The sequence below is a fragment of the Amblyraja radiata genome, chromosome 32, assembly GCF_010909765.2.
Source record: "Amblyraja radiata isolate CabotCenter1 chromosome 32, sAmbRad1.1.pri, whole genome shotgun sequence".
Lineage (NCBI taxonomy): Eukaryota > Metazoa > Chordata > Chondrichthyes > Rajiformes > Rajidae > Amblyraja > Amblyraja radiata.
The window spans coordinates 21,666,634-21,738,722 of record NC_045987.1 but is presented as its reverse complement, the minus strand read 5'-3'; the positions used below and the strand labels follow the sequence as shown (position 1 = coordinate 21,738,722).

The following is a 72,089-nucleotide window of genomic DNA, read 5'->3' as shown; positions in this document are numbered from 1 at the left end:
CAAAAACTCCTTTGTTTATACCTTCCCCTTCTCCTCCTTTAATCACTCCAATCCCTGGCAGTTTATTCATCCTTTGCCAATGTGGTTGATGTCTTTCAGAAAGTCTTTGCATGTAAAAGTAGCAATAAATGGCTGTATCAAATTGTCTGACTCCTTTGATACATGACCTTTGTCTTTAATTAGTAGAGGAGCAGTTTATTACCTCACACACTCCTGGAAAATGGAAACCATCACAAAATCCTTTCCAATAAAACATGCCCTTGTGAGAGTATTTTACATTTCTGTATAAGACTGAGAAGCATACTGAGAAAAAATTTAATCATATATTCAGATGAACACTTATTATGGTTGAGAGGATTCAGACACTGAAAGACATCCATTGTTAATGTACACATCAAATTACATAAACAGTAAGTGAATCAGTATTAGTCTAGCATCTAGAATACATTAAAAATAAGTCCCAATGTGCTTTGTAGAGGACAAAGTGAAAAAAGGGCATTGAAGCATAGAGACGGCCATCGGAAGATTTGACAAAAGGCACCAATTTTTAAGGAGGGAGATGCAAAGGCAAAGATGCGATGGTATTGCAGAGCTTCCAAAATCAGTCAGTTTATTCTTCATTTTCTCTTCAATAACAATTTCCTTTTACATACTGTTTCCAGACAGCTTTTAGTGCAATAGAAAAAAATAATTTTGGAGCAAAAATAATACCAGGACTGAAGAAATGTATGGTTGTTAATTTTTTTTTTTGTGGTTGTATATATGAAGTCGTGTATACACACCAGAAAGTACATAGTGATGTGAGCTCTTAAATAATCTGACTCTTAAACAGCACACTGACAATGAAACAGTCCTATAAACTCGAAGTATGTCTATAATGATGTCTTGGCAGTTGTAAATTGATGGAAAGAAAATAATAGGGCTATTAATTTTAAGACTAATAAACGGATCCCAGTCTCAGTAACAATTCTAGCTCCACTCCCAAAATGGGACTGGAAACACAGCGTCTAATTGGGATGATAATTAAGATTGACATTGATACCCCTATGCCTTCTAGGTCATTTGCACAATTGATGTGTTTTGACAGTCTGGACTAATTTATGCTGATATAAATCCAAAACTGTCAAAAGCTTACAGCTATGTTGGTACTAAATTTTAATAGAATTACTACTTTGGAAGTTTCAAATAATGTTCACATAACTGTTCTAAATTGTTTTACTCACAGGAATTTGTTCTGAGTGACTGAATTAAACTAGGCCTGTACTGGTCCTGCAGTGATGGTAGCTTGTTAGAGTTGTTTCCTGAGTTCATGTAGACAGCGATTATTTTTTACGGCCTCAAGTTAGACTGCAAAATACCTCTGACAGATCATAAAAAGCAGCAGTTTAACAGCTTTGAATTGGTTCAATGGACGAAGACAGTTGATCTCAAGTTCACTAACAAGGGCTGGTGCACTGCATTTGATGGCAGTTTTTTGCCCCTGTCAAGTTGTCATCCACTTGGGATTTTTTTTTCCTTTTAGCTTTCAATGGACTTATAGAAACTTTAATTTAACCATCACTATAATTAATTGTAACAAAAGCCAAGCGCATCACCCTGTGATTCCTAAAGCCTGCACTTTTAGTAGACTCCTGGCTGTAAAGAAGAATACTCCAGTGTTACCCTGCAGATATATATTTCTCACAAGTAGAGCTGCATCTCCAATGTCAAAGTGAAGACAAAATCTATGCAATCTTATGTCAGAAATAATGAAGTCAGCTGTGGAGTAAAAGAACACACATCACAGAAACAAGCACAAAACCCACTGCAGATGATTAGACGTCCATTCATCCGATCTTACTCCAATCCAATGTTATTCTCCACACATTCTCATCAACTCCCCTAAGATTCTATCACTCACATATTGACTAAGGGGAATTTATAGTGGCCAATTAACCTACCAACCTGCACATGTTTGGGATATGGGAGGAAATCAGAGCACCCAGAGGAAATCTATGCAGTAACAGGGAGAATGTGTATAGTCCACACATATAGCACAAGAGGCCAAGATTGGAGCTGTCGGGCCGCACCTTTATAGCTGCGGCACTGTGCTGCCCAGTGAATGGCACCATAGACCAATTATGTCAAGTCGAGTTAGGTTGAGTCTATTGTCAGATGCACAAGTACAATGAGCTACAGGTACAATGAATATCTTGCTTCCAGCAGCATCGCAGGCAAATAGAATCAGAGAACACACAAAAACATAAATTATACATAAATCTACAAGACAGTAAAAAGTAAAAGTGTGCAAAGAAAACAAGACGCAAGTACAAAAGTACACAATTAGAAAACAAGTTTGTGTAGTATATCCAAATGTGCTTAAGTTACAAAGCTGGGAAGCAGTGTGAGTTGTGAGGAAGGAATGGTAATGTTTTAAAGGGATCTAACAGGCTAAATGGACGAGGTCATAATAATAATAATAATACATTTTATTTAATGGGCGCCTTTCAGACATCTCAAGGACACCTTACATAGTAATCGGAATAACATATAATCGGAATATAACAAGTAATAAAGACATCACAGAGACACAAATTAAAAACAGAATTCAATCCAAAAACAGAAAATCAAAAACACAGTGTGAAGAGAGAGCAGCGGCAGCCAAAGCGCGCCAGCGTCCACTCTCCCTTCACGGCAGCCATCTTGGACACAGACCTACAGGACTACAATTAGACAAAAAAAAATCAAAAAAAAAATCATCCCCCCACAGTGGATAGCACTGTGGAGGAAGGCACAATGTCCAGTCCCCATCCCATGTTCACCCCAAAGTCAGGCCTATTGAGGCCACCGCAATTGCCTCTACGGAGGCCCGATGTCCCTGGCCGTTCTCACCGGGTGGTCTTGTCCCGGCATCGGGAGAGTCCTTTCGGCGGCTGGGCCACCTGGAACGGCCGCTTCCTGGTTGGAGCCCGTGGCTGCCGAAGCCGACAAGGCCGCGCCGGTTTGGAGCTCCCAGGCTCCCGATGAAAAAGTCGGCGCCGCCTCTCCGCACTGCCGCCTCTCCGCTCCGCAGACCCGCAGCCCGGAGATGTTGCTCTCGGCGGTCCAGCTCGTCAGAGCTCCAGCGCGGCGACCCAGGCAAGGCGTCGCCCGCTCCGGTCCAGCGCTCCAACGCTGTGCCGCCGCCGAGGCAGAGGTGCTGGGCGGTCCCCGCCAGGAAACGGCGCTCCAAGCCCGCTGGTAAGCCACGAGGACGGGTCGACGGGCAGCCCGGAGAAAAGGCTGCCACACCGACCAGGTAGGGACCTAGAAATAAAGTTTACACCTACCCCCCACATTAAAAAGACCATAACCCCTACAAACAAAAAACAGGACTCATTAAAAACTATTAAAAAAACGAATTTAAAACGGACGGCTGCTGGCTAGCAGCCGTTCACCAAGATGGCTCCTCCTCCTCCATGACAGCAATGGTAAAAGTTGGGGGGGAATGATATCATCCATTTGGTAAGGAAGAATAGAAAAAAAATGTTTAAATGGTAAGAGTCTGAGAAATGTTAACGGTCAGAATTACTTGGGTTTCCTTATATATGAATAATTGAAAATCAATCGTGACGCTAAACGGTATGTGGACCATTATTGCAAGAGGATCTGAGAACAAAAAAGATGAAGACAATAATAAAATTATATATGGTCAGGCTGAATGGAATATTGTGTACAGGCCAGGCCTCCCTATCGTAGGAAATATATCATTGTGATGTAGGGAAGGCAGAGCAGATTTATCAGATTGTTCTGCAATGATCTCATGAGGAGGAATTAATCACACTGGGTTACAGCAATTCATACACATTCTTACAGGCTTGACAGGGATAACAGTTTCAAAATAACAAATTGGTTTTACAGTACTAAGATTAAGAAATATATTAATCCAGGAAGTAGTGAAGTAGTTTGGAACTCTTTACCCCAGAGGGGATTGGAGGCTCATACACTAATATCTCCTAGACAAGGAGCTTTGGCTATTTTGGGACTGATGAGATATAGAGGAAGTGGCTTGAAGATAAAAGATCAGTTATGGCCTATCTGAATGATAGAGCAGATGCCAGAGGTCAGATGGCTAATCTTACTTCTCTTTCATCAGCATCTACATGTTTCATTTCTAGATGCAGATGGAAAACAACCACCCCCTTCCCTAAACTGATTCCAGAAGACCTAGATGGACCTGACTTATTTCCTCTAGGTTATAGAAAGCTGAAAAATGACTTGTGAACGATGCTTCTGTGGTTTGATGGGCTAGACAGTGAAGATGATTCCCGATGGTGTGTTCAGAGCCAGTGGTCATAAGTACAATCATTGTCCAATAAATTCAATAATAAATTCTTGCAGAGAACGTGAAACATTTTAGCACAGAATACTGGAGAGAAATAGCTGATAGAATATAGTTAAATACAGGAGACAGAGGTATAAAAGGAGGTTTTTATAGGATTGGATAAAATAATGCAGGTTGAGGCCTCTGCCAAGCACAAATTCTGGTACAAATGAGATGGGCTGAATTCCCTAGTTTATCCAATTTTCTGGGTCCTTTAAAATATTTTATCAACTTTAACATCTAATCAATGGACTGGAATAAAACTTATTCTCATCTCTATTGTTCTGTGCGCTTCCTCGTGGCCACTATAACAGATCATTGGAGTTAACAGTGTAGAACTAATTTATAAGCAATATCATGGTGTACAATCAGTAATGTTCCAACAGCTGAATGGTAAAAATGCCGCATAAAAGAATGCCTTAAGTGGAAAATAAAGTGCACAGGATACTTCATACTTAAAGAAGTTAGAAAATACTAGGCACAGTTCTGTGAAAATAAAAATAAAACTGACCAAGGGCCTTCAACCTGAAATTTTAACATGGTTTCGTTTGCCACAGCTGAGAACTTCCAGCATTTTTTGACTTTATTTTTTTCTAAATACAGTCCAAATGACAGTCGATTTGAAACTAGCCTCGACAGAGCTCAAAATGAGTCAGAATCCCATGATAGAGTTTTACCAGGGTGCTGTCTGGATTAGAGGGTATTAGCTAAAAGAAGAGGTTGGACGAATGTGCAATGTTTTCTCTCAAGTGTCATAGGCTGAGGGCGGACGTGATAGAAGCTTATAAAATTATTAGAGGCATAAATAGGGTAGACTTTCAGAACTTTTAGAAATGCGAGTATCAACTACTGATGGGTAGAAGTTTAGGTTGAGAGGAAGGAAGTTTAGAAGAGTTGTTTAGGGCAGTTTTTTTACACAGGGTGGCTGCAACAGACTGCCAGTGATAGTGGTGGAAGCAGACACAACAGCAGTGTTTAAGAGGCTTTTAGGTCGGCCCATGAACATGCAGGGAATGGAGGAATATGCATCACTTGCAGGCAAAGGGATTGGTTTAAGTTGGCATTATGTTTGGCACAGATATTATGGGCCGACAAATCTGTTCATGTGCTGTACTGTTCTATATTCTATCAATTTGAATTAGATTTTTGAAGAGGTGACAAGAGGATTGACGAATGTGGCATTATGAACACTCAATACAATTGTCCAAGGTTACAACAGGATATATATAGATCACGGGCAGCACAGTGATGTAGCAGTAGACCTACTGCCTTACAGCACCAGAAACCCAGGTTCGAACGTGACCACGGTTTTGGCTGTGCGGACTTTGTACGTTCTGCCCGTGACCTGCATGGGTTTTCTCCGGGATCTCCAGTTTCCTCCCACACTCCAAAGACGTACAGGTTTGTAGGTTAATTGGCTTTGGTAAAATGTTTAATTGTCCCTAGCGTGTGTAGGATAGTGTTCGTGTTCATGTATCGCTGGACGGCACGGACTCAGTGGCTGAAGGGCCTGTTTCTGCGCTGTATCTCTAAACTAAACTAAACTAAACTGGGAAAGACAGATGGAATTTGTGAAGACAAGTGTGAAGTGATGCATATTCGGGAGCTGAACCAGAATTGAACGTACACAGTGCACAGCATGGGAGTGTTAATGAATATATCAACTTTGGGATACAAGTACATTCTCACGTAAATGTGGCAACACAGGTAATCGGGTAACATCCTTGCCTTCATTGGCCAAGGCATTGTGCAAGAGTTGGATGCATATACAGCTGAACAAAAAATTGATAAGTTTGCTACAAAAAGCTGGAGTAACTCAGTGGAACAGGCAGCATCTCTGGAGAGAAGGAATGGGTGACGTTTCGGGTCGAGACCCTTCTTCAGACATAAGTTTGCACTTGGTGTACTGTGTGCAGTTTCCCTTTTGACAATCACATTTGTAAATATTACTTTTCAGTCCTGTGCTGAGAGGCTGCAGACAGAACTTTTAAATGAACTGAGGTACAATTTGTAGAGGTCAAAAGATGATCATCTAAATAGAGGAGAGAGTGTTCCATCTTACAGTTCTGTGTGTATTTCAGTCATACCCAATTTTTTACAGTATTTAAGGTTGTGTATTTGCGTTACATCTTAATTTCACATTTCAAGCTCTAAAATTATAGGGAATTGTGTTCAATTGGAGATGACAAAAAATAAACCTATGTCGGATAGACACAAAATGCTGGAGCAACTCAGCAGTTCAGTCCAAGTCTGTACAAAACTATTTATGCATATCCTTCGGATCTTGCGACTTCAACTTGATAAAATCTTCTAAGTGGAACAATCTATTCAGAGAAGCAATCTCAATGCTCATTTGTTCTGTGTTAGGTTTTACGATAAAATAGATATGTTATGAATAATTTACATTTTGCAAACATCTTTCTTTATATTTACAAATTGGCTGTGTCATTTTGCTGCTTCAGATTGTTAAGCCAAGGTCCAGTTTTTGATAACGTCAAGAACTAATTTTGAATTACTGGAACACAATTCTGTGTGCACACCCAAAGCCTAGTATTATACGGATCTGAGATTGATCTAAATGTATTCAGTGGTTTGGAAGCTACTGGCCAGTCTCCGAATGAATTCTTCTGCCCGAGGAAGTTGTGAGGCAGTGGAATGGAATTTGTAATTTAGTCATCGAAATGTATAGCACAGAACATGCCTTCTCACTCACTGGCCCATAAAAGGCTTATTGATATGAATCCCATTTCTTCCCTCTTGTTTAAATAGCTATGTAACTTACATATGATTAAATGCTCCTCCAGGTAATTTTTTAATGTGCTGCGGGTGTCTGCCTCCATCAGTGGATTCCAGATGCATACCATTCTGCGTTCAAAGATCTTGATCCCTATTTGATTATTTTACCCAATAGCTTAAGCCTATGCAACTTTGTTGCTGACTCCCATGCTGCTAATAATTTTAAACACTTCAATTAAATCTCCCCTCAACCTTATCTGCTGTGAAGAACACAACTTCAGCAGAACCAGCCTTTCTACAAAACTGGATTACTCCATTTCTGGCAACGTCCTTCTAAATCTTCTCTGAGCCCAGACATGTGATCACATTCTTCCTGCAATGAAACAGAAACCAGGTCAACCAGGTAGGTGGCTAAAGAACAATGTAGAGGTGAATAAGGCCAGAGTTGCAGATGACATGATGACTTCTGCTTCTGTGAAGGGGAACAAAACAATACGGAATGGGCTAGACATCTTATTTTATCTGTGTTGTTATTTTTATGTAATACTAGACCAATGAACTGGCCTCGACTACCCTCTGTGGCAGAGAGTTCCAGAGATTCACCACTCTCTGTGTGAAAAAAGTTCTTCTCATCTCGGTTTTAAAGGATTTCCCCCTTATCCTTAAGCTGTGACCCCTTGTCCTGGACTTCCCCAACATCGGGAGCAATCTTCCTGCATCTAGCCTGTCCAACCCCTTAAGAATTTTATAAGTTTCTATAAGATCCCCTCTCAATCTCCTAAATTCTAGAGAGTATAAACCAAGTCTATCCAGTCTTTCTTCATAAGACAGTCCTGACATCCCAGGAATCAGTCTGGTGAACCTTCTCTGCACTCCCTCGATGGCAATAATGTCCTTCCTCAGATTTGGAGACCAAAACTGTACGCAATACTCCAGGTGTGGTCTCACCAAGACCCTGTACAACTGCAGTAGAACCTCCCTGCTCCTATACTCAAATCCTTTTGCTATGAAAGCTAACATACCATTCGCTTTCTTCACTGCCTGCTGCACCTGCATGCCTACTTTCAATGACTGGTGTACCATGACACCCAGGTCTCGCTGCATCTCCCCTTTTCCTAGTCGGCCACCATTTAGATAATAGTCTGCTTTCCTGTTTTTGCCACCAAAATGGATAACCTCACATTTATCCACATTATACTGCATCTGCCAAACATTTGCCCACTCACCCAGCCTATCCAAGTCACCTTGCAGTCTCCTAGCATCCTCCTCACAGCTAACACTGCCCCCCAGCTTAGTGTCATCCGCAAACTTGGAGATATTGCCTTCAATTCCCTCATCCAGATCATTAATATATATTGTAAATAGCTGGGGTCCCAGCACTGAGCCTTGCGGTACCCCACTAGTCATTGCCTGCCATTGTGAAAAGGACCCGTTTACTCCTACTCTTTGTTCAAAAGGGAACTGCAGATGCTGGAATATCGAAGGTACACAAAATTGCTGGGGAAACTCAGCGGGTGCAGCAGCATCTATGGAGCGAAGGAAATAGGCGACGTTTCGGGCCGAAACCCTTCTTCAGACTGATGGGGGGTGGGGAAAGAAAGAAGGAAAAAGGGAGGAGGAGGAGGAGCCCGAGGGCGGGCGGATGGGAGGGTGGGAGGAGACAGCTAGAGGGTGAAGGAAGGGGAGGAGACAGCACAGGCTAGCCAATTTTACATTACAAACCCACTGACTCACATGGCTATCTGGACTACACGTCTTCCCACCCTGCCCCCTGTAAAGACTCCATCCCCTACTCCCAATTCCTCCGCCTACGCCGCATCCGTTCCCAGGATGAGACATTTCATACCAGGGCATCAGAAATGTCCTCGTTCTTCAGGGAACGGGGATTCCCCTCCGCCACCATAGATGAGGCTCACACCAGGGTCTCATCCATACCCCGTAACACTGCTCTCTCTCCCCATCCCCGCACACGCAACAAGGGCAGAGTCCCTCTGGTCCTCACCTTTCACCCCACCAGCCGGCAAATACAACACATAATCCTCCGCCATTTCCGCCACCTCCAACGTGACCCCACCACTCGCCACATCTTCCCATCTCCCCCCATGTCTGCCTTCCGCAAAGACCGCTCCCTCCGCAACTCCCTCGTCAATTCTTCCCTTCCCTCCCCCACCCCCCCCCCCCCGGGCCCTTTCCCTTGCAACCGCAAGAAATGCAACACCTGTCCCTTCACCTCCCCCCTCGACTCCATTCAAGGTCCCAAGCAGTCGTTCCAGGTGCGACAAAGGTTCACCTGTATCTCCTCCAACCTCATCTACTGCATCCGCTGCTCTAGATGTCAGCTGATTTACATCGGTGAGACCAAGCGTAGGTTGGGCGACCGTTTTGCCGAACACCTCCGCTCAGTCCGCAATAACCTACCTGACCTCCCGGTGGCTCAGCACTTCAACTCCCCCTCCCAGTCCCAATCCGACCTCTCTGTCCTGGGTCTCCTCCATTGCCAGAGTGAGCAACAGCGGAAATTGGAGGAACAGCACCTCATATTCCGTCTGGGGTCCTTGCGTCCTTATGGCATCAACATTGAATTCCCCCAATTTGGCTAGCCTGTGCTGTCTCCTCCCCTTCCTTCACCCTCTAGCTGTCTCCTCCCACCCTCCCATCCGCCCGCCCTCGGACTCCTCCTCCTCCTCCCTTTTTCCTTCTTTCTTTCCCCACCCCCCATCAGTCTGAAGAAGGGTTTCGGCCCGAAACGTCGCCTATTTCCTTCGCTCCATAGATGCTGCTGCACCCGCTGAGTTTCCCCAGCAATTTTGTGTACCTACTCCTACTCTTTGCTTCCTGTTTGCCAGCCAGTTCTCTATCCACATCAATACTGAACCCCCAATGCCGTGTGCTTTAAGTTTGTATACTAATCTCTTATGTGGGACCTTGTCGAAAGCCTTCTGGAAGTCCAGATACACCACATCCACTGGTTCTCCCCTATCCACGCTACTAGTGACATCCTCGAAAAATTCTATAAGATTCGTCAGACATGATTTACCTTTTGTAAATCCATGCTGACTTTGTCCAATGATTTCACCACTTTCCAAATGTGCTGCTATCCCATCTTTAATAACTGACTCTAGCAGTTTCCCCACTACTGATGTTAGACTAACTGGTCTGTAATTCCCCGTTTTCTCTCTCCCTCCCTTCTTAAAAAGTGGGGTTACGTTTGCTACCCGCCAATCCTCAGGAACTACTCCAGAATCTAAAGAGTTTTGAAAGATTATCACTAATGCATCCACTATTTCTGGAGCTACTTCCTTAAGTACTCTGGGATGCAGCCTATCTGGCCCTGGGGATTTATCGGCCTTTAATCCATTCAATTTACCCAATACCACTTCCCGGCTAACCTGGATTTCACTCAATTCCTCCAACTCCTTTGACCCGCGGTCCCCTGCTATTTCCGGCAGATTATTTATGTCTTCCTTAGTGAAGACGGAACCAAAGTAGTTATTCAATTGGTCCACCATATCCTTGTTCCCCATGATCAACTCACCTGTTTCTGACTGCAAGGGACCTACATTTGTTTTAACTAATCTATTTCTTTTCACATATCTATAAAAACTTTTGCAGTCAGTTTTTATGTTCCCTGCCAGTTTTCTTTCATAATCTATTTTTCCTTTCCTAATTAAGCCCTTTGTCCTCCTCTTCTGGTCTCTGAATTTCTCCCAGTCCTCCGGTATGCTGCTTTTTCTGGCTAATTTGTACGCATCATCCTTCGCTTTGATACTATCCCTGATTTCCCTTGTTATCCACAGATGTACTACCTTCCCTGATTTATTCTTTTGCCAAACTGGGATGAACAATTTTTGTAGTTCATCCATGCAGTCTTTAAATGTCTTCCATTGCATATCCACCGTCAACCCTTTTAGAATTAATTGCCAGTCAATCTTGGCCAATTCGCGTCTCATACCCTCAAAGTTACCTTTCTTTAAGTTCAGAACCATTGTTTCTGAATTAACAATGTCACTCTCCATCCTAATGAAGAACTCAACCATATTATGGTCACTCTTGCCCTAGGGGGCACGTACAACAAGACTGCTAACTAACCCTTCCTCATTACTCAATACCCAGTCTAAAATAGCCTGCTCTCTCGTTGGTTCCTCTACATGTTGATTTAGATAACTATCCCGCATACATTCCAAGAAATCCTCTTCCTCAGCACCCCAGCCAATTTGATTCACCCAATCTATATGTAGATTGAAGTCACCCATTATAACGGTTTTGCCTTTGTCGCACGCATTTCTAATTTCCTGTTTGATACCATCTCCAACTTCACTACTACTGTTAGGTGGCCTGTACACAACACCCACCAGCGTTTTCTGCCCCTTAGTGTTTCGCAGCTCTACCCATACTGATTCCACATCCTCCAAACTAATGTCCTTCCTTTCCATTGCGTTAATCTCCTCTCTAACCAGCAACGCTACCCCACCTCCTTTTCCTTTCTCTCTATCCCTCCTGAATATTGAATATCCCTGGATGTTCAGCTCCCAGCCTTGGTCACCCTGGAGCCATGTCTCCGTGATCCCAACTATATCATAGTCATTAATAGCTATCTGCACATTCAACTCATCCACCTTATTACGAATGCTCCTTGCATTGAGACACAAAGCCTTCAGGCTTGTTTTTACAACATTCTTACCCCTTATACAATTATGTTGAAAAGTGACCCTTTTTGATTTTTGCCCTGGTTTTGTCTGCCTGCCACTTTTACTTTTCACCTTGCTACCTATTGCTTCTACCCTCATTTTACACCCCTCTGTCTCTACGCGCACACATATAAGAAACCCTTTCCCTTTAACTCCATCCTCCACTATCCCATTCGACACCCCACCCCCCTTATTCAGTTTAAAACCACCCGTGTAGCAGTGGCAAACCTGCCTGCCAGAATGCTGGTCCCACACCTGTTAAGATGCAATCCGTCCCTTTTGTACAGTTCCCCCTTACCCCAAAACAGATCCCAGTGATCTAAGAATCTAAATCCCTGCCCCGTGCACCAGTTCCTCAGCCACACGTTCAGGTCCCGTATCTCCCTGTTCCTGCTCTCGCCAGCACGAGGAACTGGAAGCACACCGGAGATAACAACCCTGGAGGTCCTGCTTTTCAGCATTTTTCCGAGCTCTCTAAAGTCACGCTGCAGAATATTCATCCCCTTCTTTCCGACATCGTTTGTGCCGACATGCACTACCACTTCCGGATGTTCACCTTCGCCCTTGAGGATTTTCTGCACTCTGTCCGTGACATCCTGGATCCTGGCACCAGGAAAGCAGCACACCATCCTCGCATCCCGTCTGTTGCCGCAGAAACCCCTGTCCGTACCTCTCACAATGGAGTCTCCCACTACAATGGCGTTGCCTGCCTTAGGCCTTTTTGGTTTTGGCTCAACAGCCCTATTCGCATCACAAGCCAGTCCGCCGCCCAGTGTAAACACCACTTCTGTCCCGACAGCTTCTAAGTGGGTGAACCTGTTCACAAGAGGTACAACACCCGGGGACGTTGGCATTCCATGCTTCCCTCCCGTTCTCACTGTCTCCCACCTTCTCTCTTCCAGTACCTTAGGTGTAACAATCGTACTGTAGGACTTGTCGAGGAACGACTCCGTTTCTCGGACGAACCGGAGGTCATCCACTTGCTTCTCAAGTTCCCCAACACGGCCCTTCAGGAGCTCTACCTGGATGCACTTCTCGCATTTGTAGCAGCCAGAGGCACCAGCGGTGTCCTTGACCTCCCACATACTGCAAGCATCGCACTGAATCAGCTTGCCTGAAATCTCCTTCTTTCGTCTCTACCTCTCAAGCGTATTGCGTGGTCTCCTCTCCTCAGCCTCCTCGCCAAAGACTCTCGAGCCAAAGACTCACACTTTTCTCACAGGGCACTTCCCTCGCAAGGCCGCTCACTCACTGCCGCTCGCTAAGAGCCGTCTTGCTTAAATTGACTGATAAATTGCCTGATTTACCAATTTACAAACCAAATTCCTCAGTTTTCAACTGTTTTTCCGGCACTGACTCACTTCTCTCCTCCCACTTGGGCTAGAGCCAATCAGTCGTATCTCTTGCTCAGCTCCTGCTGCTGTTGCTCCCAAAACTACAGCAGTTCTGAGTAAAGTCTGCCTGTCCTTGGCCTCTACTTTAACTGTTTTCACTTCTCTCCTCCCACTTGGGCTAGAGCCAATCAGTCGTATCTCTTGCTTAACTCCTGCTGCTGTTGCTCCCAAAACTACAGCAGTTCTGAGTCAAAGGACAGTGATGCATTTTAATTAAAATTGCTCAATATTTGAATGACAAAGCTGATAATTCCGAGAAGTGGTGGCGCTGTTGAACAGCTGCGGCTCGCCTGCAGTCCGTCTGTTTTTACTTTTTTTGTTTTGTTTTTTTGTCTTGTTTTAGTTAAGTTTTGGTTTATTAGGTTGTGTTATTGGGGGGGGGGGGTGAAACATGTTTTTTTGTCTCTTCCTTCGGGGGAATGCGACTTTTTCTTGTTGTATCCCCCTTCTCTGCCTCCGTCTGCGCTGAGGCCTAATGGCGGAGCTGGCGGTCTCCAACTGCGACCGACCTTGAGGCTCCGGAGGCAGAGCCAGCCAGGACTTACAACGCGAGGCTGGCCGACTTCGGGGATGAGGCGGCGACGGCCCGACTCACTGATGCGGCGTTCCAGCTTTCGGCAGCGGCCCGACTCGGAGCTGAGGCAGCGGGACTCGGAGCTGAGGCGGCGGGACTCGGAGCTGAGGCGGCGGGACTCGGAGCGGAGGCAGCGGTGGCCCGACTCGCTGAGGTGGCGGGACTCGGAGCTGAGGCGGCGGGACTCGGAGCGGAGGCAGCGGTGGTCCGACTCGCTGAGGTGGCGGGACTCGGAGCTGAGGCGACGGGACTCGGAGCTGAGGCGGCGGGACTCGGAGCTGAGGCTGCGGGACTCGGAGCTGAGGCAGCGGTGGCCCGACTCGCTGAGGCAGTGTTCCAGCTTTCGGCAGCTGCCCGACTCGGAGCTGAGGCTGTGGCGGGCCGACTCGGAGTGGAGACGGCGTTCCGGCTTTCAGCAGCGGCGACATCACTACGGAGGTCTGCTGGACTGGAGGGCGGCATCTTCGGCCTGGATCGCCTCAGCGCAGAGGGAGAACAAGGAGGGAAGAGACAGAGACTAAGACTTTTGCAGTGAGGAGGTGCTTGGTGAACTCACTGTGGTGGATGTTAATTTGTGTTTATTGTATGTTTTGTTATTTATTGTTATTGTGTATGACTGCAGGCAACGAAATTTCGTTCAGACCGAAAGGTCTGAATGACAATAAAGGAATCAAATCAAATCAAGTTCCAGCTCCAGTTAGATTTGAAATGTCCTGGGAATTTTCAAGCAGTTTTTTTATTTAAAAGATTTTGGTGGATGCACTAGGTAAGAAAAGGACCATATAAATTGTTATTTATCTTAATTGCTCTAATCAGAGTAAAGATTGAGTGGCAATTTTCAGTTAAAACCAATAGTTCGATGTGTTGGGGCTGCTGAGGCTCTGAGCTCATCCTGTTTACATTTTGAATATATTCAGATATAGTGATGATCATCTTCAATGTTGGCTGAGACGGGCTTACGCAGTGCACTTTCCCCAGAGTTAGCAAAGGTTTATACAACCAATTTAGATGAAAAGTGCACAGCTGGCTACATGGGAGGCGGGTTGATGGACGAAGATCAGGAGTTCAAATCAAAGTTGGATACGGGTCAGCACACCCAATTCATAAGCTGCTGATTTTCCGGTGATTGTTGAAGTCTTTAAATCTATTAGAGGCTTAATTTATTTTCTTAAAAGCATATCAATAAGTGATATAACAAATGAAAAATGTTAATTTATGACAGGATTGTTTTGTAATATTTGCCAGTAAACTTCCTGCTTTATGATGCAAATACTCTTGGTCCCTATTGACGTCAAATCCTCATCATCCAAGCCACAGTATTTTTGCTTCAGCAATTACAACCAGACCACACTGACAGGAATATTAAGCAATAGTAAAAAAACTCTGCATTTAATTAGATGTTGTCATATTCCTCTTTGTTAATGTGGATAGATTCAAATGTTGCAAAAAAAAAAGTGTTTGTTTTGAAACTGGTAAAGTATGTTTCTGCTTTCAAGCCAGGAGGACATTTTGTAACTTTAAGCAGCTTTGATTTTTGGAGTGAATCCTTGTGGCAGTTTTGTTCCACCCTAGAGAATTGTAAAAGGGCAATATATCTTTCCGGGGATGACCCTTTGAAAGTGATTGTTCTTATGCAAATAACAATACAGTGACAACCGATTGGAAACAATTCATTTAAAGAGACCAATTGAGATAAAAGAGAAACACAGGCACCAGCAAACCGGGATGATTGAATGAAAGAGCTTTTGTGTGTGTTCTTTTGATGGTTTCAATCTGTTTCTTTGGAAATTGTCATCACAGCTAGTGGAAAACTGGATTTCTTGAGCAGATTTCTATTACACTTTTATCGTCTAATTATGAGCAATTTCTTGTACTATGATGTTGGAGAATTTTCCGAATCACATTTGAGCAGATGAAAAGGATTGTTCTTGAATAATGTGGACAGTTCTGGTCAGTCATGCACAAAGGCAATGTTTAGGCTGGGAAGGTTTCTCTTTAGCATTTGAGGACTGGATTGTGGGAAAATAAGGTGTAATACTCCCAAAAGGAATTGACTAAAAATGTATCTCATGTAAAATTAAAACACCAAATCTAGTAAAAAGAAACCTTCAAGTGTCACTCCAAAAACATAAAAAGCAAAGCAACGTCTGAAGTTTGGATTTTTTTGTGTAAAATAATTTAATAGATAGAATTTTGGGTTAGATAATGGAGGGAACCCATGATAAACTTAGAAATAGGAGCAGGTGTAGACTATTCAGCTCTTCCAGATTGTTCTGCCATTCAATACAACCATGCATGATCCTCCATCCCAATACCGAACACCCACATTCACATTCATGTAAATAGCCACAAAATGTTGGAGTAACTCAGCAGGACTGGCAACATCTCTGGATAGGAGGATTGGGTGGACCCTTCTTTCAGTTTGCAGACGGGTCTCGACCCGAAGTGTCACTCATTCCTCCTATCCAGAGATGCTACCTATCCCGCTGAGTTACTCCAGCATTTTGTGTCAAATTTTTTAGTAATCCAGCATCTGCAGTTCCTTTATACGCACTTCACATTAATGTATTTTGTTGTATATAATGTATTAGATATTTAATACATTTAATATTGTATTTAAAATTTAAAAAACCCAATATTTAATTGTATTTATACAAATGCAAATATAAAGAGAGTCAAGAGTGTTTTATTGTCATATGTCCCAGATAGAACAATGAAATTCTTACTTGCTACAGCACAACAGAATATGTAAACATAGTACACTGTAAATAATACGATAAACGAGAGAGAGGAAAAAAAAGTTCAGTGTGTATATGTACACATACTCAAACAAAGTAATTGTATTGGGGATACAATTTTAAATCATGGAGTATTTTGTGTCTAGAAATCTATTTTCTTCTTAATATATTCAGCAGCTTGGTCTCTGTCACCTTTTGTCATGGGGAATTCCACAAGTTCACCCTCCTCCCACTGCATGGAGATGTTTCTCTACATCTCCATCCAAAATGACTTTTCTCTTTTTCTGAGACTGATCTCTTGTTCAAGAACTCCAGCCAGGACAAAACATCCTCTATACATCCATTCCATCAGGTCCTGTCAGAATGTTGTAGGTTTCAGTAAGATCCCCTCTCATTCTTAAAAAGATAATATTATACCTTCATCCAGTTGTCACGCTTTTCTTCTCTGATCCTGACTCAATATTTACCATTGCTAAGTGCTGTGTCAATATTAGCTATTTAGTTGGTGCTGCTGAACATCAGCTTGCAGGTGCAGGTTCTGAGCAGAAGGTGGCTCTGTGGAATAAGTTTCTGAAAGGCAATTTATATCGCCCTGGTGTATGGATGACTCTTGTGTCATTCTTGGCAAACAAGATAATTATTGTATTGATTTATTTAACCAATTAGTTAGTATGAATATTATTGGCCAACAATGTTTTAAAGATGAAGAGAAAAATTCCCTGAACCCAGCTGATTTGGCTTTTCTATACATGTCCAAGACCATCTTGACATCATCCTTCCTGTGGCTTCAAAACAATTAATGAAATGATAGAGGCAAGCTATTTCTTCCCTTCTTTTACTTTGCCAGGGACATAGAGTCGTAGGTACCGGTAACACAAGACCATATTTACAATCTGCCATCAATCTATTCGAATAGATTACTACAAAAATTAGCAATAAATATGCGAAGTAAAGAAAAACTTCCTTCAACTGTATTCAAAGAATCTCTCACAGAATGTTTATCACATTACTTCATAAAATCCTATAATACGATATTTCAAAATAAATTACAGCCATCAAACATTTGAAATTTTTAATGTAATTTCTAGCCCTTCCCTTTTGCTCCTTCTGCAACACATTGTATTTTATCGTGCAGAGAATGTAGCCTCCGACATAAATCCTCTTCAGATACAGAACATATCCCATAATCTGAAAGTGGATGGGTTTGGGAGTGGAATTCTCTAATATCCTTAAGGTGACTTGGCGCTGACGATGGCTGCAACGGTGTCCTGCTCCTTGCTGTTTTAACTGTGTTTGTTCGTTTGAGTCTATGAAAATCCAACAAAGATTACTTTCATGAGAGAGGTACTCATTAACATCAGATATTCGGCACCTTCAAATAGTGTTCCGGATTTCTCTCACTCGCTGGATTAGTTGGACATACTCGTCGGCGGGGCTGTGGCTGTGTTCAAGGTCTTGAGACTGAGGAGGACCCGGGGGAAGCGCTCTGGAGCACTAGCCCGACTGGCGGTGAGGATCACGCACATCGCTCCCGAGTATATTCCTTGTAAATCTATGTTCTCTCAACAACAAAGTGGATGAACTGAAACTGCTGTGCCAAACAAACAAGGACTTCTCTCGAGCCACTGCCCGTTGCTTCTCCGAGATCTGGCCGTGTGAGTCGACCTCGGACAATGCGCTGCAACTGGCTCGCTTTCAACTACACAGAGCGGACCGTGAAGCGGAGGCAGCGGGGAAATCAAGAGGCGGTGGAATATGCTTCTATACTAACCAGGACTGGTGCAGCGACATCACGGTACTGTCTAACTCAGTTCTCCTAATCGGGAATCTTTTTAAATAAATTGCAAACCCTTTTATTCTCAAAGGAAATTTACCTCTTTTATTCTCGCTGGAGTTTACCCCCACCCAGCTGTGTACTTGAGGCACAAACGCAACCCGCTGACCAGGTCTTCTTCGAGTCCGTTGCAATCTCAGATGTCGTTCTGCCAGTATCTGGCGCAGGTCACAGCTGGTCGGGTCGGTTCAGCCAGGTCCTGGGGGCTGCACTGGGGGGCGTCGTCACACTCCAGTAGGTGGGACATTGTCTGTACTGCTCCACAGCTGCATGTGTCTTCTGCCTGGTAGTTCCATGCTTTCATAAGTGCTTTGCACCTCCCCTGCTCCACTCGTAATCTGTTGAGGGTCTTCCAGGTTGGCCATGGGAGGTCGTGCCCGCTGGCGAGGAATTCAGTCAGAGTGATTCCTCTCTCCATCCAGTCGTGGGCTCGTGTGTTGAGCTGGTTCCATTCATCTTTCCAGATGTTGGTCCTTGCTGTTTCTTTGGTTGTCTGGAGAGGTGGGACTGCCTGCAAGAAACTGGCTCTGGATTTCAGTCGGGGTGGAGGTGCTGTGTGTCCGTGCAGGGGGTGCCTGGTATCGATCTCCTGTGCTTTCCGCTCGTCTTGGGCGACGATGGATCGTCTGATATGGGGGGGGGGGGGGGGGCAATACCAGCTAGGGCGTAGAGGCACGGGACTGGCGTTGTCTTTATGCATCCCGTGATAATGCGGCAGGTGTCGTTGAGGGCTGTGTCAACCAGTTTGGTGTGGTGGGAGCGGCTCCAGCTTGAGCACGCGTATTCAGCTGTGGAGAAGCACAGGGCTAGGGCAGTTGCACGGATGGTTGGTGGATCAGCGCCCCACTTTGAGTTTACCAGTTTGCGCAGGATGTTGTTGCGAGTGTTGACCTTGGCTTTGGTGTTCTGAAGGTGGGTTTTGAAAGAGAGTGTCCTGTCGAGTGTGACTCCGAGGTACATGGGGTGGAAGTGGTTGGAGAGTTTGTGGCCATCCCATGAGACGCTCAGTTGTTTTCCTGCATCTCGATTTTTAAGATGGAAGCTGCATAGTTGGGTTTTTGATGGGTTGGGTTTCAGGTGGTTGTTATTGTAGTAGGCTGTCATCTCTTGGAGGGCGCTTTCCAGGACAGACTCGATCTTCTGGAAGTTCTCCTGTTGGGTGGTGATGCAGAGGTCATCAGCATAGATGAAGCGGCGGCATTGTGGGGGAAGTGGTTGGTCGTTGGTGTAGATGTTGAAGAGGAGGGGGGCCAGTACGCTGCCTTGTGGTAGGCCATTCTTTTGGGCTTTCCATTTACTCTTCTTGTCGTTTAGTTGAACGAAGAAGCGCCTGTTGTTGAGAAGGCTTTTGATGACTTGGCACAGGTCGAGGTCACCAGTCATGTCAAAAAGTTTCCTGATCATGGTGCGGTGCTGGACAGTGTCGTAGGCAGCGGTGAGGTCTATGAAAGCTGCTCCGGTGATGAGTTTGCACTCAAAACCATCCTCAATGTGTTGGGTGAGGTTCAGTAGCTGCCCGGCACAGGAGCGGCCAGGGCGGAAGCCAGCTTGATCTTTAGTAAGCTTGGAGTCTATAAGTGGCATAAGGCGTTGGAGTAGTAGCCTCTCGTAGAGCTTGTAGGTGATGCAGAGGAGGGAAATGGGTCTGTAGCTCTTTGGGGATGATGGGTCCTTTCCAGGTTTGGGAATTGCGACAGTCTTGGCCTTTCTCCATACAGGTGGGGTTGTTTTCTGTGCCATGCATGAGTTCAGCATTGCTAGGAGCCAGGTCTTTGCTTTAGGTCCAAGGTGCTGTATCATTTCCATCAGTACATCGTCGATTCCTGCTGCTTTCCCAGGTTTCAGCATGCTCATTGCAGCTTTGAGTTCTTCTAGGTCGAAGGGCTTGGTGAGAGCGCTGGCTGGTTGTAGGCGGTCTGTTACCGCTGTCCGGCAGTATTCTCCTGTGGGTCTGCTCCGGTTTTGGCTACGACCGTTTGCCACCAGCTGTGCTGCAACTGAGTTTGCTGTGACTGTTGTGAGCGTGGGCGGTGTGGTATGGTCTTCACCGAGGCGGCGGATTGTGGCCCATGCCTTCCTGCTGTTATTGGTCATGTTGGTGTTTTCTATCAACTCCTTCCAGACTTGCCTTCGGTCCTCCCCGACTGTGTTCAACAGGATCTCTCCGAGTTCCATGGTGGCGGAGGAGAATGGGTCCTCGTGGTATGCCCTGTGGTAGGCTTTCAGTAGATCGCTGGATGTTTCCGACGGCCCGAGGATGTACTCGGTCTGGCATCCTCTTGGTATATGTCGCCTGGCTGACCTTTTCAGCAGTTCTGTGAACATGGTATAGTTGTTGGGGTGTGATGGAATGCTGGGGATGGAGTCTTCGATCTCCTGTTGGAATGACAGCCAGTCGGCCTTCCGCAGATTGAACCTTCTGCGGAAGGGGACGGTTGTTGCTTGGAGAGCGGATCGGATGGTTATGGTGATTGGCCGGTGTTGCATATGGGGGATAGGGTCCAGGACCTCTTTCACAGCTCTGGATGATAGTTCGCTGCTCACACAAACAAGGTCTGGGTTATATCCTCGTTTCCATCTGGCACTGTGGAAAGATTTTGGCAGTTTGGCGTCATGGATCAGGGTCAGGTGTTTCGACTCGAGCCAGGTTTCGACTTCATCTCCATCTTGATTGTTCACTTCATAGCCCCACAATGAGCTATGGGCATTGAAGTCCCCAATGCTAATGTGGTATTTCCTCTTGCATCTGTCTGGCAGTTCAGAGTGGAGGAACGGACTTTGGGGGGGTGTATACACTGATGTGACAGAGATGTGTGGGAGGGCAACTGTGATGGTTTCCATTTGCCCTTCGGTGGTGTGGGTAATGAGCAGGTAATGAGCAGGTAATGAGAGTAGAGATTGACTTCCCAGACTCCATAGTCATTGTTTTTGGGATATTTTAACAAGGCTAACCTCAGCCGAGAACTTCCAAAATGCAGACATCAAGTTACCTGCCCCATCAGAGGGGAGAGAACTCTCGAGCATTGTTATACTACAAGTAAGAACGCATATCGCTCTGTTCTCCCTGTGGCTCTAGGACTCTCTGATCAATGTTTAGTTCACCTTATTCTGACCTTTAGATAGAAACTAAAATCTGCTACGCCTGTGGTCAGAACAATGAAAAAGTGGACAAGCGAGGTCATTGAAAACCTTATCCTGCTTTGACTGCACTGATTGGAAGCAACCACAAACCTCGATGAATATACAGACACTATGACATCATATGTCAGCTTTTGTGAGGACCGTTGCATTCCCACTAGGACCAGGTTCAACATGACAAGCCTCGGCTTACAGCAGAACTCAGACAGCTCCGCCAATCTAAAGATGAGGCCTACAGGAGCGGGGATGCAGACCTCTACAGGCAGGCCAAGTACAAGCTGGGCAGAGGAATCAGCTGCCAAGGAAAGGTACTCTGAGACGTTGAGTAAGTTCTCAGCTAATGACTCATCTTCAGTGTGGAAGGCCTTGCAAAAAATCACCAGCTACAAGCTCCTTGGACAACCGTCAACTGACCAACGACCAGAACGAGTTCTACTCGATAGACAGAAACATAACCCCGGTACCCCCTCCCCCCATTCCCCACCCACTCCTCCCCAATCACCACTTCACACCCACTTACATCCTGACTCCAGTCTGTAAAGACTGGGCCCTCGTCCACGACCCACCGCCTCCTTGCTGTCCAACATCAGTCTGGCCACTTCTCCATCACTAACAATAGAAATTGAGGAGGTGGAAAAGCTATTCAGGGGACAGAAAAGCCGGAAATCTCCAGGACCGGACATTGTTTCCCCCTCTACTCTCAAGCTCTGTGCCAAACAACTGGCACCAGTCTACACAGACGTTTTCAATCGGTCCCTGCAAACCTGTACTGTCCCTGCCTGTTTCAAAGTCTCCACTATTGTTCCTGAACCCAAAAAGCCAAGGATTACTGGTCTTAATGACTACAGGCCTGTTGCACTGACCTCTGTAATCATGAAAACCCGTGAAAGACTTGTGCTGGCCCACCTGAAAAATATCACAACCCACCTGCTGGACCCTCTGCAGTTTGCATACCGGGTCATTAGATCGATGGATGACACAGTCGACCTAGGCCTGCACTTCATCCTCCAGCACCTAGACCACCAGGAGACATATGCAAGGATTTTTTTTGTGGATATTAGCTCTGCATTCAACACCATTATGCCAGAGCTACTGCACTCCAAACTCCCCCAGTTGACTGCCTGAACCCCTTGGTCAGTGGATCACCAGCTTCCTGACAGACAGGAAGCAGCATGTAAGGCAGGGAAAGCACAGCTCGGACCCACTGACCCTCAGCATAGGAGCACCGCAAGGCTGCGTACTCTCCCCTCTCCTGTACTCTCTCTACACCAACGACTGCACCTCCACTGACTCCTCTGTCAAGCTTCTCAAGTTTGTGGACGACTCAACCCTGATTGGACTGATCCAGGATGGGGAAGAATCTGCCTACCAACAGGAAGTTACACAGCTGGCGTCCTGGTGCCATCGCAACAACCTGGAGCTCAATGCTCTTCAGACAGTGGAATTGATTGTAGACTTTAGGAGAGCTCCCCCTCCCCTTCCGCCACTCACCATCCACAACACACATTCACATTTGTGGAGTCATTTAAGAACCATCATCTCCAGGGATCTAAAATGGGAGGCCACCATCGACTCCACAGTCAGAAAGGCCCAACAGAGGATGTACTGCTGAGAAAACACAATCTGCCACAGACAATGTTGGTCCAGTTTTATACTGCCATCACAGAGTCTGTCCTCACCTTCTCCATCATGGTCTGGTTTGGCTCAGTCACCAAGCATGACATCCGGAGGCTGCAGCGAATCATTTGATCAGCTGAGAAGGTTGTTGGCTGCAACCTTCCCTCCCCCATTGACGAACTGTACACTGCAAGGGCCAGGAAGTGAGCAGGTAAGATCATTTCTGACCCCTCTCACCCTGGCCACAAACTCTTTGAAGTACTTCCCTCTGGGAGGCGACTCCGGATTGTCAAAGCCGCCACAGCCAGACATAAAAAACTGCATATTTTCCACGAGCAGTAGCTCTACTCACCAGCCAAAAGTCTAGCCTCCTTTTGCTCTGCTATTTTATTATATTCTTCACGTTTAAATTATATTTTATTTTTAATTGTCTACTGTAAATTGTGTTATCCTTGTGTGTATATTCCTTTTTCCTTGTGTGTATACATACTTGGCTAATAAAATTTATTCAATTCAATTAAGTGACTTTAATAGCTGTTGTTAGTTGTTAATCTCCCTCTGGTGATTGGATAATGACACAAAATAAAATGGCTTCACTCAGAGAAATCAAGTTTTAACTGTTGAACTTTGTGTCTTGTTTTCGCTCAATGGTTCCATACACCAAAAATACTATTATGATACACTGAGGTACTAGTTTTCTCCTTTAAGGTGGTTGGTCAAGAAAAACGAATCATCTCTTTCAGTGTGTCTGCGATAATGGATGAATTATTGTAGAAAATGTAAACGCAAACTATTTATATATCATAGTTTCCACTCTTGGCAAATGATATGTAGTTTGAAATGGACTATAGATGACTGGTCTGACTCAGGCTCTAATGTTCAACTCTGCTTCAACTTTCCTGTTTACACATTGCATTGCGGATGTTGGAAATACTCTGCGGGTCAGGCTCCCCACTCTCTGCTGGACACAGCGCTGAGCCCAGCAGTGGTTCCTGAACATACTGAGCTGAAAGGTCCGATGCACTTCACACCTGGCCACTCAACTTAATGCCAATCCATTTGTTTACATGGGTTCACCAGCTGTCTCTAAAAAGTCAACTTAAAGTGTGCTTTTAATACTTATTTTCCTTAACTCACTTTATTTTTATGTTTTTAATTAATGTACAACAGATTAATATATTTTAATTACATTTATTGCTGTATTATTTTCAACTGGATTAAAAAAAATACCTAAACATTTTAAATGCCTCTAAATGTTAGAGAATTAAAAAAATGAAAGATGTCTTCAACAGCAGTTAGCTATGAAGACCATGAAGACAGCTCAGACGTGGTCATGTCTCCTGGCCCATGCTGCCTCACTGTGAGGGCGTAGAGGGATGGACTCCAGTACAATGGATCCTGCAAGGAAAGTTATGCCTGTCCCAAGGAGTGTCAGTCAGTTGCACCTTCGATGAACTTCTCCTGAATGATTGGGCTTCTGTTTCTTGTGCTAAATATAAGTGGTGCCACATGTTTCATAAACATCACATATTCAAATAATTTTATGAGAAAGCAGCTTTCAAGAGACTCAAGGCCATTACTGTGACTGCATTATGCATCAGCAATAGGAGGCATTGTGGAAGGTTTCTAAGGTTTCTTTGACATTAGTTCACAAACATATGACCTTTAATACCTTGATAAGCAAGCTCAGTGGAAACACAGACATCTCCTAGTCTCCCTCTAAATCAGACTAGGCAGTCTTCATTCATGGCCTCGGAGTCAAAATCCTGCAACTTTTTACTTAATAGTGCTCTGTCAAATGACAGAGGTTCAGGGAAAATGCTCACACATTCATCTACCGAACAGTCAGCACTCAACAGCCAATGTTGAATTTCCTATTGATTCCCATGATCAGAAACCATAATGCCTTTAGGGTTCCATTGAATTCATGCTAGTTTGCAGATCTTTGCCTTGCATACATTGACATGAGTGCAACTATTCCGATCCTTCCAGATGGTTCTTCAGGATGTGGCTTAGACATCCTGATGCATGTGTGTGCTCCATTGCTAAGGTCCCCAAGTTACACCCGTCGTACCTCCTAACGTGTGAAACTGCACTTGCATTTGGTGACCTTGCACCCTGCTTGAAATGGAATTTCAAGGAATAGCCGTGAGTCAACTGCCAGCCCACCAGCCGTGAGTGAGTGAGCTGCCAGCACAACAGGCTTGAGTGACTGAGCCGCCAGCCCAATAATCCATTCAGCCCACAATGTCCATACTAGTCCTCTGGAAACCAGTCCCTTCAGCGTACAACACACATACTAGCGCTCCAGAAATACCCCCCCCCCCCCCCCCCCCCCCCCCCCACCCACTGGTAACCAATATTGGAATTGGTGGAGAGGTGGAATATTGTGTTGGGGGACAAGCCCTCCCATGTGGTGCTGGGACCAAACGGGTCCCACTTACTCTAGTAAATCCTATATCCTAAGATTTTCTCCAATAATTTCCCTACCACTGACATAAGGCTTGCCTGCCTGTAGTTTCCTGGCCTATCCCTGTTGCCCTGCTGAAATAAATGAACAGTTTTAGCCATCCTCCAATTTTCTAGGCCTCACCTGTGGCTAATAAAGATTAAAAAATTGTTGTCAGGGCCCCAGTTATCACCTCGCTTGCTTCTCATAACAAGCTTGGGCAGTTTCACTACTTTCAACATCCTTCTCATTGGCGAATGCAGATGAATAGTGTTCATTTAAGACTCCACCAACATCAGGCTCTACATACTGATTAAGTGAACCCACTCTGGATCCCACCCTGGCAACCCTCTCACTCCTGATATACTTATAGATTTATAGCTCATGTAATGAATGATAGTTATAGTTTTAGGAGATCCCAGCCCCAAAACATTGGTGCATGAATTCCTCATGTCAGAGTTACAGGCATTTCAGTGGTGGATGGAATAAACATTTATGACAATGGGATTTCTCAGCTGCTTCATCATAAGATCAGAAATGGGGATGCTCATAGATGATTGCACAATATATAATTTACAGTTCCTCATAAAAACCTATGCTGGTACAAATGATCAAAACAACATCTTGGAATGGGTGAGCAACATTTGTATGAAACAAATCTCAATTACCATCTCCAGCAAAAGAGAGCCTATCCTTGATATTCAATGACATCGTCATCAATGACCAGAGACCCAACTGGACCAACCACATAAGTACTCTTCTTATCGAGACCACACACAAGATTAGAAGTTGTTCAGCCAGAGCTGAACACACTTCTCGGCATCTGCATACAATGGTGTCTGTCTTGCGCTTCTTGTGCTTGGTGGTGGAAAGATTGGTGAAAACAGGGCCGCGACGTGAACGCTCTTTCCTTGACCCCGCATGAGTACTGCGGTGGCAAGAACCGATCAGAGGCTCGGTATCCTGCATTGAGTTACTCACCTCCTTCTGCCCACATGCCTTTCTATGACCCACAACGCACAAGTAAAAACCATCACCTGTAGGCCTCTCTCCCACTCATGATTCAGTCTGTCTTGGAAATATATCGCTTGTCATTCGTCATTGCTTGGAAATAAATTCTGCACTCACTCCACAACAGATTTTCGGGGCATCATCTCCAGATTGGTTAAAAACATGGCTCACCACCATCTTCTCAAGAATATTTAGGAATAATCAATCAATATTGGCCTTACTTATAATGTACTCATCTAAAAAATCAATCAAATAAGATCAAATAGAACAAGTTTCCCTACAACTTTAGGCTGTGCACGCCATACGCAAGAAGAAGAAGATCTAAAAAATAAATAAATGTAGAATTGCCTCATTGCTGCTATCTTTGTTGGTTGCACTGTATGAGTTATTTGCTAAATTCAATAAAAGTCCAAGTTCAACAGAATTAATGCCAGCTAAGTGGAAGTACGCTGCAGTTCTAAGTCTAAAATTTCCAAATCTCATTTGCAAGGATCATCAAGCAGAAATGGGACACTTGCCAATGGAAGGAAGGGAAAAACCAGAGACAGCGTCAAGCTGCATTGTTTATGTATCCTACAATTCAACTTCAGAGTGAAATTGGCAAACAAACAAGTCTACTTTATAATTCAGGCTCAGTGTCTGCAAACAGGGACTTGGAAATTAATCTTATATCGAATAGCTATTGATAACTAATAAATTCTGAAGACTCCAGCGATACATCTGAAATGCCAGGTTCTTTCTAGTGACTTTTTTAATTTACGCTTATAGTCAAAAGCTTCAGCCAATCTCAGTCCAAGAAGACCACCAAAGTAAAGCATGATAGTTGAATAAAGTATGGCTGTTTATTTTATGAGACTTGTGTGATTTGTTCTTGTTAAACAGTAGGCAATCAGCTTGCCATCTGTCAATGAGCTGCTGTTCCTGATATGTGCTGCTGTTGACTAATCTGATGTATTGTGATGCATGTGATCCATGGCCTACATATTAAAAATAATATGATAATTTATTGTCTGCATTAATTTGACACAGCGTCCAGGAAGTGTATTTGTGAATTCATATGAACAATGCATGCAAGGCTTAAAATAATAAATCACAAGCCAGCTGACATTTACTCCTGATAGCAGTATGGTCATCAACAAGTGGGATAAGATCACATCAGTTACATGTGGTGTTTTGCACCACACAAAGTAAATAAGTCCAAACCAAGTAAAAGTGTGATTGATATTTGAATTATTTTTTATCAAAGTACCTTTATAATCATGTTCTCAGTTCTTGGGGAAATAAAACTCATCACACTCATGGCCACGTTCCCTTCCATTGTGTAAATAAGGAAATCTACAGGCTGAGCTCTGCTTTTGATTACATTATTAGTGAAATGCTGTATTATCAGTTTCTAAAGGCGAAAGGGTTTCCATACAAAACACAAACATTATGCACTGACAGTGTAAGGAGTATATATATATATAGGCATTACACCAGTTCTCAACTGGTCTACAATATTTCCTTCAGCCAACGACTGAAACATCAGGCTTACGGATTTTTGAAAACTGAATTAAAAGGATTGTGAGTATAATGACTTGAGCAATAGCTAAGGCAAGATGCCCCAGCTTAAGTCATTCGTTTCATAGCATCTTTTGATATTTTAGACTGCAATATTACTTTGACCTGCAAAATGACTTGCTTGTGCCTGATTCTTTTCAGCCCGCCAAATGCAATGCTCAGGCCAGAATGTTAAAATTACTCTGAAGTAACTATAATAAAAGATACATTTTGTATTTCTTGAATTACTTAAAATCTGTTCTTTGTTCCTATGGAAATCCTTAAATCAAAGTCTATTTGCATAATTTACACGTTGTTTACATAGATATATGATGTGTACTTTTTCTAATCAAAATGCAGTAGAGTACAGTACGTGAGGCATTTAGGAGTAGCCCTAGTTTCACACTATCCAGCAAATTGCAAAACATGGTTATATATACAGTGCAATTTTTGACACAGTAATACTAACACAAACTCAGAGGAGATGAAGTTTCAATTTCAGCTGGGTGCAGTATGGCCAGTAGCAGATCGGTTGTTCAATATACAGCTTACCCCTGGACCCCATTGCAAAGAAAAATCTTGTTGTCCCTGTAATTAATGACTATAACCCCTCTCACGGCCAATTTTGCATTGCCATGGAAGCATCTAAAATGCACAGTGGGGCTTTTAATTTTTAAATTATGCATATTATTCGTGTTTTCAAGAAATGCGGTCAATCAAACATGCTTTGACTATAATCACTATACTTTTAATGAAAGTGTAGTGTGTTTGTTATTGACTCAATTTTGCAACACTTTGTTGGTGGTATTTCAAAAAAGCAGTCTGCCAATTTGATGTAGTTGAAGAAATAACATTAGTCTGCTGGTTTAACCTGCAGCACATCTCGATGACATACAACCGGAGAAGCTTTGCACGTTTGCCATTGGCTCAAAATACTAGTTGGTAGGAGGGGTATATTTACGTGTCCTACATTGTGCCCGTGTAGAATGATCAGTCACAAATCATCATGTAATTTCTAAATTTATGATCATTTATGACAAGTGTTGGCATCCATTTAAACCTCTCTATCAGCCCAAGTGCAAATACTCATTCTTTATAAATGATCAAAATATGTCAAATAAAAAGTGCTCTGTGATGGGCCATGTTTCTGTATAAAGTCAGTAAGCAAAAATTATTTTGTAGATGACCTGATGACCGTTATCCCATGCATACAGAACTTTCTCTTTAGGATTGTAGTCAATCTGAGTGGTATAAGTGTACTCGTTGATGAAGGGTAACTTTGGATTTATCTCAGTGTCTGTGTGAGTATCATAAGCGTAAGATACTTGGCCTTCTTTTTCATTATAAGTATCTACTGCATACAAAACACCACAGATGATAAAGCAGTTACCATAGGAATTACGTTTGAGGCCTGTTTTCCATGTTGTCTCCTTCTTCATTGAAAGATCGATCGGATCTAGTTTACTGATGACAATTATTTCATTTTGGGAGTACTCATAATACGAGGCAGGGTAAATGACCCAGAGGCCAGTCTCATCAACAGCAAAGTCAATGTCTGAATGTCCTCGCCATTTCCATGGTGTAGTGTCTTCATAAACCACGTCATGAAGAAGTGTCCAGGCTTCCACAAATCGCTGTTTAATATTATACTTAATTATATTCCGGGTAAAAGCCCGATTGTAATACAATGACCCATTGTAAACAACATGGCCTGTTCCAATCCAGTTGTAAGGAAGTTTGTACAAGTTGCTCCATCGTCCTATAGGAAAAGATGACATGGTTATTAAAACAAAATATTGGTGAGTTCACTCAAAACCAAATTAAATCTACACTTAGAAATCAGATCCTTGCAATAATCTGCTTGATGGAGCCAAACAGTGAGAAAACTCTGTGGGTATGTGGGAATGATGCCAACCCAATTTGCACTAACAAACTTCAGCCTGTATGTACATAGACTGGATCTAACACATGGTAAAAAGTAAAATGGAAATTGCATGGTTGAATCGTACTGTAAGTACACTTTAGTTTTCCAGCAAACCAGTTGACAAGCTAAAGTAATCTATTCAGAAGCACTATCTTAAAATGACAGTTGACACAAAACATAAGTTATTAGTATCAAGAATATGTCTGTTACCCCTTCTGTGATTTTAAAATGTGTTACAGCTCACCTTGTTTAAAGTTTTCAAGGTTTCTGAATTCTATTAGGTTGTTTCCATAGTAATAGTTGGTCACGTAGATCTTGTTGTCTTTTGCCACGGGATCTTTCATCCAGGCACCCTCATTACGGCCATAACTATGATGTTTGATAGGTGGTTCGATCATTGACAATGTCCCATAACACTCACCTTCCCTGACTTTGGATAAAAAGAATAGTAATATGAGTCTCAGACTGTGGGAAATATTTCAGGGTGGAACAGCACCCTGCATATTTCAATTACAAATTGTTAATTCTGATTGTACTGGGACAGGAAATGTTAAGTATTAAATTGAACAATGTTTACAGTGTTATTGAACAGTGGCGGGAGTGGAAATAGCGGCAACACATTGAACTTTGTCTGCTCATTGTGCTAATTGTACTAAGAAGTAATGTAAACTCAATGAATCATGCTTCAAAAATGTGGTTCCATTTGAAATGCACATACATTATTTCATTGGGAAAGACATCTCTATTCATTTATACTAATTGCATTGTATTTTAACAGATGGATTAATGGAAATTTATTGCGCTGTGTATTATCTACATTGTGAGAAAACAAAGAATTCTGAGATTCAGAAGAATGTGGGTATCTTCAGGCACAAAAGGTGAGTATTCAAGCACAGCAACGAAGTGGGAATGCTAACTCAATGTTAGTTAAGGAGCATAAACTCAGTTGGTTTTGCTTCAGTAATAAGGCATTGGTGAGATCACATCTGGGAGTACTGTGTACAGTTTCGCACAGGCCACATTGTTTGCATGTCTAACACTAAAGCTTCTGAAGCAGATGCTCAATTTTGAGCTCTGTCAAGGGAAGAGGTTTCCAGCTAAATTCAAATGTGTGCTGCAGGCCTCCTTGAAGAAATACAGCATCCCCATTGGACTCAGGGAACATTTAGCCCATGGCCAGTTAGAGCGGAGAAGGAATATTTCAGATGGTACTGAGTATCTTGAGGCCATGCATTGGGAACACACAGGAGCCCAGCATAAGCCATGATAGGAGCAGACTGCCGCTCAGAATACAATAGCCTGATACCCTTGGGACTTTGGTAGTACCAAACCAGCACATTTTCCAGATGCTACTCCTATTGATAATCTGATTCGCCACATCAGAGCACATAAAACCCATCCTCCATTCTGAGGGAATGCCATAGAACATTAGCCTCCTTATTTAAGGATGGAGGTAAATATGTTTGAAGCAGTTCAGAAATAAACATTCCAAACCTAAAATGGACAGGTTAACTAGGAAGAATTGGATGGGCTAGGCTAGTGTCAGATGGAGTTTGTAAGGGCAAGAAGGGACCTTGGTTGAAATATATTAAATTCTAAATAGGTATTGACAGGGTGGATATAAAGAGGATATTTTCTCTTGTGGAAGAATCCAGAACTAGCGGGCACTGTTTAAAAATAAGGGGATTCCCATTTAAGACAGTGAATCTTGTTTATCTCACAAAGTCATGAGCCTTGAGAACACTCAGTATGAACCAGTAGAAGCACAGTCTTTGATTATTTTTAAGGCAGAGACAAATACATTCTATTTACTTCAGCCTTAAGCAAGGGTGTAAAGTTAGTGGGGCTAGGAGGGAATATGGAGTTGAGGTTACAATCAGATCACCTATGATTATATTGAATGGTGGAACAGTGTTGAGGGGCCAATTCTTGCTGCTGATATCTATGCCTACTCGTTCTCATAGAAATACAGAAATTAGGTACAGGAGTAGGCCATTCGGCCCTTCGAGCCAGCAACGCCATTCAATATGATCATGGCTGCTCATCCTAAATCAGTACCATGTTCCTGCTTTCTCCCCATATCCCTTGATTCCATTAGCCCCAAGAGCTATATCTAACTCTCTCTTGAAAATATCCAGTGAATTGGCCTCCACTGCCTTCTGAGGCAGAGAGTTCCACAGATTCACAACTCTCAGGGTGAAAAAACTTTTCCTCATCTCAGTCCTAAATGGCCTACCCCTTATTCTTAAACTGTGACCCCTGGTTCTGGACTCCCCCAACATCATGAATTTTTTTCCTGCATCGAGCCTGTCCAATCCCTTAAGAATTTTATATGTTTCTATAAGCTCTCCTCTCATCCTTCTAAATTCAAGTGAATACAAGCCCAGTCGACCCACTCTTTCATCATATGACAGTCCCACCATCCCGGGAATTAACTTGGTGAACCAAAGCTGCACTCCCTCAATAGCAAGAATGTCCTTCCCCAAATTAGGAGACCAAGACTGCACACAAAACTCCAGGTGTGGTCTCACCAGGGCCATGTTCAACTGCAGTAGGACCTACTTGCTCCGATACTCAAATTATTTAAACACTTTTCAGTGTATAAGAATGCAAAGAAGAAAACAAATTAATGAAACTAAACTTTAGATATTGTAATTGAAAATAGGGCACACCAACTGTTTTAAAAGTAAACCTTTCAGTATTCTATGTTTAGATTAATTGCAAGATGTACACCCAGTTCTGGAGGGCAGATATTACATCTGGAACCTTGTCTGGTCTCTCATAGCCCTTGTTATTCCATATTTAACAATACGATTGACTGTTAAATACCCTCTAAAATAGCTTGGTATGTCATTCATTTTGCAGGCAAATAGGGATGGACAGTAAATGCTAGCCTTGCCCCATATGATATATTCAGGTCATGGAAAATATCAAACAAATAAAAACAAATAAAAGATGTCAAAAATATGTCACGATTTAATCCAGTTTGAAGTCAGAATCACAGAGCATGGAAACAGGCCATTCGGTCCAACTCATCTATGCCAACCGAATTGCTCATCCAAGCTAGCCAGCAGCCGTCCGTTTTAAATCCGTTTTTTTAATAGTTTTTAGTGAATCCTGTTTTTTGTTTGTAGGGGATATGGTCTTTTTAATGTGGGGGGTAGGTGTAAACTTTATTTCTAGGTCCCTACCTGGTCGGTGTGGCAGCCTTTTCTCCGGGCTGCCCGTCGACCCGTCCTCGTGGCCTACCTGCGGGCTTGGAGCGCCGTTTCCTGGCGGGGACCGCCCAGCACCTCTACCTCGGCGGTGGCACAGCATTGGAGCGCTGGAGCGGAGCGGGCGATGCCTTGCCTGGGTCGCCGCGCTGGAGCGACGCGCTGGAGCTCTGGCGAGCTGGACCGCCGAGAGCAACATCTCCGGGCTGCGGGTCTGCAGAGCAGAGAGGCGGCGTGCGGAGAGGCGGCAGTGCGGAGAGGCGGCGCCGACTTTATCATCGGGAGCCTGGGAGCTCCAGGCCGGCGCGGCCTTGTCGGCTTCGGCAGCCGCGGGCTCCAACCAGGAAGCGGCCGTTCCAGGTGGCCCAGCCGCCGAAAGGACTCTCCCGACGCCGGGGCAAGAACACCCGGTGAGAACGGCCAGGGACATCGGGCCTCCGTAGAGGCAATTGCGGTGGCCTCAATAGGCCTGACTTTGGGGTGAACATGGGGTGGGGACTGGACATTGTGCCTTCCTCCACAGTGCTATCCACTGTGGGGGGATGATTTTTTTGTCTAATTGTAGTCCTGTAGGTCTGTGTCCAAGATGGCTGCCGTGAAGAGAGAGTGGACGCTGGCGCGCTTTGGCTGCCGCTGCTCTCTCTTCACACTGTGTTTTTGATTTTCTGTTTTTGGATTGAATTCTGTTTTTAATTTGTGTCTCTGTGATGTCTTTATTACTTGTTATATTCCGATTATATGTTATTCCGATTACTATGTAAGGTGTCCTTGAGGTGTCTGAAAGGCGCCCATTAAATAAGATTTATTATTATTATTATTATTTGTCTGCGTTTGACCCAAATTCCTTTAAACTTTTCCTATCCATGTACCTCTCCAAATGACTTCAATGTTATTGCACTTGCTTTTTCGGGCAACCTGTTCCATATACGTGTTAGACTCTGTAAAAATGTTAAATTGTTTGATTGTTATTCAGTACTCTGTGAATGTACCTTTATTTGGCCTGGTGGAGCGTGGGATTGGCTCCCTGATGGCCTCTGCGGTAGTTGTGCCAGGGGCAGCTGTGGTGGGTGGGCTGTTGGAGATGGGGGGCGATGCTGTGGTTAAATTCTCTGTGCTCCTGTCACCTCCCTCAGATTCATGAGAACTCTGAGCCTTCTCTCCCACTCTTGACTCCTGATCCTCGGAACGAGGCGTCCCTCTTGATGAACTATCTGAAGGAGATTTTTAATAACATTAATCAATCTGGGTCCATTTCAAGCACAAAGTGTCATCAGTGAAGGCTGCAAGTTTATATGATATTTATTTCAAGTCTTACTTTCACAGCCCAGGAGACGGTTTTTCTTTCTAGCAAATGATTTCCTTCATTGGTAGAAAAAGTAAGAAGGACACACTGTCTCAACATAGGACTAAAAAATCAGCAGGCTCAGCATTGAAGTAATTGCTTGTAGGTGTAGAGTTCACTGGCCAAAAGGGTAGTACGGCCAGAAGCCCGAATCACATTTACACTGTACATGCTGCCTGACCCGCTGGGGGGGTCCTGATACCTTGTCTGTTTTTTGACTGACTGATATGATGGGCTGAATGACCTCCTTCTATGATTATACTCAATTTACTGGATGAGGTTTTATATTCCAGTTGCCTTTACATCAAATTATTAAGTTAAAAGGGTAGAAAATTGTGGATTGAGAAAGACAGGAAAACTCCCCAATTATACCATTATCTGATGGCAACTTCCGTCACATTAAAATTTCACAACATCTGATTCAATTTTATCTTCTCCGAGGATTAACATTTTTCCATAAACATCATGAATTTATTTTGATTAAATATACTTCAATTTCTGGAATGTATAACATTTTTGAACCACCCCCTTCGCAAAATCAGCTCCATGGGGTTTATCAAGGGTGTGTCAAGTCTCCAGCAGCTTCCATATTAAAAGAGCAATGGATGTATCAGCTTGATTATTTCATAATGGCTGAAAGCCTTTCTTACCCAATATAAATCTACTAGACTAATTGCAGACCCGTTGGGTCTGTTCCCCCAACGTGCGGTTGTGGGGGGGGGAGGCGGCATGCAGCGTCACACACACTAACTATCCCCCCCCCCCCCCCCCCCCCGCACACACGCTAATTACCCCCCTTGATATTATATTAATATTATTAATTTGCTCCTTTTACCCCATAACCACCCTATCTACTGACGCATAGCCCCCAACTTGCAGTCACATCTAGAGAGGGGGGGCGGGGGTAGAGAGTGAGGGCAGAGAGAGAAGGGGCAGAGACAGATAGAGAGGCAGAGACAGAGGGAGAGGGGCAAGAAGGAGAGGGGGGTGGAGGGGAGGAGAAGAGGGAGGGTGGGTGAGGGGGAAAGGTGAGGGAGGAGGGGAGAGAGGGAGGGGAGGAGATAGGGGGAGAGAAAGAGGGGAGAGAGAGAGAGGGGGGGAGAGGGGGGAGGGGGGGAGAGAGAGGGGGTGCTGAGTGAGGGGGAGAGAGGCGGTGCTGAGAGGGGGTGAGGTGAGGGGAGAGGGGAGAGGTGGGGAGCAGGGAGGGGGAGGGTGGAGGGAAGGGGGGAGGGGGTGTGGAGGGGAGGGGGGTTTAGGGGAGGGAGGGTGGGGGAGAGGATTGAGGGGAGGAGGGGGAGAAAAAGAGGGGAGAAAGAGAGGGGGGGAGGGGGGGAGGGGGGGAGAGGGAGAGGGGGGAGAGGTGGGGAGAGAGAGGAGGGGAGAGAGAGAGAGAGTGCCTTTTTACTTCAACCCAAACCGCCCAAACAACCATTTGCAGGCAGTGCCTTTTTACTTCAAACAACCATATTTTCATATTCAAACCACATTAAGATCACTCACAGTTGAGTAGACATGTGTTCAGTGTTAATCAGAGCTCAGAGAGACGTGTCCTCCATCTTGCAGAGACTGAGTGAGGCACACCACTTCCTGGTTTTATAGTCCCTCCCCCTCCCTCCAGCAGGGGCAGCAGGGAGAATGGTGATTTAAAAAAAATCAATAATATCTCTCTGATTTTTCATCGATGGGAAAAATCCTCTGGTCCAGGAAGGCAGACGTGGGCTCTGAGCGAGGTGGACAAAAATGACGGCCGTAGGTGGAGGCGTTCTCTCGGAAATCGCAGCACAGTGGGCCAAAAGCGGTCAAGATCAGACTTTTAGTAATATAGATAGATTGTACATGCTGTTTGAACAGTTTCTATCCAATCCCCAAATGGGCATTTGTAGATGGTAATGAACTAAGTATAGGTGGATGGTCTCAGGGCAATTTGATTGCTGAACAATCCAAATAATCTTGTGTGCTACAAGATTCTACTGAAATCAACAGATCTAAAGAAAACATCAGATCAAATCAGAGTCAACATAGTTGGATTTTTCACAGACCCCATCTCCAAGAATTTTCACTCACGATATTCAGAAATACTTTCTCCAGTGTAAATCAACAAATCGTGCCTTGTTTAGTTAAACTGTAACTGAAAGCTGGAACAAGGAAAGCGTTGATGGAACAAGGATAGAGTTGATAAAACAAGGCGTGGAAAATGATAGTCAGGTGAGCACAGCATGGAGATAATGGGGTAGAGATTGTACCCTTGAAATCTGGCTCAATGAGACAACATTCCAGAAGATGCAAAGAAATGTCAGTACCATCAAATGATCAAACACAATTTTTTTCCTCCCCGAGTACACTTTAGTTGTGCGATTGAAAGGAAGGAATAGTTGGGGTCCACCTTTAAAAGTAATTAAAACCAGTCTTGCAGTTGTAAAATAATTCACCAACGAAAGGGTTGTAGTTGTTAGAGATCAATCATTCTGCTCTAGGACATTATTGCCGGAATTCCTCAGAAAAGTTTAAATACCTTCCGAACTTAAAAGTGACCTTCCTTCCATCATAGTGCCAGAAAAGTGAATGATCACTGATGATCGCATAATGTTCACTTCCATTTGTAACTGTTTAGCAGCTCACATCTCGGTGCAACATGATCCAGAGATCACATCTGAGTGCAACATACTGGGAGCCACCAATGGTCAGAAATTCAACTGGACCAGTCACATAAATACATGGGCAGCACAGTGCTGCACTGGTAGAGTTGCTGCCTTACGGCGTCAGAGACCCGGGTTTGATCCTGACCATGGGGGCTGAGTGTACAGAGCTTTACGTTCTGCCTGTGACTGCGTGGGTTTTCTCTGGGTGCTCTGGATTCCTCCCACACTCCAAAGACGTGCGGGTTTGTAGGTTAATTGGCTTCTGAAAATTGTCCCCAGTGGATAGAACTAGTGTATGGGTGATCGTTGGTCGGCACGGACTCAGTGAGTCGAAGGGCCTGTTTCCACGCTGTATCTCTAAACTAAACTAAGCTAAACATGGCTACAAGAGCAATTGAGACCGAGTGCCCTGTGGCAAGTGACTCACCTCCTTATAACTCTACAAGCCTTTCCACAAGTCAGGAGTGTGATGGAACTTGCTCCATATGTTTGGTTGAATGTAGCTCCAAAAACTCTCAAGAAGCTTGACACCATCCAGGATTTAGCAGCCTGCTTGATAGGCACCCAACCCACCACATTCGTTCCCCCACCAGAACAGAGTGGTTGCAGTGTACCACACTTATAAAAATGTACTGCAGTTGTACAATATACCCAGGCTACTCCGACAGCACTTCCTCAACCTGTGACCTCTACTATTAAGAAGGACCTGGGCAGCAAGTGCCAGCAAACATCACCTGCTAGTTCCCCTCCAAGTCACATAACATAAGTACTAATCTTCCAGATTGTAAGCAAAATATTTTGCAGCTAAAGCCTGCTGGCTGAAGAGGACTGACACTAGCAAAGTCTGTTTACATCCTGACCGTGAAGCACTTCTGTTCTTGATTGCAGAATACTGTCAAGCAGGAAAATGAGGGAGAGAACAGAAGCGGAGGTCTGTGTTAAACTAAATTTAGTAATTTCTGATCAGGTTCCTGCATCTTCCATTCAGATCTCTTCTCGACCCAGCTGTTGTTTCTGTCCTTGTGTCACATTTAATTTCTCTTTCCTCCCACACTGCCATAAACCTTCTCTTTTGTTATCTCCTCCTGGATTCCACCCTCCCCCCTACATTTTCAGAGTTTATTTATCCTCTGCTTTTCCAGTTATGGGAAGAGTCAATGACCTGAAACATTAACATGTTCTCCCTGCCCACAATGCTGTGTGAGCGATTCGCCACTTCTGGCACTTTCGTTACTTGTTTTTAGAAATGTGCAAGTCAACACGCTTTGTACTAACATAAATTTAACAAGTTTGGAAAGCTGAAAGTAATCAAAAAATGTTCTAAATGTAACACAACGTGGGTGGTATTTGATGATCAAAAACCTCATTGACGAACTCAAAGGCTTGTTTAACTAGAATCAAGTGGGTTTTTTAAAGTGTCCTTTCACTGTAAAGCATATTTTACATGCCGACCAAACGTTTCCTACAAATTTCCAGAAATGTTTGATCTTTCATGCTGACCCAGTGTTACAGCAAAATGTTACAGCAAACTAAATTGTTTACAAACACATTTATGTTTACGTCAAAATCAAAAGTACCAGACTTTTCTCTGTAATTCAGAAGCCTAAATATGCTTGCATTTGTATAATGCTGCATATAAATATTTTGTTGCTGAAAAACCATTGATTATAAACGGTGGTGATTGAACATTAAAGAGCCAAATTAGTCACTCCAAATCTTGCAACCCATTTAATGAATAATACAATGCCATATAGTGCATGAAGATGAACAGAAAACTGTGTGTTGCTTCAAGTAATGAAAATTCCACCATATAATCAGAATAAATTATTTAAAAAATAATAAAGTATCTCCTTAATTGGCAAGCACTGAAATGTCTATATGGATTTCAGCATGACCTTTGATAAGGTTCGGCATGGTAAACTGCTTTAGAAGATTACATTGCATGGGATCCACGGAGCGCTAGCCACCTGGATAAAGAGTTGGTTTAATGGAAGGAAGCAGAGGATGATGGTGGAAAGTTGTTTTATTGGACTGGAGGCCTGTGAGTAGTGGTGTGCTTCAGGGACCTAAGCTAGGCCCATTGCTTTGTGTGGTTTACATCAATGATTTAGATGAGAACGTAGAAGGAATGAATATTAAGTTTGCAGATGACACTAAAGTAGGTGGTGTCATTAATGGCAAAGGTGGTTATCAAAACTTGCAGCAGGATCTTGATCAGTTGGACAAGTGGGCTCAGGAATGGTTGATAGAGTTTAAAGCAGATAAGTGCGACTTGTTGCATTTTGGGAAATCAAACCAGGGTAGGCCCATCACAGTGAACGCAATGGTCCTGGGGAGTATTGTAGAGTGGAGGAATCGTGGAGTGCAGGCACATAATTTCTTGAAAGATGCACCACATGCCGATAGGGTGGTCAAGAAGGCTTTGGGTATGTTGGCCTTCATCAGTCAGAGTATTGAATATAGAAGTTGGGATGTTATGTTACAGTTATTCAAGATATTGGTAAGGCTAATTTTGGAGTATGGTGTTCAGATTTGGTCACCCTACCACAAGAAGAATGCAGAGAAAGAGTATCGAGAAGATTAACGAGGAGGGTTCCAGAACTTGAGTGCTTCAGCTCTAGGGAGAGGTTGGGTAGATTAGGACTTTATTCTTTGGAGCACAGGAGGCTGAGGGATGATCTTAAAGAGGTGTACAAGATCATGAGGGGAATGGATAAAGTAAACACACAGAATCTTTTACCTAGAATTGGGGAATCAAGAACCTGAGGACATAGGTTTAAGGTGAAGGGCGAAAGATTTAAAAGGAAACTGAACGGGTATCTTTTTCACGCAGAGGGCGGTCGGCATATGCAATAAGCTGCCAGATGAGGTACTATAACAATATTTAAAGAACATTTGGACAGGTTTTACGAGGGATACAAGGTTAATGCGGGAAAGTGGGACTAATGGGGCTAATGGGGCATTTGGGTCGACAAGGGCAAATTGGGTCATAAGGCCTGTTTCTGTGGTGCATAACTCTATTATGCATTTCCCTTTTAAGAACACTGTGTACAGTTTGAGCGTGTCCAGTATCTCAGGCATGGGGGCCCTTCTGCTTCTGCTTCCCAGCCAACGGTAGAACCACTGATTCCCACTACGTGCGTGCACTGGCATCTTCTGAATACAGAACTCGCTGAGGGTCTGTGTGCTTTGTAACTCAAATAGCCAAGGGGCCAGATACACCTTGGCCCCACTCCACACACATACACCCTCACACATATATCTCCTGTCCTACAATCAATCTCCTCATGCACAGACCGCATTCTCCTAATACCTCCCAAATGCACCCAGCCCAAATGCACAATGCACCCGTAGACACACTTGTACTCCCTACACACAGCCTAACCACACAAAGCCTACATATACAAACATCCCCACACACTCATAACCCGTCCACACCAATCAACACACTTACTCTTGGCAACATACATATGTACATTGCCCCTGTACACACAACCAACAGCACACACTCTCCATTCAATCAAAAACCAACACACCCGAAAAACTTCAATTTCTCACCCCACAAACCTGTCACTCTCCGACACACACACACACAGACTTGGCGTAATACGGTCATGGCAGGAACTCTAGCCAATCATTTTAATCTTTAAAAGTTTGCCTCAGGGACAGGAATCAGAATGCAAGGGATCCTCTATTGTGTTTGACCGGATCATCCCTCCAGAGGGGAATGCTTCAGGAAAAGCACTTGGGAAAGAATAAAGCTAAACTACAGGAAAAACCTGTTGGCAGGCAGGAACAGTCCGATCAGGAAATGACACTGGTCCTTGAAGTTTGTGAGCACTGACTGTGGAAACAGGATGCACACTAAAATATTCTTTATGGCTTGAATTGTTTAAAGCTCTTTCATTTAATCTTAGACCTCCTGTGTTTTTTTTGGGAAATGTTCTACCCGGAGTTTGTCGGAACTGTAGGAATACCATTCAACTGAGAGAGTGGAGATAATTCCAATTACAGGCTAACTATCAGAAACACCCCCCTTGATGCTGGAATATAAAACAAAGAAACAGAATGCTGGAAGAACTCAGCAGGTCAAGCAGAATCTGCAGAGGCAAAGGGTGCAAGACACATTTCGGGTCAAGGTCTTGTGTCAGGACTGAGAGAGAACAAGAAAAATCAATAGTAGATAGCAGTAGTTAGGGGATGGAAGAGGTGCTGGTAAGTTACAGATAGAACCAGGTGGGGAGGAGATGGGGGGCAGATGAGACCAGGTGGTGGAAGGGAGTGAGACAAAGGCTGATAGGAGATAGGTGGACCCAGGTGTGAAGAAGTTGATACGCAAATAGCGCCCGGTGGAGGAAATGGTGAGATGGACTAACAAAGGCATAAGAAAACTATGGAGGTGAGCACTGGGAATATAGGCTATCTGAAATTGGAAAATGTTAATACCATTGTATTAGTGTGCCAAATGTACATTGGAAGAACAACATCCCATCTTCCATTTGGGTAAGTTACAACCACAATTAAGTTCTTCCAGTCGAATTCTTCCAGCATTCTGTTTTTGTTCAATGCTCCCCTTGTTCTGTAATGAATTTAGTCTAATAAAGGGGATTAGATAAATCAGAATGCATATGGTTTAAATACAAATGAGCTTGGTTGTCACTATAAGTACAGAGTGGAGATACAGAAGCCGAGAATTAGTACTACATGCCATTATGGTCTCTGTGCCTACAGGACGATATCCCAACATTGCTCTCAAAGCTACATAGTTGAATTAGATTGAATGCTGAGATGACTGGGCTGTTCCAAGAGGGATTTAGTAGCAAGGAAGGCTTCTCCAACAGATCTTTGTGTACATTTGGAGCCTTAGTACTGTTGTACATCACCCACGAGATGGTTACAGTGCAAATGAATAGATCATCCAGCTCTTTGTTCACTTTGTATTTGCCAAGAAGGCCTGGAATGGGATGCACTTGTTCTTGTCAATGCTTGCCCCAGACTCTACGATCTACTGGCTGATCCCAGAAAAGCATACAAAACATCAATTGCCACCAGCAAGTGATATAATGAGACTGATTAATATTCACTGGAACTTGCAAGAATACGTGATCCCATTGTGACTCACAAGAATCTAGGAGGATTGAAGGGTTAGGGCTAGAGGCAGACGGCGGGAGATTCTGGAACCAAGTGAACATCTCAGGATAAGGTTTGCTTGGTTCCAGAGGATCGGAAAGGAAGACAGAGGATTAAAAGGAAGACAAATGTCTCTTGGAAGAGGATCGTGAATCCTTGAATTGCTGTTCCCAGCAACAGTGGATGCTCTGTCACTGAAAATATCCAAACATGAGAACAATAGACTTGTGAACACAAATGATTTAGAGAATTTGGAGGAAGGCGATGTACAGGATGGGCTGTGATACTGATCAGCGGAGCCAATCACAGAGGCCATGCAATCTGCTCTCATCACCATCGTCTATGAGGAGCTATAAGAATCAAGCTTCCTTTGGCTATTTGCTTACCTTAGCTTTTCAGTACAGTTTCAGTCACACAGAAATATCGCAGTTCACATTACAGCTGCAGAAAGATTAGTCCTTGTAATGTTAAACCTTAACGATTTTTTCTGAGAATTACATAATGTAAATAAAGCATTAATTCCAAAGTCCAAAAATGACTGAAAAATAAAGGTATAGAGCAATACACTAGACAAAGCTCTGTAATAAAGATGTAAAATTCATCAATAGCAGTTTTAATGCAGTTTTTCCAAACTGTTCATTCAGTCATTGTGAGTGGATTAATTAGTGATTAATGAGTGACTGATGAGGGTAGGGCAGTGGATGTTGTCTACATGGATTTTAATAAGGCATTTGACAAGGTCTCTTATGGCAGGCTGATCCAGTAGATGAAGATGCACGGGATCCACAGTGATGTGGTAGTTTAGTTTCAGAACTGGTTTACAGAGGTAATGATGGAAGGGAGTTAATCTGGCTGGACCAACGGTGTTCCTTAGGGATCTGTGCTGGGACAGATATATATACAGTGGCTTGCAAAAGTATTCATACCCCTTGAACTTTTCCACATTTTGTCACGTTACAACCACAAACGTGAATGTATTTTATTGGGATTTTATGTGATAGACCAACACAAAGTGGTGCATAATTGTGAAGTGGAAGGAAAATGATACATGGTTTTCAAATTTTTTTACAAATAAAAAACTGAAAAGTGTGGCGTGCAAAAGTATTCAGCCCCCCTGAGTCAATACTTTGTAGAACCACCTTTCGCTGCAATTACAGCTGCAAGTCTTTTGGGGTATGTCTCTACCAGCTCTGCACATCTAGAGACTGAAATTTTTGCCCATTCTTCTTTGCAAAATACCTCAAGCTCAGTCAGATTGGATGGAGAGCGTATGTGAACAGCAATTTTCAAGTCTTGCCAGAGATTCTCAATTGGATTTAGGTCTGGACTTTGACTGGGCCATTCTAACACATGAATATGCTTTGATCTAAACCATTCCATTGTAGCTCTGGCTGTATGTTTAGGGTCGTTGTCCTGCTGGAAGGTGAACCTCCGCCCCAGTCTCAAGTCTTTTGCAGACTCTAACAGGTTTTCTTCCAAGATTGCCCTGTATTTGGCTCCATCCATCTTCCCATCAACTCTGACCAGCTTCCCTGTCCCTGCTGAAGAAAAGCATCCCCACAGCATGATGCTGCCACCACCATGTTTCACAGTGGGGATGGTGTGTTCAGGGTGATGTGCAGTGTTAGTTTTCCGCCACACATAGCGTTTTGCATTTAGGCCAAAAACTTCAATTTTGGTCTCATCTGACCAGAGCACCTTCCTCCACATGTTTGCTGTGTCCCCCACATGGCTTGTGGGAAACTGCAAACAGGACATCTTATGGCTTTTTTTCAACAATGGCTTTCTTCTTGCCACTCTTCCATAAAGGCCCGATTTGTGGAGTGCACGACTAATAGTTGTCCTGTGGACAGATTCTCCCACCTGAGCAGTGGATCTCTGCAGCTCCTCCAGAGTTACCATGGGCCTCTTGGCTGCTTCTCTGATCAATGCTCTCCTTGCCTGGCCTGTCAGTTTAGGTGGACGGCCATGTCTTGGTAGGTTTGCAGTTGTGCCATACTCTTTCCATTTTCGGATGATGGATTGAACAGTGCTCCGTGAGATGTTCAAAGCTTGGGATATTTTTTTATAACCTAACCCTGCTTTAAACTTCTCCACAACTTTATCCCTGACCTGTCTGCTGTGTTCCTTGGGCTTCATGATGCTGTTTGTTCACTAATGTTCTCTAACAAACCTCTGAGGCCTTCACAGAACAACTGTATTTATACTGAGATTAGATTACACACAAGTGGACTCTATTTACTAATTAGGTGACTTCTGAAGGCAATTTTATTTAGAGGTATCAGAGTAAAGGGGGCTGAATACTTTTGCACGCCACACTTTTCAGTTTTTTATTTGTAAAAAAATTGAAAACCGTGTATCATTTTCCTTCCAATTCACAATTATGCGCCACTTTGTGTTGGTCTATCACATAAAATCCCAATAAAATACATTTACGTTTGTGGTTGTAACGTGACAAAATGTGGAAAAGTTCAAGGGGTATGAATACTTTTGCAAGTCACTGTATATTGCGAAGGCTGATGTGGATGGGTTGGTTAGTAGGCTTGCAGACACCCAAATTGGTGGATTTGGAGAGAATAAGGAAGGCTGTCAAAGGTTTGAGCAGGATTAGATCACTTACATATATTGACGGAGAAATGGCAGCTAGAGTTTAATCCGAGTTTAATATGAGGTGTTACAGTTTGGGGAGTCGAATGTAAGGGAATAATATACAACTAATGGCATGACCCATAACAACATTGATACACAGAGGGATCTTGGGATCCAAGTCCATAACTCCCTGAAAGTGTCAAAACAAGTAAATTGAGTAGTAAAGAAGACATATGGTAATGCTTACATTTAATTGTCGAGACATTGAGTATACAAGTCAGGAAGACATGGCGCAGCTTTATAAAACTTTGGTTAGGCTGCATTTGGAGTAATGGGGCAGTTCTGGACACCCCATTACAGGAATTATGTTGAGGCCCTGGAAAGGTTGCAGGAGAAGTTTACCAAAATGCTGTCTAGGTTATAGGATAGTAAACTACAAAGAAAGGTTGAACAACATTTGAATTGTTTTCTCTGGAGTGTTAGAGGTTGAAGGGAGACCTGATATATATATACAATATTATGAGAGGCAGACATAGCATAGAATCTTTTTTTCCCAGGATGGAAATGTCAAAGACTAAAGAGCAAAGTTTAAAAGAGATGTGCAGGGAAGTGTTTAAAAAAAAAAAAAAAAAAACAGCATGATGGGTGTGTGTAACTTGCTGCAGGGGTGATGGTGAATGCAGATACAATTGTGGCATTCAAGAGACTTTTGGATATGCACAGGCTATGCAAGGAATGGAGGGATATGGATCACATGCAGGCAGAGATTAGTTAGATCATGTTCGGCGCAGACACTATGGGTCAGCGGGCCTGTTCCTGTGATGTACGGTATGTGACTGCAACGCAAAAGATGGTTTAACAGCTTCACTTGTACATTTTATGATGGAGAGACTAAATTCTACTCTGTTTTTCCGACCATCAAATCAAACCTGATCAGGGAGAATGATTTTATGAATGTGTGGAAATCCTTTCCAACCAAATGATATGAAAACTATTCTGAGATTTATGCTCGGTGTGAAGAAGGAGATTTTGAAGCTGGGCCTCCAGCTGCTGCAAAAGGATGCAGGCATGGAGGAGAAACAGGTAGTGACTTATGACTAACCTTGAAACAATTGTGGCAATATTTGAATTATCAAACAAAACAACAAGAAAAAAATTCAGCATTTCGGAAGTGATCTCACCAGGAATCCTATATGTATCAGTTTCACCGCCTACCGATATACGCTCTGCCTTCTAGATGTTCATCAGCAGGCTGTGAAGATGTTCCAACCAAGGAAATGTTGACTGCTTCATTTAGGTTAAAGGCTGATTTTAATTCACCCATTAAAGTTGTTGCAGGTAGACACAATTTACTCTCATTCAACAGTGTCCCGACTCAGTGGGATTGGGTTTGACTTGGAATGTAATTAAATCTAAATGCGCGGAGGGAAGGGAGGGCAAATCTTGTTTCTATCATGGATTCAGCCCTCAAATGGCTCATTGTCAAGCTTTTAATCCATTCTGTTGCAATTCATCTGGAACAAGTCAAGGGCAAACACCTCAGTATCCTTTTAACCTACTCCTACTCCCCCAAACCTAATTACAAGTTCAGACACGTAACGTCTGATCTGAGGGAAATTCCCTTGAATCTGATTCCAATGTATGGTTTCTGATCAGTGCAACTGAAACCTATGAGTAGCCTGGCAACGATTACCTACGTTATCCTTGGCAATGCTAACAAGAAATAAAAGGCAAAAAGATCCAACAGATACTGCTTTTCATCAATGCAATAGAAGGTGCAACAATGAAAATATAATCATGCAGCTGTTGTTATCAGCTTCTGCAGAGCCACTCCCAACACTCAACATTTCTGTTCCCTATATAATCTATTGTCGGACGAGATTTAGGTGAGAAAACAAGTTTTTTTTTGTAATACCAGTGATGAGGATCACTTTCAGTACATTGTGCCAACGTATTGAACATTTATGTTTCAAATGCTTTATAGATTGTGTTGATGGAGGTCTAATTTGTCTCAGTTCACCATCAGGTTTGGTGAGCATGGGCGATGATCTGCAACAACAGCAAGTGAACCATTTCAGTAGTTTACTGCTGTTCATGGTGATGGGGAGGTCTTTGATGATGCAATCAGACCTGGCTATTGTGCTGGTGTGTTTCCCCATATGTTCCCTTGCCTTTTGTTTAATGACAGACAAAATATTGCATCTTGATAATATAATCTGCAATTATTTCTAAAACTGACCATAAATATTCTTGAAGCTGAAGTGTATATTACGCCAAAAATTATTGTGTGAAGGGTTACATTATTCAACATTGTGGATAAAGGAAATCTTGTTTGACATTGGAGACCAATTTAGGCTCTTGCAAAAATAAGCAACAGTTGTGGTCTTCTGCAACATGACAACTATCTTTGATCATGTGGGAATATGGACGCATGTTTACAGGATAATAGAGAAAACAGATGTACACCCCATGCTAGACCACCAGGAATCAAGGGCAAGACCGACCACCCTGCAATCACACAGATCATAATTGGACCACAAGGAAATGCTGACCTCCACTTGAAGAATGAAAATCATTAAAATAAATACTTGGATTGTTGTTATGAAAATAAATGTGATGGAAATGTTCAAACAAATAGGAGACGAATGACCATTGTTCTCAGTACATAGACAGAGAGTTTCTTAGATTCACCAGAGCCAGCCAATTCTGCAGTGTCCCTGCAGAAATAAAGTATCACGCCCCTAGCACTGGACCAGAACTGCAGCCTTACGGAAGTGATTGAAAGATGAGGAACGAGCAACTTGACTGCTTGACTTCTAAGGCAGAGGAAATGTATCGGCAGAGTGATCTTCTAACAGATGAGAATTTCAGGGCATCCCATCTATCTGTTCACATACAGTGCCTGCCATAATGTTTGGGGCAAAGACCCATCATTTATTTATTTGCCTCTGTACTCCACAATTTGAGATTTGTAATAGAAGAAAAAATCACATGTGGTTAAAGTGCACATTGTCAGATTTTATTAAAAGGCCATTTTTATGCATTTTTGTTTCACCATATAGAAATTACAGCTGTGTTTATACATAGTTCCCCTTGAACCAGAGGCAGGAAAACGAGCAGGCTGACAAAACGCGGCAGCCTGACTCGTAAACTAACAGAAAGGCCATGAGGGCAGATGTCGAAAAGGAATGGAGCGCGCTGACCTGCTACCCGAAGGTGCGCGAGCATGGTCGAGGGCGACTCTTGCCGTAGGTCAGGGGCACACCTGCTGTGTGTCGGGATGGTGGGGCCCGCGGGCACAGTCGATACTCTGGCTGTGGGCCATCCCGAGGTATGCCGAGGGGCGCAAGGAGACCAACGCAAAAGCCGCAGGACGGACGAAGTATAGACAGGTCACGTCGACCAGCAGGGGATCGTGTCCTGAGAAAGTTGTCGGCAACAATGCAAATACAACAAGAAACTAATAGTCATATTAAGCTAGGTGTACAGTGGGAAAAAAAAACTACAGTGAGCAAACAGCAAAGATACAGCAAAGTCCAAAATGGTTCGATTAGCTGTGCTTGAACCAGGGGTGGCGCTGTAGACATCGGTCAGGCTTCAGAGATGCCACTCGACCAGAGGTGGCGCTGTTGACGGCGGTCAGCAGGTCGAGCGTCATTTCCAGCCGGCCGTGGCAGCCATTTTTGGTGTCGCTGCGGTGGCCATGTGAGAGTAGGCCGCGGCGGCCATTTTAGCGGCCGGCATCAATGAGCCTCGCCCCACCACTGCTTGTAGGGACTCCACCCACAGTCGCCGGTGTTGTCGGAGACCGGCCGCGCCCGCAGCAGAGCTGCCGGGAAATCCGTTGCGGGACCGACGACACGACTGGCTGAGGCTCCACCCCGCTGCTGAGCCGGACGGGCAGCCAGCGCCCAGGGATCTTCGGGGCAGCGCCGGTGAGGACGTCTTCGAGCAGCCACCCCAGGTAAGCCCGCCCTATCGGGTGGCTAGGCCTTGAACAGCTACCGGCAGGGTAATGGGCGGGCCTGCTCTCTCCCCCCTCCCGGAGCCGTCGGGCGGGCGGCCGGCAGTGATGCTAGGAGCTGCTCCACTCACGGCCCCTGCAGCAGCTGGTGGGGGAGCGACGGCAGCCGCAGCCTCAGCTCTGGTGGGCAGCAGCTGGTGGGAGAACGGCAGCGGCCGTGGTCTCACAGCCCCGGTGGTCCACTCCGGGCGGGTTATGCAGGCCAGATTGGCAGCCGTCAACCAAAGCCCGGACCGCACCCATTGACCCGGGCGGACTGCGGCATACCTTACGGCACGGCCGGGTTGGCGACAGCGTCGTTGAGCTGGGCTGGGCTGTAGGCTGCAGACATTAGGTCTCCCGAGGCTGCGTGCATCGGGAGAAATCCAATATTCCAATTTGGAACATCGGGGTCACCAATGTACAGGCACCAAACGTGGTGAACAATTGGATTACTTTATTCAGGCATAAAAGGTTCATTATACATGCACGTTGGTTCTCTAACATAAAGTTGTTGTTGCTGCTGCGAGGCTGCTGCCTCGTGGGCTCGAGTTGAGCACCTGCTGAGGTGGAATGACACTCACCCCTAGAGAGAAGAGAGCTGGTCAGCTCAAAGTAAGAGAGAGAGAGAGAGGGTTGTCCCAGTGTTTGTCATATATCCCAGGACACATCCCTGTACCCCATGACAACTCCTCCCTGCTATTGTCCAGTCAGGTGATGTTCGTGTAGCTAATGGCCCAACAACCGGGTGCCGCCACAATGGGCTGCTTTAGAAATGGTTAACGTACTTTTAGATTGCACCAAGGACAATGCTTGGAATGTTAGTTTCAATGAATGGATTTACACATGCCATAAACTGGTGGTTAATGAATCCTGACAAGTTTGCTTAGGAGTAGCAATCAGTTGTACTAAACTTGCGTGTCAAGAGCATCATCATACACAGGTAAATAAGCAGTGATGCAGACTGGGAAAGTATTTGCCTGAATCCACAGTGCATGTTGAACTCATTTGGTCTCATCCAGCCCAGTGGTGTGGAAAATAATAGTGACACTGGTGTTTTTGTGACATGGAAGCTTTCAGTCAGGCCCAGGCTGAGACACTGTTGCTGTGGAAGAATTGGCCAGTTACCCCCAGAGGAACTGTCTCCTGCAGATCTGACCCAAGTCCAGCCAAAGCTGCTCCTTTATCAAAGGAAATTCGAATGATGAAAGAGAATTAGTTATTTATAAGTAAATAACTTTATTCCGTTGGAAAGGCAAAAACTACTTGTTAACAAATGCTGGTGCTTTGAGAAAAGGCAGCAACTTCTTCTGTTGGTATACAGGGGTTTCTGTAAGCTATTTTCCATCCGAGTATTGGCTCAATTAATACCAGATTGTTAGGTTTGCAAAATCCTCTGATTCCTTGGATAAAAGAAAATTCAGCTGAAAAATCTTCTGCTTCAGAAAGTTAATGAAATGTAATAGATTTGGATTTGTTCATCTGCTCTGTTTTCTTAAAGTGATTTCCTCCTCAAAGTTTTGACATTCTCTTTATTTTGTGTTATGTAGGATGGAGCACATATTCCTACTTGGGAAGGGATGGAAGCTCCACGATAAATCACATAATGTGCAACACAGGCCCTTACTAATCATTAAATTGAATTTGCTACGTTTAATAAATGGGAGGCAATAACTCTTCATAAGGTAACTGCATTAATAGTTTGTCAGCTGTCTTAAAAGGTCATCAGACACATTGAAAGTGGTAGCTTAGACAAAGTGATGATACTTCTTTGGCAGACTTTCACATTTCATAAGTTTAATATTCAAGCACAAAGATCCTGCATTGTAGCTGCTCAAAACACAGATGCTTCTGTAGATTTTTTAAGCGGTGTTGAAATTCTCATTTTACAGGGACACAAGAGATTGCAGATGCTGGAATCTTGAGTTTAATAAAAACTGCCAATGAATTCAGCAAGTCAGGCAGATTTCATGGAGGGAAATGGATAAACGATGCAGGGACTCAAAGCACTATCTATCCATTTAACTCCACAGATGCTGCCTGATCTGCTGAGTTCCTCCAGCAGTTCATTTTGATTCTCATTGTACAGAAAAGAACAGAAGATATGTAAGAGATTGGATGCATGATACGTAATAGAGAAGCTGAACTACTTCTAGGTCATATGAGAGCTGTAATTCTATCTATCATGTTGAATATAGAAAATATTTACACTCTTACAATATTGTAGATTCTTACTCTCCATTCACTGTGTTTGCCCGCCCCACTAATTGTTTCTCACCCCACTAATCTCTCTTCCCATCTGTTTTGCCAGTGATACAGTAAACACAATTCAGCCATTATCAAGGCATCTACTGGTAGATGTAGTGAGTGCAAAACAAAAAATAACCAGAATGCAGCTTATCCCCTGCTTTCTCCTCAACACACTAGGGCCTGATTCCCACTCTTCATTTAAATTCGCCAGGGCCCTGCTTCCCACTCGCCCTTTAAGCTCACTGGGCCTGCTGGAAAATTGGTTATACCGTGATGTAACATCTAAAAACATTATAAATGTATTGTAATATTCATTGGAAATAGAATAGTTGCTTGACAAATCTGTCACTCTAGCACCCCAATGTCCCAAGTATGCCATTTCACTGAATTTTACTAAATTGATCACACCTATTGAACAATATACCCTTGAAATTGTAGATTGTAATATTATCATACAGGCACATTAGCAGCTTGTGTGACATTAGTTTCCAGTCCAAACAGAGTAACTGATGATAGCTTTAAACTCACTCACCAGTCAGGAAGCACAATTTTGATGGCGAGTCAGTTTGAGGGTGTTCAGGGTGGAGAACAGTTTCAAAACTAGCAATCTACACAATTTTTGCAAGTGTCCTAATGATGGGTTGGACACGTTTTATCATCATTCAGGTACAACTCATTCTGTTATATTTGCAGCTGAGATTTGTTGGACCTTTAATGAGTCTTACAATGAGCACCAACAAAGCAGATACTCCCGAGTCAGTATCTCTGTTAACTATACCTTTGTGCAGTTCATTTGGAAGGGTGCACAATTTCAAAGAATTGTCAAATGTTTAGGTCAGTCAGAGATCATTCAGCCCAACACGTCTGTGCTAGTTAAAAATGTCTGGATTAACATGAAGATATAAATACACCAGGATTTTGCTTTGTTTGTACTTACTTTTTCCACCATTTCCTGTGTCTTCGAGTCCTCCTGCTTTGTAGTAGGTGACACTTTTTACAATACCTGGCTGTTGGATGCCAGGCTTGGCCTTGATGGTGGGCTGTGGTACTTTGGGGAAGGCCACTAGTTTTACTTTCGTTGCTGGCTTCTTTGTTTTCATCCCTTTGTCTCTTGGTACTTTGGAAGGAATCTTTCGTGTGAGTGGCTTTTTCTTGTTCTCTACTTTATTTGCATGTTTCTTTACATCCTTTGGTGGAGCTGTGTCCTGAAAATAAATGTAGATTCAGTAATAACCTAAGAAGCTCAGTCCTCTGAGCCATTCAAGTAAGCTAGATTTATTTCCCATTTATTCATAATTATTGGTTTACTTACAATTTTGATCCAGTCATATCATACCAAGCACTATGAAGCCATCCACAAGTAGTGCAAAGAGAAAAATAACCAGAATTCAGAATTACAGTATTACTGCCACAAAGAAAGTGCAAATAAAAAAATGTAGAAGGGCTGCAATGAGGTAGGTTGGGAGATCGGGACTACAACCTTAGATTATGAACAGCCATAGATTAGTTTAATTTCTTGGTGTACTTTGCTGTGGCTGTAGCCCATTCAGGGCATTGTGTTGCTGACATCCACCGATGTTTGAGTGGTTCCCGTCCTGCTTCCTCTACCTGCACACTTTCTCCACATTCATAATCTGCTTCTGATCTTCTCCCAGGTTCTCCTACATCAAGGGTTCCCAACCTGGGGTAAATTTACCCCCAGGGATAAATTTCACCCACCCAGGGAGTGAATTTGTTGATTCGGGATTTGTACATGTTTTTTCTCATTGACTGACTGTGTTTGGTTCTGGTATACCGGTATCTGTTTGTTCATAAATAAGTGAAATAACATTGTTATGTGTTGTTAAAGTTGCCAGGGGTAAACGGGATGAAAAAGGTTGGGAACCCCTGTCCTACATGGTTCTTCCCTACTGCTTTTATTTGGCAATTCTCCCTATGCCATTACATTCCTGTTATTTCCTTGCACTTCTTGCCACTGCTAACTTTTTATTAACTAACCCAAATGTTCATAGCCAATCCCCATATTACAAATATGTAGCAGCAACTTCAATTGCCCGGTGGTTTCTCTTGCTCCCTTTTCATGATTGGCTTTCCCCACATTGGAAACAGCCTGGAACCAATATTGAAATATCAACGCTTACTTTTGACCCCCACTCCCCTCCACAGTAAATGTTAAATGGAATCAGAGCTGTCCAATGGGACCAGATTCTGTGTGCTGAATTCAGGTCATGATCATATTCTGATTAGATATGTGGGTGGATTTATGTTCTGATCGTACATCTAGGGTCAGGTTGGGCTACGTTTGGCACACCATGAATTCATTACAGGGCAGCACATCTTTTATCTACCTTTCTGTAAATGCCTCATGGAATTGATGCTGATTCCATTAAAATGACCTCATGAGATTATTACATTTACATTGGCAGTCAGGTGCACAGCAAGTATGAGGAAGACCACGTCCTTGGGCACAGGGCAGGTTGGCTTTGCCATGCCATTCCAAGATGTTCATACTTTATTTTTGTAGATTACATTATCAGAATCGTTTGACTAAATTACTGTCTTGTACCTCTTTAAACAACTCACATAATTATGAAGTTTAAAGAAGCTCGCAGGACCACCTTCAATGGTAGGGTTCTTCTCTTCTTTGTGGAGCAGACTAGATGGGCGGAATGGCCTAATTGTGCTCCTATAACTTATAATCTATGATCTTCTCTTTGTATTGTTTGATAACTCAAGTATTTCACTCCCACTCTTCTGTGAAGGAAGAGTGTACATAATTCAACTGATGGATTGCTGTTCATGCGAGTAAAGATTTCACTGAGCATGATTATCTAAATGCTTCCCAAGTTAACAACAAATTCGGAGCAAAGATATTTAAAAATATTTTTGGAAACATATTTCCTGAATGATTTCATGGTCAATACGAAGTGGATACCTGTTGTTTATCTCTCACGCCTGCATCCTTCTGCAGCAACTGGAGACCCAGCTTTGAAATTTCCTTCTTGACACCGAGCATAATCTCAGAGTAGTTTTCATAACATTTCATCTGGTCAGAAAGGTTTTTCACACTTTCTTTCATGAAGTCATTCTCCCTGGTCAGGTTTGATTTGATGGTCTGAAATATAGAATAGAATTTAGTCTCTCCATTATATAACGTACGGCCGAAGACATTAACCCAGCTTCAGGGTTTCAGTCACATCAACATGCGGCCCAGGTGAGCAGATTTCATTGTTAGTCAGAGGCCTTGCTGAAGAGGAATGATCACCGAAAATTGAATTGAATTGAATTGAATTGAATACCTTTATTGTCATTCAGACCTTACGGTCTGAACGAAATTTCGTGCCTGCAGTCATACATACAATCATACAATAATAAACAACAATAAACACAAATTAACACCACCACAGTGTATCCTCCAAGCACCTCCTCACTGTGGTGGAGGTAAAAATCTTAGGGTTACTGTCTCTTCCCTCCTCTTCTCCCTCTGCGCTGAGGCGATTCCCCACCGGGCGATGGCACAACAGTCCCGCAGCTCATCGAACCCCGCAAACGGGCCGGTTCAAACACCGCGGCCCGGGGGTGGTCGAAGCTGCCGCCCTCCAGTCCAGCACACGCAGCCGCTGGCCCACGGCTCAACCCAGGACTCAGGTCACCGCCGCCAGAACGCCGTCCCAGCCACCGGAGCACCGTTCCAGCCCCGAGCCGGATCGCCCTCACGTGAGTACCGTTCTCCCTCGGGCTGGGCCACTCCGACGGGAGTGCGGTTCTCCCTCGGGCTGGGCCACTCCGACGGGAGTGCCGTTCCTCCCTCGGGCTGGGCCACTCCGACGGGAGTGCCGTTCTCCCTCGGGCTGGGCCACTCCGACGGGAGTGCCGTTCTCCCTCGGGCTGGGCCACTCCGACGGGAGTGCCGTTCTCCCTCGGGCTGGGCCACTCCGACGGGCCACAGCCCCTCACGGGAAAGTCTCTCAGCCCCTCGCCAGGCCGCTCTCACGAGAGCGCAGTTCCAGCCCTGGGCTGGGCCACCCTCACGGGAGCTCAGGGCGAGTCCTGTCAGCTGCCTCCAGAGTCCCGAGGTCGCCAGCTCCGCCATTAGGCCTCAGCGTAGACGGAGGCAGAGAAGGGGGATACGACAAAAAGGTCGTATTCCCCCGAAGGGAGAGACAGCAAGCCCCGTTTCACCCCCCACCCCCCCCCCCACCCCCACATAAACACGACCTGAAAACCAAAAACGTAACTAGACAAAACTCAAAAAACAACACCAAAAAGTAAAAGACAAACGGACTGCAGGCCGTTCCCAGCGCCGCCACTTCCGATCTGTACCAATTCATCAATACAGTTTCTCAGTAACAACACACAGCACTGCAACATGTTAAAGAAGATTCATCGTCATTTGTACAAAGGGAAATATTTTGTTGACAGCCATGGTTTTTGTCCTATGTTGTTACAAACACAGGCAATTAAGCTGAGGGACTCGACAGCAAAGCTTCCATTATTGAAGGGAGTAATTCAACTGAAGTGCAGTGTTTAGAGGCAGCAATGTATCAGGATCATACCACGGAATACAAATCCTACACATGTAGCAAAACTCTATATCAACATTCTTAAAAAAGATGGAGTGAACGCTTCCTGCACAACCCATTTGCTGAAATCCCCTTCAGGAAATTCACTCCGGACAACCAAACTCAAAAACTTCGGCAAGAAATTATTTAAAGTGTATTAGGGCACTTCCGTCGGAGGCCGAGCTGAGTACTGACCAGACTGTACCTCATTTGGTTAGGTTTAGGTTTATTATTGTTACCTGTACCGAGGTACAGTGAAAAGCCTAGTTTTGCATGCTATCCAATCAGATCAGGTAATGTACACAAGTACCTGTCTTAAACATTGGGATAGTTGCTGCCTCAACTACCTCCTCTGGCAGCTTGTTCCATACACCCACCACTGTTTGTGTAAAAAAGATACCCCTCAGATTCCTATTAAATCTCTTCCCCTTCACCTTAAACCTATATCCTCTGGTCCTCGATTCCCCTACTCTGGGCAAGAGACTGTTCACCTACCCGATCTATTCCTCACATGATTTTATACACTTCTATAAGTTCACTCCTCATCCTCCTGTGCTCCAAGGAATAGAGTCCCAGCCTTCTCAACCGCTCCCTATAGCTCAACACCTCTCTGGTCTTGGCAACATCCTTGTAAATTTCCACTGTAGCCTTTAGAGCTTTACAACATCTTCTTTAAGCTTTGCCCATCTCATCATAAAGCTATGCCCTCTATAATTGATTTTTCCATCCTGGGAAAAAGATTCAGACTGTCTGTCAGAAAAGAGTCGTCGAGACCAGGGGCACATCAGCCATGATCATAGCAAATGGGGCAGGCTTGAGAGGCCAAGAGGCCTGCTCCTGATCCTATTTTCTTATGTTTTGAAGCCAATACTCATGGGGGGGTTTTCCAGCCTGCAGACACAAGTGTGCAAGAACATTTCAGTATCCACCATTAAGCTATAGGTGTTCAGTTCTGTCAATGGGATCTCATGTTCATATACTATTCTGAGGAATACTCTCAATTGATATCTCAAATCTTTTCCATTGGAGGGAGGCTGGGGACCAATGGAGATGGGTATTAGATGGGAAACAACTTATTGAATGAGTGAGCATGCTCAAGGGGCTGGTTAGTCTAATCCTACTAATATACCTTACACATTTTCTTTGAAGGAGGATCCCTCAAACCCACCTGGTCCAGAGTATAATAAATTATCAAATCAATGTAAAGCAACAGACAAAGTCAAGATTGAAATAACAAATGGATACTTCTGAATTTACTCTTACATCAGAAACATAATGGAGCTAAGTACTATCATGAGTCAATGAGATATACAGTATGTCCTTCCCATGGTTTGTGCTACCAAGATTTCCAAATGATAAATACTACTGTGAACTTATTCTACATCACCTCTTCAAGATTGCTCATCTGTGTTGCCACTTTCCGTATATAGGAGTGAATTTTCATCATGTCAATGCTATACAAAGTACCTTCCAGTAGGTCAACAAGTGACTGCAACTAGAGTGAGAACATAAAAAGTAAAGTTAAAAATATCAATAATTTTGTCAGGCAAAGGATCACCCTTTTAAAGTTTATTTTGCAATCACTTAAGGACTCAAAGAAGATAAAATCCATAATTAATAAATATTTATTTACAAACGTTCCCTCGCTTAGTCTCATCCTTTCTCCTCAGCGGGGAGTTAATGGGCATGCAAGAGTGAATGGGTTACATTGTAGGGGACTGATGGGAGTGCTCTGAGGGAAGACATAGACAATAGGCCAAATGCCTGCTTATAATACTGTTAAGAAATTTATGATTAATCATTTTAATCCTGGCTCGTGACATTTCCCAGGCCTGGGGGATCTGGCCATTCTAGAAAGTCAGTAATAGCTTTGGAGAAAAAGTACCTTCGGGCTCTACTTGGGGGAGGTGCAGAGAATTCTCACAATTTGCTCACTTCCCTTGGATTGGATGATTATCCCTAGGGTCCTCCTCCTCCCAGTCGGGGATAATGGACAGGTTCTCAAACACCCGCCCCTCTCCCCACAAGCCCTATGCTGTTTGTATACAGTCAGAGATCAGACCCCTGGTGCCTCTAACACCACCACAGGCTCCATGCCTTGCTGCTTTGATCTGCTTCAGAGGCTACCCTGGTTGATTGGAAACGCAGTGTGTCAATCAGGCTGACATTTGGGTGGGGATCCATTTATTTTTTTAAGTCACAACTGTCTCTTCCACCCCCTCTCCTGAAGCAAACCCACAGTGTCAATATCAAAGCCTTTAAATCCCCAGAGTCTTTCAATTGAAATGCACAGGAGGCTGAAACCAATTAAAGTTTAACTGCTGTTGGTGAGAGTGTTCCCGATGACACATGCAAATTTTCAACCCCCCCAGATCATTCGCAAAATCCTCTATAATTAGCAAATAAACTACAGCTTTTGTTTATTCTGCTGTGGCGTCAGATTTGAAGTGCTTTCAAACTGTTAACATTTGATGATAACAGAAACATTACTAGACATTTACAAAGGAAAGCCGCGTTTATTTCATATATCTATTTTTATGTTCAAACTGTTAACATTTGATGATAACAGAAACATTACCAGACATTTACAAAGGAAAGCCGCGTTTATTTCATATACCTATTTTTATAAGACTTCAATTATAACAGAATTTATAGAGCTGAGCATTGCAACAAAAGTGCCATACAACTATGTCTTTATGGCCGGTGGCTAAATAATATATGGTGACTCAAGGCAAATAGTTAGCAATGTTCTTATATGACAGGTTTATGGTCTATTATATTAATTCACACAATGTGAATTTCACGACCAAGGCATTAAGTGTGCCAAATTGCCTTGTGGAAGGTAGTAGTGAGCCACCTCCTTAACGGGTTTGGAATAATCAGTGGCTTGCTTTGCCATTACAGAATCGGTCACATTGGTGTGTTTCAGACGGGCGACGATAATATGAAAGACATCAGTGAATGACTTTCACCAGGTGAGCGGTGCGGTTTAGCATTGAGACTGGGGCTGGGACGGCACCCTGTGGGGCACAGTGGGTGTGGGGCACAGTGGGTGTGGGCCAATGCTGCCACTGAACCTTAGGGCAATTCATTGCCATGTGAACAGCAACAACTGGGGATTTGTGCTCAGATTCAGTCTCCTGGGATGTCGGCACAAGGGGTCATGCAGCAACAGGCAGGGCAAGGGTAGTACAGGTTCCCAGCATTACAACATTGTCAATTCTAGATCCAATAACCCATTTTATTGCCAATTCCATTGGTAATCTTTCTGTGAACACATCCGGAGTGCTGATAAGTTGCCAGTGCATGGCAGTTTGATGGTTACTAGCTCTGTTATTCAGCTTTTAACTTAATGATACTTAGGCTCCAAGTATTAAGATACTAAGTTTAGATGAAGGAATTTAATGTAACATCTCCAAGTTTGCAGATGACACAAAGCTGGGTGGTAGTGTGAGCTGCGAGGAGGATGCAGGGTGACTTGGATAGATTGGGTGGGTGGGCAGATGCATGGCAGATGCAGTACAATGTGGATAAATGTGAGGCTATCCACTTTGGTGGCAAGAGCAAGAAGGCATATTATTATTTGAATGGTGGCAGATTAGGAAAAGAGGAGGTGCAACAGGACCTAGGTGTCCTTGTACATCAGTCACTGAAAGTAAACATGCAGGTACAGTAGGCAGTGAAGAAAGCAAATGGCATGTTGGCCTTCATAGCGAGAGGATTTGAATATAGGAGAAAGGAGGTCCTACTGCAGTTGTACAGGGTACTGGTGAGACTGCACCTGGAATATTGTGTGCAATTTTGATCTCCTAGTTTGAGGAAGGACATTACTGCTATTGAGGGAATTCAGCGGGACTGACATATGATGAAAGAATGGATCGACTGGGCTCATATTCACTGGAATTTAAGGGGCTGTCCCACTGTGGCGACCTAATTGGCGAGTTTGAGAGTTTGAAAAAGTGTCATGTAGAAGACCTCCTTCGACTATGTTGAAGACTAGCTTCGACTAGCTTCGGGAAAATTGAACACCAAATAGTGGATAGTGAAGACGACCTCCTTCGTTCTCCTTCGACCTCCCTTCGACTATGTTGAAGACTATTTACGACTACCTTCAAATATCTTCAACTACCCTCGATTACCTATGAATAACATGCCGCCCTAATAAGACCTACTTTGACCAAACCTACAAGTAAAAAAAATATCGATTTTTTCCATGGCGACCTTTTTTTACTCGCGGGCATTTTTCAGCATGTTGAAAATTACGCCGCGACCTAGCTGAGGTCTCGAGTACATGAGGACTATTCTCGAGCATGAAGGAAAGTTACAAAGACCTCCTAGGACCTTGTGTCAACCATGCTGCGAGTATGAGTCGAGGGCAAACTCTTTTAAACTCGCCAATTAGGTCGCCGCAGTGAGACAGCCCCTTTCGAAGGATGAGAGGGTATCTTATAGAAACATATAAAAATTTTAAGGGATTGTACAGGCTAGATGCAGGAAAAATGTTCCCGATGTTTGGGGAGTCCAGAAACAGGGTCACAGTATAAGAATAAGGAGTAGGCCATTTAGGACTGAGATGAGGAAAAACTTTTTCAGCCAGAGAATTGTGTATCTGTGGAATTCTCTGCCACAGAAGGCAGTGGAGGCCAATTCACTGGATGTATTCAAGAGAGAGTTAGATATAGCTCTCAGGGCTAATGGAATCAATGGATATGGGGAGAAAGCAGGAATGGGGTACTGATTTTAGATGATCAGCCAAGATCACATTGAATGGCGGTGCCGGCTCGAAGGGCCGAATGGCCTACTCCTGCACCTTTCTATGTTTCTATGCTGTCCATCCTCCCATTTCATGGTGGGATTTGTCTCCAGAGTTAGAACGTGTTTCTTGATAATTTGTCCAGTAACAAAATCAGAAGGCAACTGCGTCTCTAACATACGTGAATTAAAACCATGTAATATTTATTGATTCATTTACAGCAACAAAATAACTTTAGTGCAATAAATCCACCAGCTGAGGTGGTTTTGGGTTCTCATATTTTGCAGCTGTTTACTCGACATTACCCTGGTACCTTAAAGAATTCTGGAGCCTGTTTCCTGAGCTTTTCCATTCTCCACTCATTTTCACAAGGGTTGAGAGATGATGGAGGAGCCACGCAGGAACATTTACAGTCTGTCCCAGAGCTGACAGTTTCAACTGTGTAGAAGTCTTCAATGCGCAAGCTGCCATTCCGGATGCGACTGCAGGCATCTTTTGTCAGGGGCCGCATGATGCATTTGCAGCGGCAGTCAGAGCCCTCGGATATCATTCGGACCTGATCATCCTCCCCAAACAGCTGTTGAAATAAAAATAATTCACTAGCAGGAGTGTGCAGGCCAGTATCAATGGGCCTCAGTATTTACTATAGCAAGTTTACATCAACATGGCAATGCAATTACTGTCTCCAGCATGCTAAGAAACAAACCCATTATTTCTGCCTGCTTCTGCCCCACTGAACTAATCTCCACCTACCTCGAATCCCCACCTACGTCCGAGACACCACACATGCTATTTAACTCTTTAATAACTTTCTGCCTTTAGGCCCCCAGTCACTTATCTTTATCATGAATGTCCAGTCCCTCTACACCTCCATCCCACACCAAGGTCTCAAGGCCCTCTGTATTTTTCCTTGAACAGTGACTCAACCAATTTCCCTCAATTAACACTCCCCTCTGCCTAGCAGAACTTGTCCTCGCCTTTAACAACTTGCCTTTCGATTCCTCTCACTTTCTCCATGTTAAATGTGTAACTATGGGCTCTCGCGTGGGCCCCTGCTATGCCTGCTTTTTTGTTGGTTACAACAAACAATCCTGGTTCCAGGCATACACTGGTCCTATCCCCTAATTCTTTCTCCACCATATCACCAACTGCATCGGTGCTGCCTCCTGCACCTGTGCAGAACTCATGGACTTAATTAACTTCTCCACCATCTTCCACCTTGGTCTCAAATTCACCTGGTTTATCTCTGACATCTCTCTCCCTTTTCTTGATTTCTCTGTCTCCATCACAGGAGACAGACTATTGACTGACATCTCTTTGGTGTCCTGGATTTCTGATCTTGCTCCCTCTCCCCCAGATGTAATAAGGAGAGTTCCCCTGGTCCTCACCTTTCACCGCATCGAACACATTATCCTCTGATATTTCTGTCATCTCCAACGTGATTCCACCACTAATCACATCTTCGCATCTCCACCCCTTTCCACCTTCCGCAGAGACTGCTCCCACCACAACTCCTTCGTTCACTCGTCCCTTACCATCCAAACTACCTCCTCTCCAGGTACTTTCCTCTGCAACCGCAGGAGATGTAAGCACCTGTTCTTATACCTCCTCCCTTGACTCCATCCAGGGACCCCGAGAATACTTCCAAGTGAGACAGAGGTTCACATGCATCTTCTACAACCTCATCTACTGCATCTGGTGTTCCCGATGTGAGTTACTGTACATTGGCGAGACAACGCGTGGACTCAACAACTGTCTTGCTGAACACTTACGCTCAGTCCGCCAAAACCTACTGGATCTCCCAGTTGCTAATCATTTTAACTCCCTTCATTCCCATACTGTCTGTCTGGGGCACCGCCATTGCCAGAGTGAGGCTATACACAAATTGGAGGAACAGCACCTCATATTTTGCTTGGGTAGCTTGCATAGCTTACAACCCAACGGTATGAAGTTGAATTCTCTAATTTTAGGTAACATCTACAAACAACTCCCTCCCTCCCCCTCCTTCCTCCACTTCAAATCTGTTAACTAGCTCCACAGCGTGCAATGATGTATCCCTCATGGGCTCACACCTGCCTCTAGCCGGCAGTGCCTGGTGCCGCCCTGATTCGTTGTTTTTTTTCTTGTTTCGAGTTCCACCCACCCCACCCCACCCCACACACACACACACACACACCCCACACACACAATCAGTGTAAGAAGGGTCCCAACCTGAAATGTCACTCATTTATTTTCTCCAGAGATGCTGCCTGACCCGCTGAGTTACTCCAACTTTTTGTGCCTATCTTTGGTATTAACCAGCACCTGAAGTGCCTTTTTATAACATGCTGAGAAACAGCTTGCATTTACTGAGAACCCGTCACACATTTGAGGTCTAAAAGCACTCCACGGCTGGTGAAGGCCAGCTTAGAAGACAGTTAAGTATCAATATAGAATGAAGTGTTGGAGTAACTGTGGGTCAGGCAGCATCTCTGGAGGAAATAGATGTGACCTTTCTTCAGACTTCATCAGTCCCTCCACAGATATTGCCTGACCCACTGAGTTCCTCCAGCACTTTCCTATTTTGTTAAATGAAGGTTGGCCTCCATCCAAAATAAATTCCATTATTTTTCCAATTAAGTCATTTTCTGATTGTTTAGGAATAAAATCAGAACCAATCGTCATGTTCCGGCAAGTTTGAATGTCTCGCGGAAGCAGGAATGAGTTGTTGATTTGCAATAAATGTGTTCAAGCAAACAGGAATGAGAACTTGCAAACAAATCACTGTGGTTCTGGGCTAAGGATTCACAGATATCCCGGCAAAACCCAGGATCCAGTCTCCAGTACCGAGGTAAACAATAAGAATATAAACAAAAGCTAAAAAAGGTTTCTGGGAAGTTGTAATACCTCACAGCTTCCATTAACTTCTTAAGATGTTTGTTTGGGCTACATTCTTATCAAGAGAAGACCAGAGGTCTTCAGTATATCACCATTTGGAGAGCTTTAGTATCAAATTAGCAGTAATTAATGTTGCTTTGGAAATAGAAAGAGTGAAAAGAGTCCAGCTGGAAGCTTCAAATGTTCAGAGCACTCCACTTAATGGAGTTTGCACCCTCAGCCCTTTGTCCTGTAACTGCAAGTCTTTAAAGGTCTTGCATCTCATGCCTTTGTGGATACACAAACAATGACTGTCACACTTGGAAAGGTTTTCCTCACGAGTAAAGTGTGTTTAATTGTCATATGTACCAGCAATGAAACAATAACATTATTTTTTGACTGAGCTTTAAAGGCCCTTTAATGCAATAATACACAAATAAAAAAATAACCAGACCATAATAGTGAAAAGCCGTAGTACGTGGTGGAATAAAAAATAAGTCTGCAACATATCGTAGTTGGTGGGTGGGTGTGTGGTTGTTGTTAGTATTGTGCAGTGTTCAAGGGCCTGTTTGTTGTTGGAAAGAAGCCGTTCTTGAACCTGGTGGTCACAGTTTTCATGTTTCTGTTCCTTTGTCCCGATGGTAGCACCGAGATGAGAGCGTGGCCAGGGTTGTGTTATCATGGGAAATGTAAGCTTCTTGATTAAAATAAGCAAGAAAGATTTGTGATCATGAACTGACAATGGGAAAATAATCAGACTAAAACAGGGCAAGTATATAAGAAATATAAACAGAAAATGTTGGAATATTCAGCAGGTCTGGTAGCACCTGTAAGGATAACGATAGTGTTTTCATTGTAGAAACAAGGAACTGCAAATGCTGGTTTACCAAGGAAAAACACAAAATGCTGGAGTAACTCAGCAGATTAGGCAGCATCCCTGGAGAACATGGATTGGTGACGATTTGGATTGGGACCTTTCTTCAGACTGATGCTGCCTGCCTGCTGAGTTACTCCAACATTTTGTGTCTTACCAACAGTGTTTTCATTAACTGTGTCTCTCCCTGACATACTGAGTATTTCCTGCATTTTTTATTTTTGCGATCAATCATGTTACAAACTTCCTTCTGCCCAATCAGGCATGGAACTCGCTATCAAAATATGGAGGGGACCGGGGGACAGGGGGGGACACACTTTTTGGCGTCCGCGCGAGCATGCGCACACTCACACACACATGCGCGAGGCTTCGGAGGCTCAATCCAGCGCTAAATGCAGCACAACTCTGCCTGTCTCGCCGGGTTAACTACAGCCCTGACTGGACTGACAGGATACCAACGCTGCTTCTCCGCGCTGGCCATATTTCCCGCAAGCCCAGGCAGGTTAACCTGGCGGGACAGGCAGAGTTGAGCTGGGTTTAGCTCTGCATCTCTGCGCTGGCTGTGGGCCTGGGGGCACAGCTCGCGTCTGACTCCTGACCTCTCTAGCCACCCGTGGGGGTGGGGGGCACTCGGGTGGGGACGGGACAGTGCTGGAGACCCGGCTGGGATCGATCCTGGCTGCGGATGAGGCGCAGGTCTGTGCCATGTCTCCCTCCTCCAATCATCGTGCTGAATCAACATGTCCCGCCCCCATTGCCTGCTGACCGACGTGTCTCTCGTCCAATCGGTGCCTTCGATCAGCAGTCCCACCTCCACTGTCACGCGGAAAGCGGAGATTTTAAAATCCGGATGACAAATACTTGGGGGGGGGATGTCCCCCACCTCTCAAAACATGGGGGGACATGTCCCCTCTGCCCCCCCCCCCGGGTTTTCCGCCCCCTGTGCCCAATTAACCCAAGTGGGAAAAAAAAATATTGGCTCATCTGGCAAAATTTCAGATTTTGACTATCTTCAGTATTATGCCTTTGGACTCAAGTCATATTCAATCTGTTGTCACTGAGGAAAGGGTTACTCCATCAACGTACCATGGCATACCGATAGTCGAGGTGAGTGAAATTAAAAAAACATTGGAAAATGGGATGCATGAATTTGATGCATGAAAGTAAAAATGTGAATTTTTTTAATGTAGCTTAAAGATTAAAAATAAATTAGATTGTGTAAACTATAAATTCTGAATCGAAACTGTAAATAACAAACGAAAATATCAACTAAGTGTAGCAGTGGTAAAAGTGGGAGGAGGAGGGGATGCTTCCGAATCACAATCAGACCTGAATTCTGTCATGTATCTGATGAGAAACCTCATCTAAGACACAGTGTTTGACCAACACAAACAAGCAATTACAGGTTCTTTGATTGTGAACCCGTTGCATTGAATGCCCAGAGTTCTTGCTTGTAACAGCAGCAAAAAGAAGCAATATATGTATGTGAAATAACAAGCATTTGCAGACATGAATCGTGTTTTAGGGGGTGTCATTTCTGAGACCAGGAACCCTATTAACATTTAAAGCTCAGGACGCTTTCCTTTATTAGCAGAATCATTGAATACAAGATGAGGGGGATTACGGTAGAAGTGTAGAACACTAGTTTAGCCACAGATTGACTCTTCTGGTCGCAGCATCACAGGAAAGAAGGGATATATGAAGAATGTGGCATTGCATTTTAACATTACTTGGTTGTGCACTAGAATGTATATACACTCTGTATATCCCCCCCGATTCATAAATAAGTTAATTAAAAATGGCAGGGATCATTTTCCAAACTCCTCCATATAATTACTGGAGGAAAATGGAGAACGTTTATGCAAATATCATTAGATATATTCGCCTTGAGAAAATTTGGAATTATATACCAGTTTTGCATATAGATGGAAACAGATGGCACAGGTATTGCAGCCACTTCACAACTCAAATAACCTGGGTTCCTAGTTGTTTCCTGTGGAGGTCGACATTCTCGCAATGATTGTGTTGTGCTCTGGTTTCTTGCCATATTCTAAATAAGTGCTGATTGGTAGGTTATTTCTAGTGTAAACGACCCCTCGTTGAGGTGGGTAGCAGGTGAATCGATGGTAGTTAATGGCCATGCGAGAAAGAATGGAACACAGCATTTGGTTTGATGTCAATGTGTAGAATGGCCTCATCATAGGAAAACATGATATAAGCAGATATAAGCAGAGCAGGCTGATAATATACAGCCATTCAATGCCCTCTGTGATGAATATGTTACATTGAAGGGGCAGTGCAGTTGAAGCGGACTACATGGACTTTAGCAAGACCTTTGACAATGTATGTGTGGTAGGCTAGTCTGGTATAGTCTAGATCACGTGGGATCCAAAACAAACGAACCATTGGATACAAAATTGCTAGTTACATCTGCTCACTTTCCAAACTTTAATTTCTGCAAACTCTTTTCCCTCAGATCTCAACTTTGAGGTTATTTCTATGTTCTATAGCACAGACCAATCATTGTAATTGATGCCAGCACTCAACCGTTTGGTTGGCATTATTCCCCTCATTTGGATTGTTACTTTGATCATATATTTTAACTTCATATCATCTAGTTTAAATTTAATCTTGATTACATTTTCAACCCACACAAAACATTTTGACTGATAATCAGACTCCTTTCAAGACAATTTAACTGTTAATAATGATCTAAAATGTTCCGTGCAATTGCTACTCATTTCCTAAATAACACTTTAACATGTTGTGAATTCCCAGAGATCATTTCAGTCATTTAAATTCATGCCGACTTTGCTCCTGTGCCCCTGAGGCAGAAAGACTGTGTGGACCTATAATCCAGAACAGCAGCTGTATAGCAACTGTCATCCAACAGTTGATTAAACTGAGGGACCAAGTTCTGTATTAAAAACAAAGAACACATAGTCAAAATCTTTTCAGACCTATTCCTGCCGTGGGTTAGCTGCACCAGGACATAGTACGATTCCTTTTGGGGAGTTAGGAGTGAACTACATTAGGTCTGTAAGGGTTTTATGATACTACTTACAAAGTTCACATAAAAATTAAAAGTAGGTAAAGATATACAACGCATTAACCGTCCCAGCTGAACAAGCCTCTGATCATTCCCGATCACCTCAAGTTCTTAAAAAGAGTGGCCTGTCATATCATTAGGGGCTCAAGGAGGCAGGGGCAATGAATTTAACTGAGTGTGAACAACTGGGGCTTTCATTCTGAAAGGTTGGGAGCTACTGGTGTAATGGATATGGTGTAATGGACAAGCTAGCCAAATATATGACAGGAGCCTCCTGATGTCAGTGTCTGAGCTAGCTAGGGAAGTTAACGATGCCTTCACTTGAAATTCAATCTCAGAGTTCCAGGACAGCCAGAAGTGCTCCAGGCCACAACCAATTTCTGACGTGAAGCAACGTTCTTGTATCACTTCTCGTTCCTTTTCAAAAAGGGTCTGCCTTTCTGTTTGTCATTCTAACATTGGTTCGGGAAGAGGCACTTTTCACAATGTCAGGATTTTCTGATATTTTATGTACTTTTCAAAAATCCAGTGACGACCCTAATGCAAGGGTTAATGGATGCAGGTTTGCGCTTGCTAAAATCCCCGAACCAAATTAACAATGTCAGTGATATTGGCTGAGGGCCGAATACTGGCCAAGAGACCAGGGGGTCTCCACTGACTAGGGCATTGGGAATTTTTATTCCACGGCAGGGGGTATACGGTGCTCCTTCTAACAGCTCCAGCAAAGGGCACGTTCCTCCCTCAGAGCAGAGACAATGCTCTGACTCACACTGCAGTGGGACAAGGGCCCGTCAATTATCTGCTCAGATCTGCAAACTGTTCCTAGAATAACAGCAAAAGTTATCCCAGTACAGTGGCAACCCAGCTGCCCTATTGTTGAGGAGTAGGCTTTATTTCCAGAGTGACGTGACAAGATTTTGGACACTCTCCAAGACACTGTGGCAGCAACTGGGCATTGAACGGAGTAGGCTGACTACTAGGAGTTGGTGGGTGAACAGTCAGTTTCTTCCCACTTAAACCTAAAGATGGAAAATCTTAAGCTGTGCACTTGGGATTCTTCCACTAACTGGAAGAATGGAGGCCTCTTCTTGCCTTGCATATAGTTGGGAAATTCCACACACATAGGAGCACACTATTATTAAAGTGCAGAAGGAGACTGTTTGGCCCATCAAATCTAAACCTGTTCTCTGTAGGGTAAGTGTCTTCCCCAGTTCTTTTCCTTTTGTTCTACGTTATTTTCCCACAAGACCATCCAATTCCACTTTGAAAGGCCTGACTCCATTTAGCCCCGGTTCAAACTATCACTATTCTCTATATTTTCTTCCCACCCTCTTTTGCCTGCCTCTTTGAATCTTTATCCCTTGGTCCATCCTTGAACCATCCCACATAGTGAACAGATTCTTTCAAATTTCCTACATCTAAACTCGACTATCCTGCCCAAAATCCCTCAGCTCGCCCTGCTTCAAGGATAACGCCAGCTTCTCCACTCTAAACCTGTGATGGAATTCCTCATCTTGGGGATCTCACGTAAATTGGGAAATATTAAAACTACAAAAGTAACCATTTTACACTTAATCTTTAATGCTAAGCAGCAATCTCTCTGGCATTTTGGATTTAGATGTACAGCATTCATATTACTAAATGTGTTTTTGCACATAATATCAGTGTTTGCGTGAGATTTCCAGCAACAACGGAAGTGAAAGCCTAAGAAACCTCATAACACTCCAAGCACTGCCGGCAGGCAGTACTGTCACCGTACTTTACCTTACAGTCAAGTAAATATTTCCTTTGCCTGTGCACTGTTATCATGTGGTTATGTGTTGGCAGCATACAATATTTATAAAATCCTACCGAATGCTAACAAGCTAAAGCAAGTTAAAACATCCTATACAAATCGCTTTACCCATTTAAGTCATGAACCCTGCACCAGATTGCCCAAGGATTTTAGATGTAAATTATTCGTTTTGCATCTGATTAAAAAAAACAATAATTTGTTCGCCTTTTAAATGTAATCCAGCAATCTTGAATCCCTTAAATTCAGCTGGTACAATCACAACTTGAAGCTCGCTGTTTTGTGCAGTACTGATCTCTACATTTTGTGCAGGGTGAAGAATTAAAGTTGATCTGATCCTTTCTGTTCATCATTCCCTCTTCATGCAGGTTCCAGGTAATCTGCTCTGAATACTGCAGCGGCCCAGGGTGCAGCCCCCACTCCCTGCTGCTCAGTGTCCAGCCTCTGCCTCCCTCCTCCTGCAGAAGCCTGCCATGTGAGGAGTCACTCGTCTCTGTTCCTGACTGCTCACTCTTTGACCATAACATTGTACACTGCGAGAGACAATTCAACCCCTCCAGCTGTTTTACTATTCATTTAGATCATTACTGTTCTACATTTACTGTCCTTTCTTCCACATTCCTTGATATCCCTTTCAGACAAAAAAAAATAGTGATTTCACTTTCAGTATTTCCAGCTGACTCGTGTTACTTAGTGCAAAGACTTACCCCAGCACTGTGCATTTTAATCTCCAAATTGAACAAGCTTGGTCTCAAACTCCGACCAAACCCACCACAGAAAGTACCTCTTCCTCACCAGCCCTTCCAACCACAAAATCAGTTAAAATGTTGTACAACACTTAAAGTCCAGATATTAAAGACGACACAAGGTGTCAACAATCCGAAGCCGAACAATTGTCACAAAAGCTTTCGACCCGCTGACAGACGTAGTGGCAGGTAACGTGCCATGTTCTTCATTTGAAAAAACAAGTGTTATTTTTTTTAAATAGATATTGAAATACTGATAAGTAATTGCAGAAAATGCTGCCAATTGATGCCAAACTCTGGAGGCTGTCATTTTTATAGATTTTGGAATTATGATCAAAAGCCCGTTTTTCACAGGTACAATGTCCGGACCAAATAAACTATAGACAGATGTGGCAAACACTCGTAGGTAGTGTGATTGCCACTGAAACCTTTCTGATGAAATCATAGAATCCGGGAAGTCCTTCACAAAGTGAATTACATCAATTAATTAGTAGTGTTTTCTCCAATGATGAAAAGTAAACAGTGTGCTGCAAATCAGAGATCCGCTGCAGAAACTCTGAATCAACATCTTAAAATGTAAAAGAGTGTACATTTCAAAAACATTTACTTCCAAATGTTTGACAAATAATTCTGCTTTGCCAAATTGTTTTATCCCCACAATGGGCTATTGCAGGAATCGACACCAGACGCCTGCTCAAATCATGGTTTTAAAAAAAAAACACCTAAATGCAGTTACTTTGATTTTCGAAGTAAATTTAACTGGAGCACTTGATTTGTTAGCTATATACAGAGAGCCTGCACAAGCCATGTGTGGAGAAACGGGTTTAGTGACCCACCTACTGTGACTTTGCCGCCTTGAATCTGATCCAGATGTTCAGGAGAACTCTCAAAACTTGTTTATAACAACACGAGGTTGACTTCTGTGACTGATTGACTCGTACAAAGCCCGCAGTGCACGCCTGGCAATTAGTGTCCCTGTCTGAACTGAAACTTTGTTACTGTTCCACATTGTAAGACACTTAAAAGGAAACAGCTTCTTCCAAAATAAATATGGACTTGCATTGCTTTTATTTGAACGAGATAACAACATTTATTTTATTATTATAAAATTAAACTGTTTAACATTAAAAGAGTTATTGAAAAGATAACATTAGAACTCACCTTACTGGTTGCAGTAACTGTCTGTGATAGGATGAGAAGTGAAATTGTCATTTTTAGTGGTATCCACATTATTAATAAGTACATTTTATATTCTTGATGTTTGAGAGAGAGGAGAATCTGAGGGATGTTGCAGCTTGATGCGAAATCCCGATAACAAGACGAATCTAGTCGGCGCGCCAATGCTTTAACCAGACATGGCTTGGGTTCCCCACAAGAACGCGAAAGTCTTGCATCCAACTCCTCCTCCAACACTAGGGCAACTGCGGCTGTGCGGTGCACAATTCCGCTTTACTACCAGAGAAGGCTATTTTTAATTCCCACCGTGTATTGAATGTAAGGGAGGGGCATTAATGATTGCCAGTAAATGCCCACCCACTGACCGCGGGGCCAAAACTCACTGCAGTTCCAACCTGCTAATGAATCACGGTTGTCGCAGATTTAAATGTGAAAATGACAGATGTTGTTGGTGTGCCCTTTGGTTTTACCGTGAGCTGCGCTGCTTCACGGGCAGGGAGGGATGTGGTGTTTGTGCGGTGAAACAGCGCGTGTTGCCCGGCTCTTCATCCAACTGCGCCTGGTCCCCTGTTCCCCGCGGTGGCTGCGCCATCTGGTGGCCGCACACAGCGACGTCATACAGCAACAAAACACAGTCTGAAGAAGGGTTTCGGCCCGAATCGTTGCTTATTTCCTTCGCTCCATAGATGCTGCTGCTGCACCCGCTGAGTTTCTCCAGCATTTTTGTGTACCTTCGATTTTCCAGCATCTGCAGTTCCTTCTTGAAGAGCAAAACACAGTGTGTTGGAGGAACTCAGCGGCTCAGGCAGCACCTTGTGGAGGGAACGGACAGACGGTGTTTTGGGTCAAGATCCTATTTCCCTCTACTCCATTTGCCTGAAGAAGCGTTTCCGCCCAAAACATCGCCTATCCATTCCCTTCGCGGACGCTACCTGACCCGCTTACTTCGACCAGCAGTTTGCATTTCTTCAGGGACGTTTTAAGCGCATCGTTGAATATTTTTCTGTTCCCCTGGTATTCTCTATCCGTGACAGAACTAGGAATAGATTTTTTTTATTTCCAAAAATAAACTTTGTTCAGAATAAAAATATATAAAAAAACAAGAACAGTGCAAACATTTCTTCCAACA

The 72,089-nt window shown here is 43.8% G+C and overlaps 1 protein-coding gene across 2 annotated transcripts; it reads right to left on the bottom strand.

Annotated features, from left to right (window-relative positions):
• Positions 1-27,505: 27,505 nt before the first annotated feature.
• olfml2a (olfactomedin like 2A) lies at positions 27,506-71,420 on the bottom strand. Of its 2 annotated transcripts, XM_033049156.1 has the most exons (8): positions 70,946-71,412; positions 60,781-61,044; positions 57,102-57,209; positions 54,088-54,267; positions 52,090-52,357; positions 34,189-34,410; positions 30,229-30,414; positions 27,506-29,819 (listed from the first exon to the last, which is right to left on the bottom strand). In XM_033049156.1, exons 1-8 carry the CDS (start codon positions 71,027-71,029, stop codon positions 29,218-29,220), a joined length of 1,914 nt encoding a protein of 637 aa, XP_032905047.1. In that variant the 5' UTR covers positions 71,030-71,412; the 3' UTR covers positions 27,506-29,217. The 2 variants fall into 2 exon arrangements, with proteins under 2 accessions (XP_032905047.1, XP_032905048.1); XM_033049157.1 differs by lacking the exon at positions 34,189-34,410 and having other exon boundaries at positions 70,946-71,420.
• Between the last annotated feature and the right edge of the window lie 669 nt (positions 71,421-72,089).

Excerpts from the sequence above, each read along its gene's own strand:
- olfml2a (XM_033049156.1), bottom strand. The coding sequence starts at position 71,029 with ATGTACTTATTAATAATGTGGATACCACTAAAAATGACAATTTCACTT. Across the intron at positions 61,045-70,945 it reads CAGTTACTGCAACCAGTAAG|CTGTTTGGGGAGGATGATCA; the intron begins GTGAGTTCTAAT and ends TTATTTCAACAG. Across the intron at positions 34,411-52,089 it reads CACAGGAAATGGTGGAAAAA|ATAGTTCATCAAGAGGGACG; the intron begins GTAAGTACAAAC and ends AATCTCCTTCAG.